At 45.0% G+C, this 72,089-nt stretch overlaps 2 protein-coding genes across 2 annotated transcripts in view; one reads left to right on the top strand and one right to left on the bottom strand.

Moving 5' to 3' along the window:
• LOC124042663 (probable histone deacetylase 1-B) overlaps positions 1-4,151 on the top strand; it is a 14,921-nt gene extending 10,770 nt beyond the window's left edge. Inside the window, exons 11-14 of the mRNA XM_046360745.1 lie at positions 1,866-1,996; positions 2,095-2,253; positions 3,540-3,585; positions 3,677-4,151. Coding sequence (XP_046216701.1) covers positions 1,866-1,996; positions 2,095-2,253; positions 3,540-3,585; positions 3,677-3,704 — 364 coding nt within the window. The 3' untranslated portion in view covers positions 3,705-4,151. The remainder of the gene's footprint in view (positions 1-1,865; positions 1,997-2,094; positions 2,254-3,539; positions 3,586-3,676) is intronic.
• A 12,802-nt stretch (positions 4,152-16,953) lies between these two features.
• LOC124042662 (importin subunit alpha-7) lies at positions 16,954-47,340 on the bottom strand. The gene is made up of 12 exons (XM_046360744.1): positions 47,210-47,340; positions 39,309-39,442; positions 36,477-36,672; positions 36,130-36,224; positions 35,633-35,764; positions 33,347-33,435; positions 33,128-33,227; positions 27,206-27,369; positions 26,538-26,742; positions 23,903-24,030; positions 21,088-21,278; positions 16,954-17,717 (listed from the first exon to the last, which is right to left on the bottom strand). Exons 1-12 carry the CDS (start codon positions 47,211-47,213, stop codon positions 17,530-17,532), a joined length of 1,626 nt encoding a protein of 541 aa, XP_046216700.1. The 5' UTR covers positions 47,214-47,340; the 3' UTR covers positions 16,954-17,529.
• Positions 47,341-72,089: the final 24,749 nt, after the last annotated feature.

Raw genomic sequence — 72,089 nt, 5'->3', positions numbered from 1 at the left:
AGGGTAGGGGCGGCAGGGTAGCCTAGTGGTTATAGAGGGTAGGGGCGGCAGGGTAGCCTAGTGGTTATAGAGGGTAGGGGCGGCAGGGTAGCCTAGTGGTTATAGAGGGTAGGGGCGGCAGGGTAGCCTAGGGGTTAGAGGGTAGGGGCGGCAGGGTAGCCTAGGGGTTAGAGGGTAGGGGCGGCAGGGTAGCCTAGGGGTTAGGGGTTAGAGGGTTAGAGGGTAGGGGCGGCAGGGTAGCAGGGTAGCCTAGGGGTTAGAGGGTAGGGGCGGCAGGGTAGCCTAGGGGTTAGAGGGTAGGGGCGGCAGGGTAGCCTAGGGGTTAGAGCGGAGGGGCGGCAGGGTAGCCTAGGGGTTAGAGGGGGGCGGCAGGGTAGCCTAGTGGTTAGAGGGGGGCGGCAGGGTAGCCTAGTGGTTAGAGGGGGGCGGCAGGGTAGCCTAGTGGTTAGAGCGTTGGACTAGTAACCGGAAGGTTGCAAGTTCAAACGCCGAGCTGACAAGGTACAAATCTGTCGTTCTGCCCCTAAACAGGCAGTTAACCCACTGTTCCCAGGCCGTCATTGAAAATAAGAATTTGTTAGTAAAATAAAGGTAAAATAAAATCACATATTTAAATGACGGTTATTCATGTTGACAGAGGATGCAATGGCTCACGTCCTTCTCCCTGATTTCCGACACTACAATAACAGTCCACATTTTAAGTTACTTTTCCTCTGGCAACAAGACAATCACTTAGGCCTAATCTACTATAGTACCGAAGTTGACCTAGTCTATTGGTCAGCTTGTAGTTCTGTGTGAAATAAATGGCCTACTCCAAACACACTGGGACGATAGATCCCAAATCACACAACCAGTAGGTCTAAGCTACGTAAAAAAGAAACTATGGAATCATGTCGTAACCAAAAAAAGTGTTAAAGAAATCAAAATATATTTGAGATTCTTCAAAAGTAGCCACCCTTTGCCTTGACAGCTTGGCATTCTCTCAACCAGCTTCATGAGGTAGTCACCTGGAATGCATTTCAATTAACAGGTGTGCCTTGGTAAAAGTTAATTTGTGGAATTTCTTTCCTTAATGCGTTGTGTTGTGACAAGGTAGGGGTGGTATACAGAGGAGGCCCTATTTGGTAAATCTTCTGTATACCCCCCCTATCTTGTCACAACTGATTGGCTCAGACGCATTAATTTGTGGAATTTCTTTCCTTCTTAATGCGTCTGAGCCAATCAGTTGTGACAAGATAGGGGGGGTATACAGAAGATTTACCAAATAGGGCCTCCTCTGTATACCACCCCTACCTTGTCACAACACAACGCATTAAGGAAAGAAATTCCACAAATTAACTTTTACCAAGGCACACCTGTTAATTGAAATGCATTCCAGGTGACTACCTCATGAGGCTGGTTGAGAGAATGCCAAGAGTGTGCAAAGGGGTGGGTACTTTGAAGAAACTCAAACCTAAAATATATTTTGATTTTAACTTTTTTTATTACTACATGATTCCATAGTTTTGATGTATTCACTATTATTTGCGGTAGGTAGCCTAGTGGTTAGAGTGTAGGGGCGGCAGCGTAGCCTAGCGGTTAGAGCGTTGGACTAGTAACCGGAAGGTTGCAAGTTCAAACGCCCGAGCTGACAAGGTACAAATCTGTCGTTCTGCCCCTGAATAGGCAGTAAACCCACTATTCCTAGGCTGTCATTGAAAATAAGAATGTGTTCTTAACTGACTTTCCTGGTTAAATAAAGGTAAAATTAATAAAATAATTATACAATGTAGATAGTAAAAAATAAAGAAAAACCCTTGAATGAGTAGGTGTTCTAAAACTTTTGACCGGTAGTGACCATACTCAGCATCTCTCTCTCTCCCCAGACAGAGGCTGTTTGAGAACCTGCGCATGCTGCCCCACGCCCCGGGGGTTCAGATGCAGGCCATCCCAGAAGACGCTCCACACCCCGACTCTGGAGATGAGGAGGACGAGAGCCCTGACAAACGCATCTCCAGTAAGTACACACACACCCACTAGCTCCTCCAACAAGAATACTGTCTCATCGCGTGTTATGAATCTCTTATTGAACTGCGCATGTGTGTTCCTGTATAGTTCGGGCCAATGATAAGAGGATAGCCTGTGAAGAGGAGTTCTCCGACTCTGAGGATGAGGAACAGGGAGGAGGGGGAAGGAGGAACGCTGCCAACCACAAGAAGACCAAACGAGTCAAGACTGAGGAGGAGAAAGAGAAGGAGGCAGAGGAGGAGAAAGGTAAACGACTAACACACTGACTGGCCATGACGACACGCTGACTGGCCATCACGACACGCTGACTGGCCATGACGACACGCTGACTGGCCATGACGACACGCTGACTGGCCATGACGACACGCTGACTGGCCATGACGACACGCTGACTGGCCATGACGACACGCTGACTGGCCATGACGACACGCTGACTGGCCATGACGACACGCTGACTGGCCATGACGACACGCTGACTGGCCATGACGACACGCTGACTGGCCATGACGACACGCTGACTGGCCATGACGACACGCTGACTGGCCATGACGACACGCTGACTGGCCATGACGACACGCTGACTGGCCATGACGACACGCTGACTGGCCATGACGACACGCTGACTGACTGGCCTGACTGGCCATGACGAGACGCTGACTGGCCATGACGAGACGCTGACTGGCCATGACTGGCTGACTGGCCATGACGAGACGCTGACTGGCCATGACGAGACGCTGACTGGCCATGACGACGCTGACTGGCCATGACGACACGCTGACTGGCCATGACGACACGCTGACTGGCCATGACGACACGCTGACTGGCCATGACGACACGCTGACTGGCCATGACGACACGCTGACACGCTGACTGGCCATGACGACACGCTGACTGGCCATGACGACACGCTGACTGGCCATGACGACACGCTGACTGGCCATGACGACACGCTGACTGGCCATGACGACACGCTGACTGGCCATGAGGACACGCTGACTGGCCATGACGACACGCTGACTGGCCATGACGACACGCTGACTGGCCATGACGACACGCTGACTGGCCATGACGACACGCTGACTGGCCATGACGACACGCTGACTGGCCCCGGGACGCTGGCCATGATGACACGCTGACTGGCCCCGGGACGCTGGCCATGACGACACGCTGACTGGCCATGACGACACGCTGACTGGCCATGACGACACACTGACTGGCCATGACGACACACTGACTGGCCATGACGACACACTGACTGGCCATGACGACACACTGACTGGCCCGGGACGACACACTGACTGGCCATGACGACACGCTGACTGGCCATGACGACACGCTGACTGGCCATGACGACACACTGACTGGCCATGACGACACGCTGACTGGCCATGACGACACACTGACTGGCCATGACGACACACTGCCTGGCCCGGGACGCTGGCCATGACGACACACTGACTGGCCATGACGACACACTGCCTGGCCCGGGACGCTGGACATGAGGACACAGTGACATGTTCTGTTTTCCTCAGATGTGAAAGAGGAGAAAGAGACAGAGGAGAAGATGGACACAACAGGGTGAGTCGTAACCACAACACAACACTTGACTTTAAATGTAGCTGATCCGGTCTAAGCCCAGTCAACTAGCGTTTGTTTATTTCACCACCAGGCCAACAGAAGAAACGAAGACGTCCTGAAGTGGGGAGCAGCAGATAAACAGGGGCTTCCAGTTGTGAATCTAATCCATCGAAAATGGACTGTAAAATTATTCTCTCAACACACTTTCAGTATTTCCTCAAACAGTCAAATGTTTTAGCCTGTGTCATTGTTGAAATGCTCTTTTATTAACTTGTGTCTCTGCCACCTATTTTAAATGTTGTTGTTTTTTATACCATGTGTTTAGTTATGAGGATCTGAAGCAGTAGGGTCCCATTTCAATAGTCTAAAACAGCCTGGTTGGGATTCAATCCAGGTTCGTGCTGTCGTGCACACTGCTCTCTAACAGACGTAAGGTCGCTTCAAATCAAATTTATTTATATAGCCCTTCGTACATCAGCTGATGTCTCAAAGTGCTGTACAGAAACCCAGCCTAAAACCCCCAAACAGCAAGCAATGCAGGTGTAGAAGCACGGTGGCTGGGAAAAACTCCCTAGAAAGGCCAAAACCTAGGAGGAAACCTACAGAGGAACCAGGCTATGTGGGGTGGCCAGTCCTCTTCTGGCTGTGCCGGGTGGAGATAACAGAACATGGCCAAGACGTTCGCATGGTCAAATAATAATAATCGCAGGCAGAACAGTTGAAACTGGAGCAGCAGCACGGCCAGGTGGACTGGGGACAGCAAGGAGTCATCATGTCAGCTTGAGCTGATGTTGTACCTACGGTTACCGTCAGGGGGAAATGCCTTTACTGTGTTGTCGGCCGTCTAGTGCGCTGCTCTAACAGGGCTTGGATTGAATTCCTACCTTATTTCCGCTCTCTTCACTGACCCGAGGTAACTTGGTGAAAGCAAATCCCTCTGAGGCCATACTGCTTTCACAGTTCTCAGATCAGTCCAGATGAAGAGTTGAAAAGGAATCCACTGCAAACATTCCCCGTTGAACAATAGTCACCAGCTCGAAGTTATTTTAAATCATAGATCAACATATGTTGTGTTTTACTTCTCCCAGGGTTAGTTTCTGACTGTTCCTCTCCATGCTGCCTTCCTCTTCTCCCAGGGTTAGTTTCTGACTGTACGCTCCATGCTGGCTTCCTCTTCTCCCAGGGTTAGTTTCTGACTGTACGCTCCATGCTGGCTTCCTCTTCTCCCAGGGTTAGTTTCTGACTGTACGCTCCATGCTGGCTTCCTCTTCTCCCAGGGTTAGTTTCTGACTGTACGCTCCATGCTGGCTTCCTCTTCTCCCATGCTCCATGCTGGCTTCCTCTTCTCCCAGGGTTAGTTTCTGACTGTACGCTCCATGCTGGCTTCCTCTTCTCCCAGGGTTAGTTTCTGACTGTACGCTCCATGCTGGCTTCCTCTTCTCCCAGGGTTAGTTTCTGACTGTACGCTCCATGCTGCCTTCCTCGTTTTATATTTCTAAAATGAACTAAATATTGACTTGTCTTTATTAGGTCACACAGGGGGCAGGGCTTCACCAACTGACAGGCTGCATTTGTAGTATTATTATTCATTGTTGGACATAAAGACTGTAAAAACACCAAGTATTCCCACATAAGATGTGATCGTAATGTTTTAGTCAAATTCTGTTTGCAAAACAACAACCCAGTCTAGAAAGTAATTCTCCTGACTTATGACCCCTGGAACAATCCAGCTTCCCCATCAAGGAAAAACCCCAAGATCAGCATGGAGAGGCAACTTCAGCCTTCAACCGTTGGGAACCAGCTCACGTTTTAAACCCCTGCTATTTTCTACTGTAAAGGTTAACCGATATGGTGCTTGTTTTGGGTGTTCAGTTGTGAAATGTGCATATAACTTGTTTTTATATAGAAAAAAAAAAATACATTTGTCATCGACTTCGTACTTTTTGTGTTCTAAATAACAGGATCTTTGAAAATGATCAAATCATTTGGTTTATCTAGCCACCTTGGCAGCTCATTTCCATGCAAGTATAAAACTGATGTTGCAGATAAAATATATTTAAAAAAAAGCTGAGATGAGTGGCATGCCATTATTTAACTACTGATTGTTCTGTCACAATATAGCGACTCCTCCCACCTCGATGAGATTCTTATTATAAACTGGGTGGTTCGAGCCCTGAATCCTGATTGGCTAACCCACCATTTTATTTGTACGGCTCTAATTACGTTGGTACCCAGTTTACATTAACAATAAGGCACACTGGGGGTTTTATATATATATGGCCAAGGACAGCCCTTAGCCATATATCAAACCTCTTGAACGTAGCCTGAGTCATAGTGGGAGGTCCACAACGTAAAAGATCCCGTCTGTTTTAGTCGACCTCTGGGAAGTTTACCATCAGGCCTGTATGGAAATCTGGTTAGTGACCATTTTCAGTGTTTGGTAGTCATTAAAAATGAACTAAATCAGGTCTGATTTGTGCCAGATTATTGTGCATAATACAGACAAATCATGTAGCAGCTCAATTTCCATGTATTTAGGAGAATCTGTTTAAATACTCTGGAATAGTGAGAAACAAAGGAACTGGGCTATTTGTTGATGACCAAATTATTCTGTGGCTTCCTTTCCCCCCAACTATTTTTTAAACAATTCCGTAAACCTCTCCGTCTGTAGAAGTCTCCCTGAGTATATTTTAAACCTCTCCGTCTGTAGAAGTCTCCCTGACTATATTTTAAACCTCTCCGTCTGTAGAAGTCTCCCTGACTATATTTTAAACCTCTCCGTCTGTAGAAGTCTTCCTGAGCTGATAAGTTTGACTTGATGTTGACACAGGGATGTATTGCTGCTGGTCTTCTGTTTACGCCTCCAGCTGGGGGTCAAAGTGGAACCATCTTCTTCTCCACTGGAACAGCTGAAGACGAGAAAGAGGTCGAGTCAATAGAACAGAAACACTTGTGTTTTAGTTGTCTACAGTGAGAAGGATCACATACAAAATTATCATTAGAGGGGGCGAGAGGGCGGGGGGAGAGAGGGCGTGAGGGGTAGAGGGCGTGGGGGAGAGGGCGTGAGGGGTAGAGGGCGTGGGGGGGGAGAGAGGGCGTGAGGGAGAGAGGGCGTGGGGAGAGAGGGCGTGAGGGGTAGTGGGCGTGGGGGAGAGAGGGCGTGAGGGGTAGAGAGGGCGTGGGGGAGAGAGGGCGTGAGGGAGAGAGGGCGTGGGGGAGAGAGGGCGTGAGGGAGAGAGGGCGTGAGGGGTAGTGGGCGTGAGGGGTAGTGGGCGTGGGCGGGGGAGAGAGGGAGAGAGGGCATGGGGGAGAGAGGGCGTGGGGAGAGAGGTCGTGAGGGGTAGTGGGCGTGGGGGAGAGAGGGCGTGAGTGGTAGTGGGTGTGGGGGAGAGAGGGAGAGGGCGTGGGAGAGAGAGAGGGCGTGGGGGAGAGAGGGCGTGAGTGGTAGTGGGTGTGCTCCTGCTCTTTTGGGCTACTGGGTCTCTGTAACCTTGCTTGCCTCCATCTCTCCCGTGCCAGGTGCTGCATCACTGCCCTGCGTGGACTCTTGTGTGTCCTGTTTCTTCATGATGAAACGCCCGAAACATATCCAAGGGGGAAAAGTGTTGGCTAACGATCATAACACGGACCCGTGCTTGAGAAAAGCAAGACATTAAACTGCCAAACGTCAACGGGGATGTGTTATATTATGGTCTAAACCTATTAGCGGACTAAACTCAACTGGATTGGTGAACTCAGTCATTCACCAAGGAGTGGAGTTTAGTTGGTCACCGGAAATCAAGACCGTGCACCTTCCCAGAAAATGTGTTTAAACATTTTGCATAAACAATATTACATGTATCTGAAATGGCGAACAATAGCAAGCAAAGCAACGAATAAATAAATGTGTGGAATTGCAACTCGGCCAAAGTGTAGCTAACTACACGAATAGTTGACAAGTCTACTTAATAATCTTTGTCTAGCAAGTGAAACAAGACCTCTTCTCTTAGCAACCAAATACATAACTAGGTTTCACTTTAAACAGACATTTGTAACGTTAGAAAGCTAAATGCTAAGTTAGCTTGCTATCTCTCTTAGCTCTACGCTACGGAACACCCAAAAAAGACCACACTTCAACATATCGAAACAGTCATTATACATACTTGTAAAAATATTTAGGTACTTTATTAGAACATAAAAATGACTTGATAACCTTCTTGATCCAACTCAATAAACACACTCCGGCGTTGCCTGCTGCCTTTCTTCCTGCCAACCGAGACAGGAAATACGCAATGAACCACGGAAGTGCGTAACTGACAATCTTGTGGAAAATGTAGTTCAAACCCTCAACTCAGAACTACAAAAACGTTCATTCAACGATTCTACATCTTACACATGCGGCAGCAAAAGTACGTTGTCGTATCTTTTAGTCATTCAAAACTTGTTAAAGAATTGGAAAAACAGGAGAAAAAGGGTTGCAACATTTTATTTTTCGGGGATTTGTTTTGTACAGTTTCCACTGGACAATTTTTTGTTTATACATTTCTAATATTTGTTAATGCATTTGTTTTTTGTTTTGTTTCTGTGTTCATGTTTGTGTGTCATGTTCAGTTGAAGTGTATCAGTCACTCATTCATACCGTCGGTAATGTCAAGTCACAGTATAATATGGGTTATCATAAGCAAAAAAAGAAAAAAATATTCGTTTTGTAAATAAATACATTGAAAGAGAGCGAAATGAGAGGACCAGAGAATACATCAGGACTGGTCAGTTATGACATATGAAAAAACACTTTATAAACACGTAGCATTGTAAACAATTATAGCCTAGATAGCATAATTTATTTGACAAAGCCAAGCACTAAGGCGTGGCTTGGGATTTTCAGACACCTTTGTCTCAGTTATACACATTTACACAATCTAGGCCAGAAGACATGTATCTTAATTATATATATTTTTTCAAATCCATGCCTAGGAGTTGTTCCTGACCAAAGGGCCTGACAGGGAAACAGACACTAGAGCAAAATGGCACCCCATTCCCTATGTGGTTCGCCATTTTGAACCAGGACCTAATAGGTCTCTGGGTCAAAAGTAGTGCACTATATAGGGTATATAAGTGCCCATTTGGGACACAGTTTCTCCTTGTCATTTGGTCAGGGGAAAAACTCCCTATCCCTTTAATATGCCTTAAAAATTATTTCAGCTGTCATTAAAAAAATATGGATGATCCCTCCAGCTAATGTACATATTTCCAGGGGCACTGTACAATAGCGACCCTGGCTGTGACCCAAATCCCTGCAGTCGTCTCAGTGGGAGTCAGATATGCAACAAACAATATATATATATTTCCATTACACACTTGTGTGTAAGAGAACAAAATATAAGCACCCCCAAATTATAAATCATACACAGTTCCACGTGGCCACTTGATTATCATTTAATGTTAATTTCACATTCCTGCATTCCAGATTTGTTCTAGGAAACTGTTGACCAGTCATCTCTGTTAATTGCCCTCTTGAAGAGGGCAAACACCTGAAAAATAAGTATTAAGCTCCCTCCCAAAATGCCACTATTCCCTCTATAAAATGTACCACAGTATGAGTCATAATGCTTATAAAAACATAGTGGTCAAACAGGAAAATGGCACCAATTGTTTTCCCAGCATTCATATTTCCCAGTTGTATTTTATTTTTTAGGAACACTTAAAACATGGGCTGTGTTCCGTGTAGGCTTACCCTGGCTGTGACCCGAATCCCTGCAGTCGTCTCAGTGGGTGTCACAACAGGGTAGGCCTACCTTGGCGTGATGTTTTGATAACCGCTCAAATCTCAACCGGACAAGGTGACTTAATATGTTTGCCTGTACTCCCCCACCAAAACGAAAAGCTAATTAGCTGCTAATGTGGCTATCATAAAGAACTACAAATACCATGATGACTGACATAGAGGCAAAGGTAAGAATCCATGGATTAATTATCTAATGCTAGCTAAATGGATTAATGAATAAATTAGCTACATTTCTTTAATAAAATAATGTACAATTCTGTGAACTGTCTTGTGCACGTTTTAAATTGACACAATACCTGTTAGTAAAGATGTCAGCTAGAGATGACATGGAGAAGCATGCAGGGATTTGTAGTCTTGCATGTCGTCTACTTTAAGTATTTTCAATTCTGCGAGTAAAAAAAAAAAGAGCCGATTAATATCGAGACACCTTGTCCTAGAGAGATCTACACGGTTATCCACATGTCACCCCGGGGTAAAGCCTACACAAAACACAGCCCTTGTTTTAAGTGTTTCTAAAAATTGCCTATGGGGAAAAAATCAAATGGTTGAAAAAAACACAATTAGAATTATTTCCGTTTGACCACTAGGTATTATGGGTATTATTACAACTCCACTGTGGGGGTATATTTTGCACTATTTTTGACCAGAACTTCATGGACTCCTGGTCAAAAGTTGTTCATTAAATAGGGAATAGGGTGCACTTCGGGACTCAGAATGAACCTCTTGGGATGGCCGACTTTTGGAGAATATTTATTGCATTACTTGTTAGGTTGTTAATTCTCAGCCAATAAAGTAGCTTCCATTTAGCTTCCCATCTCAAGAGAAGTGTCTCTGAGTCCTTGTGCTAAATCAAGAAATAGCTGAGAGAAGTCTCAGGACAAGTGATTGGTTGTTGTGGTTGATTGACTGGGTCTGGACAGCCAAGAAGATTAGGCCACTGAAACATTCTAGAACCATCCATATCCATGTAATGGTATAGCTGCTCAAAATCAAGAAAGAAAAAATAATGTTAATTTATTTAATTTTTTTTTATTTAAAAAAACTTCAGTGAGTAGTGTCCATTTTGAATTGGCCGTTTAGTTCTTTGTGATAAGATGGGTTGGACTCATTATGTGCAAACATGGTAGTTTAGGTGAAGAAACCCCGGGGCACGTTCAGCAGGAACGCAACATTTTCAAACGTTCAGATAGAAATATTTCTATGTAAAAACCAAACATGACATGTTAAATATGCAACAACGTCGGCTCTCCATTTGCAACGTTTGGCTACTGAACGTGGCCCTGTATTGGCCTGATACGATAACTGACCTGATAAACAGGGCCGGGAGCTTTTCCAGACCATGTGACCTGACTAGGGAAAAACTCAGGGCCCTAATAATGTGCAGTGCAGTCTTTGCCTCAGGCTAAAATGACACTTGATGGGCCTGCATCTTTCTAACGAACGTCTAGGCTGTCTGTCCCCCAGCTGCAGTGTGAGGTCTGCACAGTGAAATCAACAATGCATTACACTGTACAAAAAAAAAAAAAAAGAGAGCATCAATATTTAGTTAGACGGATCAGCATGAAGGAATAAATTAGTTCTTTTTTTTTTTTGCAGATTTAAAATGACTGTTCTGACCCAATCCCACAGTGCAAAAGCAGTAGAGAATGCCACTTTCAGAGAAACCACATCATGGAACTATAATAGAAAATAGAGCAGCAATGTTTTTGCACAAAACGTGTGCACATTCAAGGAAATATTAAGAAAATTAAATGAATCAAGTCAAAAGTTATGTAAATCACCCTCAAGTCTTTAGTTGGTCAGGATTGGCACTTGTTTTTCTTCATAAATATAAATATATTTGTTTATTTTGTGTTTTTATTTTTATTTTACTTTTCTGGAAGTCTGTTGGTAGACTGCACGCAGAAGTCGAGAGAAACAAAAACCAAGGAGAGGACTTCTGATTTTATAAATGCTCCTCCCACTTGTTAGTGATGTAGAGTCAAAAGTTCTATAGCAAATTTTTTCATGTTTTCCAAGATTTATTTAGTCTCAAAATGTCAGTTTGGAACACTTGTTCTGTGGACAACCATTTCCCTTTAGAGGACCAAAGGTCATAGACTCCTATAATAGCCTATTACTGTTACTTTCCTGTCCATGACAGATCAATGACAAGCTTAGTCTCTCACCAACATCAATACATTTTGCATGTCAACCAAAGGGCAACGAGTCCAAAACCATTGCAGACCATGAAAAACCACCATTTTGCAGACCATGAAAAAACACCCTTTTGTAGATTGAACATAATAACAAGCTATGACATTGTACAAAGTCATGGCCCGCATCCTCACAGGGTTAACCTGCCGAGACATCACGTCAGGAAGGATATAACCATAGGGGATGACTTTCTATATAAACATGTGCAATGTCTAGGGTCCTCATAGCTAGCATATCAAGTAATATATATATATATATTTTTAAAGATGAGTTACAGATGCCCTTTCCAAAATGAAAGTTTAGGCATTAAGTTTGAAATAAAAACAGCTCTGTAAATTCTGATTTTGTTTACCTCAAACCAGTTTGGTTCTGCTCAACCAGGGGAAACAGTGGATCCACAGAACAAGCTGTGACTGATGAGGACATGCAAATTGTACATCCATCGCTTCCTCACACAGTGCCGGTCAGTCAAACTGTCACCACTAAACTGTTTCAGGCTCCACTCAACCCAGAGACTGATCTATGATCAGTTTTGCTTTTGCCCCATTAAAATGTTTACAGGTCAGGATTTAAAGGAGGGCAAGGCAAGCTGATCCTAGATCTGTGTCTTAAGGGCATATCAATCGAACCATCTGTTCAGTCAGGTAACAGAAAGGAGAAAAAGCTTCCATAATACCTAGGTTGAAGATGACAAAAAAAAGGTTAAAAGACAACGTAATAATTGACATGTGGAAGAGTTTGAAAAATAATATATATTTTTTTTAGAAAATGACAAAGTGGGAAATAACCACTGGATTTCAGCTCACTGTTCAGCAAACAACTTTTACATTTTCATTCTATGAATTTAAAACGTTTTTCCATCCAGTCGATGGTCACGATTTCAATGCTAATCTAACAAATGTGTTTATTTTCCAACTCTCCACATGAAATCACTATAATGTTTTTTATCCTGTATATTTTTCAACTGAGCATATATTACCAGACAGTACACACCCCTGCACTTCCTCAAGAAAAAAAATGTCAAAACTAAAAAAATGACATTTTCTCCTTAAAAAAAAAGAAAAAAAAAGAATTGAGATTTTAAAGGATGCTGTGAATGTGATGCATTGTGGGTTGGTGCATTCTTAAAAATAAAAATCGAAGCACAATCTCAATAGTGGCGATAAGGAAGTGGCAAAACATCGAGTGAACATACCGCATTGAAAACCCAATATAGCACAGAAAGAAAACATGCAATAACGTTGCTTCAACAAGGTGGGTAATGAAAGTTGGTTCTCCTTGCGTAGCACTCATCCGTGTGAGCCGTGTGCAGTGAGCCGTGTGCAGTGTGCATGAAGTGTCTGTGCAAATACATCTCAACTTAATTTCTGTTGCGGTTATGTTCGTCACGGTCTAAATAAAATAAAAACACTTATCCCTTGCCAAACCCTGGTTGTCGTTAGATGCATGACACCTTGTCTGATATAGTGCCTTTACCTCTGGCCAGAGACTCCCTAGGTGGCGAAACGAGTGCACTAAGAGGAACAGTGTCATTTAAAATGCAGCCTATGAGAAGAGTAAGAGACTCTGTACACTTTTCTATTGTGACAGTGAATAATAGATATCAATACCCAGTGCGTGTGGCCACCACAATGGTACCCGGTGCGTGTGGCCACCACAATGGTACCCGGTGCGTGTGGCCACCACAATGGTACCCGGTGCGTGTGGCCACCACAATGGTACCCGGTGCGTGTGGCCACCACAATGGTACCCGGTGCGTGTGGCCACCACAATGGCCACCCAATGGTGCGTGTGGCCACCACAATGGTACCCGGTGCGTGTGGCCACCACAATGGTACCCGGTGCGTGTGGCCACCACAATGGTACCCGGTGCGTGTGGCCACCACAATGGTACCCGGTGCGTGTGGCCACCACAATGGTACCCGGTACGATGCAACGCTGAGTGCCTGGACACAGCCCTTAGCCGTGGTATATTGACCATATACACCACACCTCGGGCTCTATTATAAACTGGTTACCAATGTAATTAGAGCAGTAAAAATACATGTTGTCATAACCGTTTTATACGGTCTGATATACCACATATGGTCGGGCCAATCAGCATTCAGGGCTCGAACCACCTAGTTTTTAATAGCAATAAGGCACCTTGGGGGTTTGTGGTATATGGGCAATATAACACGGCTAAGGGCTGTTTCCAGGCACTCTGCGTTGCGTTGTGCATAAGAAAAGCCCTTAACCGTGGTATATTGGCCATATACCACAACCCCCTCGGACCTTATTGCTTAAAAATAATATCTTGGTTCAATTTTCTAAGACTTAAATTATGGCACTTTCACACCCTCTCCCAACAATAATTCCAGGTGTTTGGCAAAAGGATACTGCGTGACTGTAGGGCAATAGGAACACCATGCAAACCCCAGCATACATACACACTAGGGGGGGACACACACCAAATCACAGGGCCTAATGCAACTCAGCCAGCACAAACATATCTATTTACACTGGAGCTCTGTTCCAAATGACACCCTATTCCCGATATAGTGCACTACTTTAGACCAGGACACTATTCCCTATATAGTACACTACTTTAGACCAGGGCCCTATATAGTGCACTATTTTAGACCAGGGCCCTAATCCCTATATAATACACTATTTTAGACCAGGGCCCTATATAGTACATTTTAGACCAGGGCCCTAATCCCTATATAGTGCACTACTTTAGACCAGGACACTATTCCCTATATAGTACACTACTTTAGACCAGGGCCCTATATAGTGCACTATTTTAGACCAGGGCCCTAATCCCTATATAATACACTATTTTAGACCAGGGCCCTAATCCCTATATAGTACACTATTTTAGACCAGGGCCCTATTCCATATATAGTACATTATTTTAGACCAGGGCCCTAATCCCTATATAGTACACTATTTTAGACCAGGGCCCTATTCCCTATATAGTGCACTATTTTAGACCAGGGCCCTAATCCCTATATAGTACACTATTTTAGACCAGGGCCCTATTCCCTATATAGTGCACTATTTTAGACCAGGGCCCTAATCCCTATATAGTACACTATTTTAGACCAGGGCCCTATATAGTACATTATTTTAGACCAGGGCCCTAATCCCTATATAGTACACTATTTTAGACCAGGGCCCTATTCCCTATATAGTGCACTATTTTAGACCAGGGCCCTAATCCCTATATAGTACACTATTTTAGACCAGGGCCCTATTCCCTATATAGTGCACTATTTTAGACCAGGGCCCTAATCCCTATATAGTACACTATTTTAGACCAGGGCCCTATTCCCTATATAGTGCACTATTTTAGACCAGGGCCCTAATCCCTATATAGTACACTATTTTAGACCAGGGCCCTATATAGTACACTATTTTAGACCAGGGCCCCATATAGTACACTATTTTAGACCAGGGCCCTATATAGTACACTATTTTAGACCCTATATAGGGCCCTATTTTAGACCAGGGCCCTATATAGTACACTATTTTAGACCAGGGCCCTATATAGTGCACTATTTTAGACCAGGGCCCTATATAGTACACTATTTTAGACCAGGGCCCTATATAGTACACTATTTTATATAGTGCACTATTTTAGACCAGGGCCCTATATAGTACATTATTTTATATAGTGCACTATTTTAGACCAGGGCCCTAATCCCTATATAGTGCACTATTTTAGACCAGGGCCCTAATCCCTATATAGTACACTATTTTAGACCAGGGCCCTATATAGTACACTATTTTAGACCAGGGCCCTATATAGTACACTATTTTATATAGTGCACTATTTTAGACCAGGGCCCTATATAGTACATTATTTTATATAGTGCACTATTTTAGACCAGGGCCCTAATCCCTATATAGTGCACTATTTTAGACCAGGGCCCTAATCCCTATATAGTACACTATTTTAGACCAGGGCCCTAATCCCTATATAGTGCACTACTTTAGACCAGGGCCCTAATCCCTATATAGTGCACTATTTTAGACCAGGGCCCTAATCCCTATATAGTACACTATTTTAGACCAGGGCCCTAATCCCTATATAGTACACTATTTTAGACCAGGGCCCTAATCCCTATATAGTACACTATTTTAGACCAGGGCCCTAATCCCTATATAGTACACTATTTTAGACCAGGGCCCTATATAGTGCACTACTTTAGACCAGGGCCCTAATCCCTATATAGTACACTATTTTAGACCAGGGCCCTAATCCCTATATAGTACACTATTTTAGACCAGGGCCCATAGGGCTTAGCGTGCCATTCAGAACGCATCCCGGGCCCAAAACCCCCCAACCTTACATGCAGGTGAGTAAATAGGATCACAGTGAATCTAACATTGATGCCTGATTTACGTGAAGCTGAGTTACATGTTTTTATCTCAAGTTACTGTAGCCCCCCCCCAGCGGTCTGCCGTTTTAATAGCTAGAATCACGTCATAATTCAAATCTATGGTTATTAAGAACACAGCACACAACGAACATTAGATCTCCAGCTATATCCAGATCAAGCTAGCAACATAGGTATTTTAACTGTTATACGATTCAATATGGACCCCCCCCTCCCTCACCTTAAATCCCCTTCCCCATCCCATCCCATCCCACATCCAGAAGTTTCTGGGTTTACGATTTAGACCCCAACATTTTGCTCCACCCTCGTCATCCCTCCCCAGGTCCAAGAAATCATCTGATACAAACAAAACAAAAAAAGTTGCTAAAAAAAAGTTGTAAGAAATTAAATAGTAGAGAAAGGACCGTCAGTTCTAGAAGGAGAGAACCTTGGGTCAACACTCCAAACCAGAATTCTAGAATTACTAAGAATCCCTTAGTGGAACCCTGTATGTCTGATCAGACAGAAACCAATGTGAATGAGGGTTTGGCCTCTGAGTTCTATTGCTAACAGTAAGGAAGCCTTCAGCCTGGGGACACTAGTTTTCAGGTGGTACACTGAGATGTGCTTCAGAACAGGCCGGGGGGGGGCAGGGCTGACAAAAGAATAAATAAGTGAAATAACACTCATCACTCGAGGTCAGATTTGACCCCCCACATCCTAAAGGTCACCCCTACGGGCCGACAGGGAGCAGTAAAAACCACAACAAGCCACTGCTACTGTCAGAAGAAAATCAGGACTATCAACAGTACTGGCGGTATTTCTCAATGTATCTACGCGTTTCAAACCTGCCCTGGTGTGTGATCACGGCCCTGGTGTGTGTGATCACGGCCCTGGTGTGTGTGATCACGGCCCTGGTGTGTGTGATCACGGCCCTGGTGTGTGTGATCACGGCCCTGGTGTGTGTGATCACGGCCCTGGTGTGTGTGATCACGGCCCTGGTGTGTGTGATCACGGCCCTGGTGTGTGTGATCACGGCCCTGGTGTGTGTGATCACGGCCCTGGTGTGTGTGATCACGGCCCTGGTGTGTGTGATCACGGCCCTGGTGTGTGATCACGGCCCTGGTGTGTGATCACGGCTCTGGTGTGTGATCACGGCCCTGGTGTGTGATCACGGCCCTGGTGTGTGATCACTGATCTGGAAGAGCTGTGTTTTAAATCATCAGGTCATGTGGTGCGAGTTCAGCTCTCCGATTGGCTCCTCGGCCGAGGCGTGGTGTTCTGTTAGAAGTGTCTGATCTGTTTGGGTAGGTAGAGACACGCTCACGGGGATTGGGTAATATAGGTTGGATAAAGCCTTCCATGGGAGAGGACAACGTTCTATCTTCCACGGTTGAGCCTGGAAGGTCACAGTGGAGAAAGGATAGTGCACAGGTAGCAGAGCTAGCCACGGGCTGGGGCATATAGGATGGGTGGTGGTGGGAGGGACACAGGGACCCTAATTTACCTCAAAACCCTCCATTGGTAGGGGATATGGGGGAAGAAGTTAACCGAAAGCCTTCCAATGGGATCCATGGGTAAATGAGTGATGTTTGGATGAACCAAAGGGAAGGGAGGGCGTTATAGCTGGAAGCCCTCCATGGGTGCTTCCTGCTGGGGGAAGAGGAACTGCTGGTTGACCTGGTCCACCGGAGGAGCCAGGTTCTGGTCCTCCTCCTCCACTCCAAAGTAGTGCTCTATCAGATCAAAGGCCTTCTGGTAGATCTCCTGGTTCTCATGGCTCTGAAGGAACTCGATCTTATCCAGACCTGGAGATGGAGAGGAGAGTTTATTTATTCATACACCGCGGTAGATTATGCAACTGTATGTACGCGGAAGTCTGTCTGCGTCTGTCTGTCTGTCTGTGGAAGTGCGTTTGTGTACTGTACGAACGTGTCTGTCTCTGTCTGTCAGTCAGTCACGTGTCTATACTGTATGAATGTGTTTGTGTACATGTACCTCAGAACAGTAGCAGTTGTTGGTATTATACAGTGCATTTCAGCAAGTATTCAGACCCCTTGACCTTTTCCACATGTTATATAAATCTACACACAACGCCCCATAATGACAAAGCGAAACACATGTTTTTCGATTAACCCCCCCCCCAGAAATACCATAAGTATTCAGACCCTTTGCTATGAGAGTCGAAAATTAAGCTCATGTGCATCCTGTTTCCATTGATCATCCTTGAGATGTTTCTACAACTTGATTGGAGTCCACCTGTGGTAAATTCAATTGATTGGGCATTGGAAAGGCACACACCTGTCTATATAAGGTCACACAGTTGACAGTGCATGTCAGAGCAAAAACCAAGACAGGAGGTCGAAGGAATTGTCCGTAGAGCTCCAAGACGGGATTTTGTCAAGGCACAGATCTGGGGCAGGGTATCAAAACATTTCTGCAGCATCGAAGGTCCCCAAGAACACAGTGGCCTCCATCATTCTTAAATGGAACCACCAATACTCTTCATAGAGCTGGCCAAACTGACCAATAAGGGTAGAAGGGCCTTGGTCAGGGAGGTGAAGAACCCAATGATCACTGACAGAGCTCCAGAGTTCCTCTGTGGAGATGGGAGAACATTCCAGAAGGACAACCCATCTCTGCAGCACTCCACCAGACCTTTGTTAGAGTAGCCAGATGGAAGCCACTCCTCAGTAAAAAGGCATGACAGCCCGCTTGGAGTTTGCCAAAAGGTACCTAAAGTACTCTGAGCATTAGAAACAAGATTCTCTGGTCTGATGAAACCAAGATTGAACTCTTTGGCCTGAATGACAAGCGTCATGTCTGGAGGAAACCTGGCACCATCCCTACGGTGAAGCATGGTGGTGGCAGCATCATGCTGTGGGGATGTTTTTCAGTAGCAGGGACTGGGAGACTAGACAGGATAGGGGGAAAGATAAATGGAGCAAAGTACAGAGAGATCCTTGATGAAAACCTGCTCTAGAGCGCTCAGGACCTCAGACTGGGGCAAAGATTCACCTTCCAACAGAAAAGAATGGGAGAACCTCCCCAAATACAGGTATGCCAAGCTTGTAGCATCAAACCCAAGAAGAATGGAGGCTGTAATCGCTGCTAAAAGGTGCTTCAACAAAGTACTGAGTAAAGGGTCTGAATACGAACATAACTGTGATATTTCCTGTTTTAAAAACCTGTCATTATGGGGTTTGTAGATTTAAGTGGCATGAATACTTTTCAAATGTACGTACTACAGTGAGGGGGAAAAGTATTTGATCCCTTGCTGATTTTGTACGTTTGCCCACTGACAAAGAAACGACCAGTCTATAACTTTAACGGTTGATTTGAACAGTGAGAGACAGAATAACAACAAAATTCAGAAAAACGCATGTCAAAAATGTTGTTATAAAATTGACTTGCATTTTTAATGAGGGAAATAAGTATTTGACCCCTCTGCAAAACATGACTTAGTACTTGGTGGCAAAACCCTTGTTGGGCAATCAGAGGTCAGACATTTCTTGTAGTTGGCCACCAGGTTTGCACACATCTCAGGAGGGATTTTGTCCCACTCCTCTTGGTAGAATCATCTCCAAGTCATTAAGGTTTCGAGGCTGACGTTTGGCAACTCGAACCTTCAGCTCCCTCCACAGATTTTCTATGGGATTAAGGTCTGGAGACTGGCTAGGCCACCCCAGGAGTTTAATGTGCTTCTTCTTGAGCCACTCCTTTGTTGCCTTGGCCGTGTGTTTTGGGTCATTGTCATGCTGGAATACCCATCCACGACCCATTTTCAATGCCCTGGCTGAGGGAAGGAGGTTCTCACCCAACATCGTCCCTTTGATGCGGTGAAGTTGTCCTGTCCCCTGAGCAGAAAAACACCCCCAAAGCATAATGTTTCCACCTCCATGTTTGACGGTGGGGATGGTGTTCTTGGGGTCATAGGCAGCAGTCCTCCTCCTCCAAACACAGCGAGTTGAAATGATGCCAAAGAGCTCCATTTTGGTCTCATCTGACCACAACACTTTCACCCAGTTGTCCTCTGAATCATTCATATGGTCATTGGCAAACTTCAGACCGGCATGTATATGTGTTTTCTTGAGCAGGGGGAACTTGCGGGCGCTGCAGGATTTCAGTCCTTCACAGCATAGTGTGTTACCAATTGTTTTCTTGGTGACTATGGTCCCACCTGCCTTGAGATCATTGACAAGATCCTCCCGTGTAGTTCTGGGCTGATTCCTCACCGTTCTCATGATCATTGCAACTCCACGAGGTGAGATCTTGCATGGAGCCCAGGCTGAGGGAGATTGACAGTTCTTTTGTGTTTCTTCCATTTGCGAATAATCGCACCAACTGTTGTCACCTTCTCACCAAGCTGCTTGGCGATGGTCTTGTAGCCCATTCCAGCCTTGTGTAGGTCTACAATCTTGTCCCTGACATCCTTGGAGAGCTCTTTGGTCTTGGCCATGGTGGAGAGTTTGGAATCTGATTGATTGCTTCTGTGGACAGGTGTCTTTTATACAGGTAACAAACTGAGATTAGGAGCACTCCCTTGAAGAGTGTGCTCCTAATCTCAGCTCATTACCAGTATAAAAGACACCTGGGAGCCTGAAATCTTTCTGATTGAGACAGGGTCTAATACCTACATTCCCCCATTAAAATGCAAACAATTTATAACATTTTTTGACATGCATTTTTCTGGATTTTTGTGTTATTCTGTCTCTCACTGTTCAAATAAACCTTCCATTAAAATTATAGACTGATCATTTCTTTGTCAGTGGGCAAACGTACAAAATCAGCAGGGGATCAAATACTTTTCCCCCTCACTGTATAGGCCTCAGAGAGAGCAGTAGGGGTTGATGTGTGTATATACATACTATAGGCCTCAGAGAGAGCAGTAGGGGTTGATGTGTGTATATACATACTATAGGCCTCAGAGAGAGCAGTAGGGGGGTTTGATGTGTGTATATACATACTATAGGCCTCAGAGAGAGCAGTAGGGGTTGATGTGTGTGTGTGTGTGTACGTACCATAGGCCTCCTCTATGAGAGAGCAGTAGGGGTTGATGTGTGTATGTACATACTATAGGCCTCCTCTATGAGAGAGCAGTAGGGGTTGATGTGTGTGTGTGTACGTACCATAGGCCTCCTCTATGAGAGAGCAGTAGGGGTTGATGTGTGTACGTACCATAGGCCTCCTCTATGAGAGAGCAGTAGGGGTTGATGCCGGTACCACTGGGACCTGCATCCTGCTTGGCCTCTTGGTCTCCCAGTCTCAGAATGTTCTCCAGACCGTTCAGAGACACCTGGACTATCTTACTGTCCATCACGGTCAACAGGTCACACAGAGGCTTGATACAGCCCAGGTTCACCAGGTACCTAGAGAGAGAGACAGAGAGAGAGAGACAGAGAATTAAAGATGGAGAAAAAGGGAGAGACAGGAAGAGATTGTGTCAGACCTGGACCCTGACAGTAAATCTCAGAAAGACAAAAAATAATGGTGTTCCAAAAAAAGGTCCAGTTACCAGGACAACAAATAAACAAATTCCATCTAGACACCGTTGCCCTAGATCACACAAACTACACATACCTCAGCCTAAACATCACCACCACAAAGCTGAGAGACAAGGCAAGGGTCTTCAATTTACAAAAATGAATTTTATTTGAATTGACGGATTAGAATGTAATGTTTACTGTTCATATTTATAAAAACAAATGTTTTCTCCCCAATTTCATGATTACGATCTTGTCTCATTGCTGCAACTCCCCTACAGGCTCGGGAGAGCCATACCGTGCTTTTTAACACCTGCTCGTTTGACCCGGAAGCCAGCTACACCAATGTGTTGGATGAAACTCCAGCAGGTATATTTCACTGGTCATCTCCAAAGCCAACAACTCCTTTGGCCGCCTTTCCTTCCAGTTCTCTGCTTCCAATGACTGGAACAAATGGCCAAAATCACTGAAGCTGGAGACCCACATCTCCCTCAATTGGTTTAAGCACCAGCTGTCAGAGCAGCTCACAGATCACTGCACCTGTACATAGCCCATCTGTAAAACAGCCCATCTAACTACCTCATCCCCATATAGCTATTATTTTGTGTTGCTCTACTTGCATATCATCATCTGCATATCTTACACAGTGTTAACACTAAATTGTAATTATTTCACCTCTATGGACTATTTATTGCCTTACACCTCCCTAATCTTCTACATTTGCTCATAGATTTTTTCTATTGTGTTATTGACCGTACGTTTGTTAATGTGTAACTCTGTGTTGTTGATTTTGTCACACTGCTTTGCTTTATCTTGGCCAGGTCTCAGTTGTAAATGAGAACTTGTTCTCAACTGGCCTCCCTGGTTAAATAAAGGTGAAATAAAATAAATAAAAACACTGCTCAACTGACAACCGAAGTCAGCCTGCAGTTGCCCGTTCCCACCACAAGTAGTCGCTAGAGCGCGATGAGCCAAGCCCCCTCGGCCAAACCCTACCCTAACGAAACTGGGCCAATTGTCCCTACGGGACTTCAAGGTCACGGCTGGTAATGACTACAGCCTGGGATCGAACCCCAGGCTGTAGTGACGCCGCAACACTGCGATGCAGTGCCTTAGAACGATGCGCCACACTGGGAGGACTACTGTTAATTTTTTATTGTTTATTTCACTTGCTTTGGCAATGTAGACATATGTTTCCCATGCCAATAAAAGCCCTTTGAAGAGAGAAAGAGAGAGAGAGAGAGAGAGAGAGAGAGAGAGAGAGAGAGAGAGAAAGAGAGAGAGAAAGAGACAGAGAGAGAGACAGAGAGAGAGACAGAGAGAGAGACAGAGAGAGAGACAGAGAGAGAGACAGAGAGAGAGACAGAGAGAGAGACAGAGAGAGACAGAGAGAGACAGAGAGAGAGACAGAGAGAGAGAGAGAGAGAGAGAGAGAGACAGAGAGAGAGACAGAGAGAGAGAGACAGAGAGAGACAGAGAGACAGAGAGAGACAGAGAGAAGGACTTGTGTGAGTGACGGCAACAATCCAGACGCCTGACAAAATGCAGCGGCCCGAGACAGAACGTGTGTTAGTGTCTCGTGACATTCCACTGACGGAGGGAAAAAAGAACTGCTGCGTAATTCAACATAGACAAAAAGCTTTCCTCTAGGCCTCACACACACCATCAAACAGCTCCTGTTTGATATAACGGGGACAACCTTGGTATTACCGAATGCAGACCATGGAAACACTGCTAAGACTGGTATCACAGACTCCAGGAGGAAACAGGGAAAAACTAACACCAATCCCATAGACCCATCCCTCTTCCCTCTTCTGACATGGACAAGGTTTCATTACCTGTCCTGGTGAGGTGGGCGTGGCTTTACTACCTGTCCTGGTGAGGTGGGCGTGGCTTTACTACCTGTCCTGGTGAGGTGGGCGTGGCTTTACTACCTGTTCTGGTGAGGTGGGCGTGGCTTTACTACCTGTTCTGGTGAGGTGGGCATGGCTTTACTACCTGTTCTGGTGAGGTGGGCGTGGCTTTACTACCTGTTCTGGTGAGGTGGGCGTGGCTTTACTACCTGTTCTGGTGAGGTGGGCGTGGCTTTACTACCTGTTCTGGTGAGGTGGGCGTGGCTTTACTACCTGTTCTGGTGAGGTGGGCGTGGCGTTACTACCTGTTCTGGTGAAGTGGGCGTGGCTTTATTACCTGTTCTGGTGAAGTGGGCGTGGCTTTATTACCTATTCTGGTGAAGTGGGCGTGGCTTTATTACCTGTTCTGGTGAAGTGGGCGTGGCTTTATTACCTGTTCTGGTGAAGTGGGCGTGGCTTTATTACCTGTTCTGGTGAAGTGGGCGTGGCTTTATTACCTGTTCTGGTGAAGTGGGCGTGGCTTTATTACCTGTTCTGGTGAAGTGGGCGTGGCTTTATTACCTGTTCTGGTGAGGTGGGCGTGGCTTTATTACCTGTTCTGGTGAGGTGGGCGTGGCTTTATTACCTGTTCTGGTGAGGTAGGCGTGGCTTTATTACCTGATCTGTTCTGGTGTTCCTCCAGAGGTGGCGTTAGTAATGGCCCAGGCTGCTTCCTTCCTGGTTCTGAACTCTGCCTTCTGCAGGATGTCGATCAGCACAGGGAAGATGTTGGCGTCGATCACCGTCTTAGGAGAAACGAGAGGAAGTGAAAACGGTTGAGTGGAGACAGAGATGCCCGCAACCTAAACTGGAGGCAACACAAGCTCTTCATGCAGACCGAAGCCTGAGATAAGACCCAGATCCTGAAGACCTCTTTGGACCTGTGTAGTGTCTGTACTGTACCAGTCTGTGTTACGCATCTGTAGAGAACGGTATCTGGACCTCAACTGTGTCTGAGCCCTGTTGCCAGGGGTGATGTATAAAGTCTGGACCTCACCTGTGTCTGAGCCCTGTTGCCAGGGGTGATGTTTGTGTGTCTGTGTATAAAGTCTGGACCTCACCTGTATCTGAGCCCTGTTGCCAGGGGTGATGTATAAAGTCTGGACCTCACCTGTATCTGAGCCCTGTTGCCAAGGGTGATGTATAAAGTCTGGACCTCACCTGTATCTGAGCCAAACATCACCCCTTGTTGCCAGGGGTGATGTTTGTATGTGTATAAAGTCTGGACCTCACCTGTATCTGAGCCTTGTTGCCAGGGGTGATGTTTGTAAGTGTATAAAGTCTGGACCTCACCTGTATCTGAGCCTTGTTGCCAGGGGTGATGTTTGTATGTATATAAAGTTTGGACCTCACCTGTATCTGAGCCCTGTTGCCAGGGGTGATGTATAAAGTCTGGACCTCACCTGTATCTGAGCCTTGTTGCCAGGGGTGATGTTTGTATGTGTATAAAGTCTGGACCTCACCTGTATCTGAGCCCTGTTGCCAGGGGTGATGTTTGTATGTGTATAAAGTCTGGACCTCACCTGTATCTGAGCCCTGTTGCCAGGGGTGATGTTTGTATGTGTATAAAGTCTGGACCTCACCTGTATCTGAGCCTTGTTGCCAGGGGTGATGTTTGTATATGTATAAAGTCTGGACCTCACCTGTATCTGAGCCCTGTTGCCAGGGGTGATGTATAATGTCTGGACCTCACCTGTATCTGAGCCCTGTTGCCAGGGGTGATGTATAAAGTCTGGACCTCACCTGTATCTGAGCCCTGTTGCCAGGGGTGATGTTTGTATGTATATAAAGTCTGGACCTCACCTGTATCTGAGCCCTGTTGCCAGGGGTGATGTATAAAGTCTGGACCTCACCTGTATCTGAGCCCTGTTGCCAGGGGTGATGTATAAAGTCTGGACCTCACCTGTATCTGAGCCCTGTTGCCAGGGGTGATGTATAAAGTCTGGACCTCACCTGTATCTGAGCCCTTTTGCCAGGGGTGATGTATAATGTCTGGACCTCACCTGTATCTGAGCCCTGTTGCCAGCGGTGATGTATAAAGTCTGGACCTCACCTGTATCTGAGCCCTGTTGCCAGGGGTGATGTATAAAGTCTGGACCTCACCTGTATCTGAGCCCTGTTGCCAGGGGTGATGTATAAAGTCTGGACCTCACCTGTATCTGAGCCCTGTTGCCAGCGGTGATGTATAATGTCTGGACCTCACCTGTATCTGAGCCCTGTTGCCAGCGGTGATGTATAAAGTCTGGACCTCACCTGTATCTGAGCCCTGTTGCCAGGGGTGATGTATAAAGTCTGGACCTCACCTGTATCTGAGCCCTGTTGCCAGGATTGATGTATAATGTCTGGACCTCACCTGTATCTGAGCCCTTTTGCCAGGGGTGATGTATAAAGTCTGGACCTCACCTGTATCTGAGCCCTGTTGCCAGGGGTGATGTATAAAGTCTGGACCTCACCTGTATCTGAGCCCTGTTGCCAGGGGTGATGTATAAAGTCTGGACCTCACCTGTATCTGAGCCCTGTTGCCAGCGGTGATGTATAAAGTCTGGACCTCACCTGTATCTGAGCCCTGTTGCCAGGAGTGATGTATAAAGTCTGGACCTCACCTGTATCTGAGCCCTGTTGCCAGGGGTGATGTATAAAGTCTGGACCTCACCTGTATCTGAGCCCTGTTGCCAGGGGTGATGTATAAAGTCTGGACCTCACCTGTATCTGAGCCCTGTTGCCAGGGGTGATGTATAAAGTCTGGACCTCACCTGTATCTGAGCCCTGTTGCCAGGGGTGATGTATAAAGTCTGGACCTCACCTGTATCTGAGCCCTGTTGCCAGGGGTGATGTATAAAGTCTGGACCTCACCTGTATCTGAGCCCTGTTGCCAGGGGTGATGTATAAAGTCTGGACCTCACCTGTATCTGAGCCCTGTTGCCAGGGGTGATGTATAAAGTCTGGACCTCACCTGTATCTGAGCCCTGTTGCCAGCGGTGATGTATAAAGTCTGGACCTCACCTGTATCTGAGCCCTGTTGCCAGCGGTGATGTATAAAGTCTGGACCTCACCTGTATCTGAGCCCTGTTGCCAGCGGTGATGTATAAAGTCTGGACCTCACCTGTATCTGAGCCCTGTTGCCAGCGGTGATGTATAAAGTCTGGACCTCACCTGTATCTGAGCCCTGTTGCCAGCGGTGATGTATAAAGTCTGGACCTCACCTGTATCTGAGCCCTGTTGCCAGCGGTGATGTATAAAGTCTGGACCTCACCTGTATCTGAGCCCTGTTGCCAGCGGTGATGTTGGAGACGGTCCAGCAGGCTTCTTTCCGGATGGATTCTTTAGGACTACTCAGCAGGTGGAGCAGACAGGGCAGGGCTGAACAGTTCAACACCACCTGCGTCTGGATGTCGTCTCCCGTGACGATGTTCCCCACTGCTCTCAGAGCAGGAGACGCCACCTTGTAGTCCGTGTGCCTGACAGAGGGAACATTCAAAAGTCACTGCGCTGAGGCCCCTGAAGTCTGCACACACACCAGCAGCTCTACGAGGCGCCTGCACACACACTTACACCAGCAGCTCTACGAGGCGCCTGCAGAAACACACACACTTACATGAGCAGCTCTACGAGGCGCCTGCAGAAACACACACACTTACATGAGCAGCTCTACGAGGCGCCTGCACACACACTTACATGAGCAGCTCTACGAGGCGCCTGCACACACACTTACATGAGCAGCTCTACGAGGCGCCTGCACACACACTTACATGAGCAGCTCTACGAGGCGCCTGCAGAAACACACACACTTACATGAGCAGCTCTACGAGGCGCCTGCAGAAACACACACACTTACATGAGCAGCTCTACGAGGCGCCTGCAGAAACACACACACTTACATGAGCAGCTCTACGAGGCGCCTGCAGAAACACACACACTTACATGAGCAGCTCTACGAGGCGCCTGCAGACGCCGGAGTCGATGACAGCCTGGATCTTCTCGTTGGGTCCGTCAGAGAGGTAGGACAGAGCCCAGCAGGCATCTGCTAACAGATCTGAATCACTGCTGAACAACAGTCTAGACAGGACCTGTAGACAAGGGGACACCTGGAGGACAGAGGACCGACAGGGGGACAGTTAGTGTATTCTATCAGAGAGGTAGGACAGACCAGAGGACAGACAGGAGGACACCTGGGGGGGACAGAGAACAGACAAGATGACACCTGGGGGGGACAGAGAACAGACAGGAGGACACCTGGGGGGGACAGAGAACAGACAGGAGGACACCTGGGGGGGACAGAGAACAGACAGGAGGACACCTGGGGGGGGACAGAGGAACTGTTGGTCTGGGTTCTAAGAGTGTGTGAGTGAAGTTTGACATTTTCCCGAAGAGACCCTGAACCCCCCCCAAAAAAATGTTCCCTCAGTAAGAATAATGACATGACGATCGACACTTCTCAGAACAATTACAGCCAAAATCTTCACATTGACACAGGTCCACACCTGACTACATGATTGCCACCTGTCCACTGTCACCATCTCAAGCTGTCACTAAAGAGAAACTGAGCAACACTCCCGAGCAAGTTTGCTGTTAAAAAAAATTGAGGGAACATTTATGAGTAATGGCTTGTTAGGGATATCAGCTGGCTGATCCAATATCACGCGAGACAGCTGTGATGAAGCATTCATTCTGATAGGACAGAGCCGACATCACGCTCTGAATGTGAATATTCTGATAGGACAGAGCCGACATCACGCTCTGAATGTGAATATTCTGATAGGACAGAGCTGACATCACGCTCTGAACTCTGATATTCTCATTCTGATAGGACAGAGCCGACATCACGCTCTGAATGTGAATATTCTGATAGGACAGAGCCGACATCACGCTCTGAATGTGGATATTCTGATAGGACAGAGCTGACATCACGCTCTGAACTCTGATATTCTCATTCTGATAGGACAGAGCTGACATCACGCTCTGAACTCTGATATTCTCATTCTGATAGGACAGAGCCGACATCACGCTCTGAATGCTGATATTCTGATAGGACAGAGCCGACATCACGCTCTGAATGCTGATATTCTCTTTGTATAATGCGTATGGGTGCATTCTGTGCTAAGTCAATGATTTCAATATGAAAAAAAAACGACACTCTTAACATGCTCTGTCCTCCTCATCTCATTTAGTACAACTGGTAGGGCTCAATACTACGCCCTCTCTGCCACTATAACAGCCCATTAAATGGAGTTACTGTGACTAAGGGAAAGGTGACAGTCAAAGGCTATTGGGACACAGAGACTGATCTCCTCACCCAGGGTGAATCTCAAGTTTTAAAAATGGCTTCCAGGGCTGACGAAGCGGTATAACACTTCAGCCTACTGAGAGAGTCACACAGAGTGAGAGAAACTCTCACCTCTTCACATACCGTCCCCCCCTGGTCACATGCTGTCAGTCACTGGTCACATGCTGTCAGTCACTGGTCACATGCTGTCAGTCACTGGTCACATGCTGTCAGTCACTGGTCACATGCTGTCAGTCACTGGTCACATGCTGTCAGTCACTGGTCACATGCTGTCAGTCACTGGTCACATGCTGTCAGTCACTGGTCACATGCTGTCAGTCACTGGGGCTTTTATGTTCTGGCTGGCTTGAGTCACTAGCAGATCAAACCTTTAGCTAGCTACGATGAGCTAGCATTACAGTCTAGCTCCATGGACTCCAGACTGAGGCAAATAACACCTCATCTCCACTATAAGGGCCCTGGTCAATGCAGATCAAACCTTTAGCTAGGTGACAGTCAGCATTACAGACACTAGCTCCATGGACTCCAGACCAGGGGCAAATAACAAATCATCTCCTACATAGGGCCCTGGTCACTAGCAGATCAAACCTTTAGCTAGCTACGATGAGCTAGCATTACAGACTAGCTCCATGGACTCCAGACTGAGGCAAATAACACCTCATCTCCTACATAGGGCCCTGGTCACTAGCAGATCAAACCTTTAGTCACTAGCTCATGAGCTAGCATTACAGACTAGCTCCATGGACTCCAGACTGATGCTAACACCTCAGTCATAGGGCCCTGGTCACTAGCAGATCAAACCTTTCACTGGATGAGCTAGCATTACAGACTAGCTCCATGGACTCCAGACTGAGGCAAATAACACCTCATCTCCTACATAGGGCCCTGGTCACTAGCAGATCAAACCTTTAGCTAGCACGATGAGCTAGCATTACAGACTAGCTCCATGGACTCCAGACTGAGGCAAATAACACCTCATCTCCTACATAGGGCCCTGGTCACTAGCAGATCAAACCTTTAGCTAGCACGATGAGCTAGCATTACAGACTAGCTCCATGGACTCCAGACTGAGGCAAATAACACCTCATCTCCTACATAGGGCCCTGGTCACTAGCAGATCAAACCTTTAGCTAGCTACGATGAGCTAGCATTACAGACTAGCTCCATGGACTCCAGACTGAGGCAAATAACACCTCATCTCCTACATAGGGCCCTGGTCACTAGCAGATTAAACCAGTAGCTAGCTAGCTAACTAGCTAACAGCAGGGAATAACACCTCATCTCCTACATAGGGCCCTGGTCACTAGCAGATTAAACCAGTAGCTAGCTAGCTAACTAGCTAACAGCAGGGAATAACACCTCATCTCCTACATAGGGCCCTGGTCACTAGCAGATTAAACCAGTAGCTAGCTAGCTAACAGCAGGGAATAACACCTCATCTCCTACATAGGGCCCTGGTCACTAGCAGATTAAACCAGTAGCTAACAGCAGGGAATAACACCTCATCTCCTACATAGGGCCCTGGTCACTAGTAGATTAAACCAGTAGCTAGCTAGCTAACAGCAGGGAATAACACCTCATCTCCTACATAGGGCCCTGGTCACTAGTAGATTAAACCAGTAGCTAGCTAGCTAACAGCAGGGAATAACACCTCATCTCTTACATAGGGCCCTGGTCACTAGTAGATTAAACCAGTAGCTAGCTAGCTAACAGCAGGGAATAACACCTCATCTCCTACATAGGGCCCTGGTCATTAGTAGTGCCCTATAGGAGTCAAAAGACTGAGTTCACAGAGCTAGAGGTTACGGTTCACATTCAGAACTCAATGAGTCCACTGCTTTCAACTACAAGCGGTTTGGAAAGTCTTTATACCAATTATGGAGTTAACCTACTTCTTTAGGCTTAGCTAGCTGTTACCGCTTATATTGTAGCATACACACAGAGAGAGAACCTACTTCTTTAGGCTTAGCTAGCTGTTACCGCTTATATTGTAGCATACACACAGAGAGAGAACCTACTTCTTTAGGCTTAGCTAGCTGTTACCGCTTATATTGTAGCATACACACAGAGAGAGAGGTAGTGATATTAAGGACACACAGAGAGAGGTAGTGATATTAAGGACACACAGAGAGAGGTAGTGATAATAAGGACACAGACAGAGAGAGAGGTAGTGATATTAAGGACACAGACAGAGAGAGAGGTAGTGATATTAAGGACACAGAGACAGAGAGAGAGGTAGTGATAATAAGGACACACAGAGAGAGAGAGGTAGTGATAATAAGGACACAGAGAGAGAGAGGTAGTGATAATAAGGACACAGAGAGAGAGGTAGTGATAATAAGGACACACAGAGAGAGAGAGAGAGAGAGAGAGAGAGAGAGAGAGAGAGAGGTGATATTAAGGACACACAGAGAGAGAGAGAGAGAGAGAGGTAGTGATATTAAGGACACACAGAGAGAGAGAGAGGTAGTGATATTAAGGACACACAGAGAGAGAGAGGTAGTGATATTAAGGACACACAGAGAGAGAGAGAGAAGTAGTGATATTAAGGACACACAGAGAGAGAGGTAGTGATAATAAGGACACAGAGAGAGAGAGGTAGTGATATTAAGGACACACAGAGAGAGAGGTAGTGATATTAAGGACACACAGAGAGAGAGGTAGTGATATTAAGGACACAGAGAGAGAGAGAGAGGTAGTGATAAGGACACAGAGAGAGAGGTAGTGATAATAAGGACACACAGAGAGAGAGGTAGTGATATTAAGGACACACAGAGAGAGAGGTAGTGATATTAAGGACACACACAGAGAGAGGTAGTGATATTAAGGACACACAGAGAGAGAGGTAGTGATATTAAGGACACAGAGAGAGAGAGAGGTAGTGATATTAAGGACAGAGACAGAGAGACGGGTAGTGATATTAAGGACACAGAGACAGAGAGACGGGTAGTGATAATAAGGACACACAGAGAGAGAGAGGTAGTGATAATAAGGACACACAGAGAGAGAGAGAGTAGTGATAGTGATATTAAGGACACACAGAGAGAGGTAGTGATAATAAGGACACACAGAGAGAGAGGTAGTGATATTAAGGACACACAGAGAGAGAGGTAGTGATATTAAGGACACACAGAGAGAGAGAGGTAGTGATATTAAGGACACACAGAGAGAGAGAGGTAGTGATAATAAGGACACACAGAGAGAGAGGTAGTGATATTAAGGACACACAGAGAGAGAGGTAGTGATAATAAGGACACACAGAGAGAGAGAGAGGTAGTGATATTAAGGACACAGAGAGAGAGAGAGGTAGTGATAATAAGTGATATTAGTGATATTAAGGACACACAGAGAGAGAGAGGTAGTGATATTAAGGACACACAGAGAGAGAGAGAGGTAGTGATATTAAGGACACACAGAGAGAGAGAGAGGTAGTGATATTAAGGACACAGAGAGAGAGAGTAGTGATATTAAGGACACACAGAGAGAGAGAGGTAGTGATATTAAGGACACAGAGAGAGAGAGAGAGGTAGTGATATTGATAGTGATAAGGACACACAGAGAGAGAGGTAATGATATTAAGGACACACAGAGAGAGAGAGAGGTAGTGATATTAAGGACACAGTGAGAGAGGTAGTGATATTAAGGACACACAGAGAGAGAGAAAGGTAGTGATATTAAGGACACGCCAATCAGAGATCAGATTTATAGAACACTAATCCTTATCCTATTAGAATGTTCTGACTACACCAACATTCCTTCCTGGCTCCAAACCATTCTACAAATGTGAACTATGTCTGACACCATGCCTATTTTCAGCTGGGGGGGGGGAGGGGGGTTGGGAATCAGACAACAGAAGCTGTGTTAAAGTAGTGGAGACATGTGCAGAGACGATGAAGCAGAGGGTTGCCTTCCCCCTTAACATCCTCCTTCCCTAGCCCCTCAAATCTTTCCTGGTTGGATACATCTAATATAGAGATGGTTTCATTTAGACTTCCATAGGGCTCTTTGGATACATCTAATATAGAGATGGTTTCATTTAGACTTCCATAGGGCTCTTTGGATACATCTAATATAGAGATGGCTTCATTTAGACTTCCATAGGGCTTCATTTAGACTTCCATAGGGCTCTTTCGATACATCTAATATAGAGATGGTTTCATTTAGACTTCCATAGGGCTCTTTGGATACATCTAATATAGAGATGGTTTCATTTAGACTTCCATAGGGCTCTTTGGATACATCTAATATAGAGATGGCTTCATTTAGACTTCCATAGGGCTCCTTGGATACATCTAATATAGAGATGGTTTCATTTAGACTTCCATAGGGCTCTTTGGATACATCTAATATAGAGATGGTTTCACTGGATGTCATAAGGTAATGCACCAATTTGTAGAGATGGTTTCTTAAATGTAAATGTAATTTAGACTTCCATAGGGCTCTTTGGATACATCTAATATAGAGATGGTTTCATTTAGACTTCCATAGGGCTCCTTGGATACATCTAATATAGAGATGGGGGCAGGGGGTTGGGACAGTGGGTGGGATTAGGGTGTTACCTTCTCAAATACAGGTGGGGGGCTCTTCCCCCTGCACAGGTTAGACAGAGCCCACACTGCATTCCTGGTCATGCTCAGTCTGGTGGATTTAGTCAGAAGCCTGGAGAGGAACCGGGGAGAGGAACCATGAGAGTAGTAGATATCAGAGGACACAGGACCTCCACTCTGATTTCACTGACACATCAACATAAACAGTAGTGTGTGATTGTGTGCGCTCACATTAATAGTGGTGGCAGGATATTACAGTTGAGTACGTAGTCTCTGCACACTGCACTGTCCCCTGCTATGTTACCCAACGCCCACACTGCCTGAGAGAGAGGGGAGAGGGGGGGGGGAGAGAGGGGGAGAGAGAGGGAGAGAGAGAGGAGAGGAGAGAGGCAAGAGGGAGAGTGGAGGCAAGAGGGAGAGTGGAGGCAAGAGGGAGAGTGGAGGCAAGAGGGAGAGAGAGGAGGCAAGAGGGAGAGTGGAGGCAAGAGGGAGAGAGGAGGCAAGAGGGGAGAGAGGAGGCAAGAGGGAGAGAGAGGAGGCAAGAGGGAGAGAGAGGAGGCAAGAGGGAGAGAGAGGAGGCAAGAGGGAGAGAGAGGAGGCAAGAGGGAGAGAGGAGGCAAGAGGGAGAGAGAGGAGGCAAGAGGGGAGAGAGGAGGCAAGAGGGAGTGGAGGCAAGAGGAGCAAAGCAAGAGGGAGGAGAGGAGGCAGAGAGGGAGAGAGAGGAGGCAAGAGGGAGAGAGAGGAGGCAAGAGGGAGAGAGGAGGCAAAGAGGGAGGAGAGAGGAGAGCAGGAGGCAAGAGGGAGAGAGGAGGCAAGAGGGAGAGAGAGGAGGCAAGAGGGAGAGAGGAGGCAAGAGGAGGAGAGGAGGAGAGAGGAGGAGAGGAGAGAGGAGGAGGAGAGAGGAGGGAGGAGGGAGAGAGGAGGCAAGAGGGAGAGAGAGGAGGCAAGAGGGAGAGAGAGGAGGCAAGAGGGAGAGGGAGCAAGAGGAGAAGAGGGCAAGAGAGAGGAGGCAGAGGGAGGAGAGGCAAGAGGGGAGAGGAGGCAAGAGAGGGAGAGGGAGGCAAGAGGAGGCAAGAGGAGGAGGAGAGAGAGGAGGCAAGAGGGAGAGAGAGAGGAGGCAGAGAGGAGGAGAGAGGGGGAGAGGAGGCAAGAGGAGGAGAGAGGGGGAGAGGCAAGAGGAGAGAGAGAGGAGGAGAGAGGAGGCAAGAGGAGAGAGGAGGAGAGGGAAGAGGAGGAGAGAGGAGGCAAGAGGAGGAGAGGAGAGGAGGCAAGAGGGAGAGAGGAGGCAAGAGGGAGAGAGGGGAGAGGAGGAGAGGAGGCAAGAGGGGGAGAGGAGGCAAGAGGAGGAGAGGAGGAGAGGAGGCAAGAGGAGGGAGAGAGAGGAGGAGAGGAAGAGGGGAGAGAGGAGGGAGGAGAGAGGGGAGGAGAGAGAGGAGGAGAGAGGAGGCAAGAGGGAGAGAGGGCAAGAGGAGGAGGAGAGGAGGCAAGAGGGGAGGAGGAGAGGAGGAGGGGGAGGGAGGAGGAGGAGAGAGGAGGGGAGGAGGAGAGGAGAGGAGAGAGGAGGAGAGAGGGAGAGAGGAGGAGGGAGAGAGGAGGAGAGAGGAGGAGAGGAGGAGAGAGAGGGAGGAGAGAGGAGGGAGAGAGGAGGGAGAGGAGGGAGAGGAGGGGAGAGGAGGGAGAGGAGGAGGGGGAGAGGAGGAGAGAGGGGGAGAGGAGGAGAGAGAGGGGGGAGAGGAGGAGAGAGGGGGAGAGGAGGAGAGAGGGGAGAGAGGAGAGAGAGAGGGAGAGAGGAGGAGAGAGGGAGAGAGGAGGAGAGAGGAGAGGAGAGAGAGAGAGGAGAGAGGAGGAGGGAGAGGAGGAGAGAGAGAGGAGGGAGAGGAGGAGAGAGGAGGGGAGAGGAGGAGGAGGGGGAGGAGGAGAGAGGGGGAGAGGAGGCAAGAGGGGAGAGGAGGCAGAGAGGGAGAGAGAGGAGGAGAGAGAGAGGGAGAGAGAGGAGGGGGAGAGGGGGAGAGAGGAGGCAAGAGGAGAGAGAGGGGGAGAGGAGGCAAGAGGAGGAGAGAGGGGGAGAGGAGGAGAGAGGAGGGAGAGGAGGAGAGAGGGGGAGAGAGGAGGGAGAGGGGAGAGAGGAGGAGGGAGAGAGGAGGGAGGAGGAGAGGGGGAGAGGAGGAGAGAGGAGAGAGGGGGAGAGAGGGGAGAGGAGGGAGAGAGAGGGGGAGAGGGAGGAGGAGAGAGGGAGGAGAGGAGGAGAGAGAGAGGGGAGAGAGGAGAGAGAGAGAGGGAGAGAGAGGAGAGAGAGAGAGAGAGAGAGGAGGAGAGAGAGAGGGAGAGAGAGGAGGAGAGAGAGAGGGAGAGAGAGGAGGAGAGAGAGAGGGAGAGGAGAGAGAGAGAGAGAGAGAGGGAGAGAAAGCAGGTTCTGATCGTACTAGTTCCAACACCACAGCTAGGTATAAATTATAGACGGTCTTGTAATAAAACAACTCCATGACTGTTTATATGAACACGGGGTTCGGCCTTTACCTGTTCCTGAACATCTTCAAAGTCAGAGTTGAGTAGTTCTATAAAGATGGGGACTGCTCCTGCCTCGATTACTATGTTAGTCTGCATGGATGTACCTGATGCTATGTTGGTCAAGGCCCAGGCTGCCTCAAACTACACACACACACACACACACACACACACACACACACACACACACACACACACACACACACACACACACACACACACACACACACACACACACACACACACACACACACACACACACACACACACACACACACACACACACACACACACACACACACACAGTATTAATGACACATCGGTATTGTGTAATAAAACTCGACTACATAAATGTTACTGTAGACAGCAATAATTCACAACGATATCCACAATGTATTAGTAGCAAATGAAAAGCTTGACCATCCTCTTTAAGTTTCTAGGATTTGTCTGAGTTATAACTTTTCTATTTTACCAATACAAACGGTTTCCTAATATTTCCAAGGTCTCACCTGTAATGTGCAGTTGACGCTCATCTTGAGGAACTCTACAAACCTCTCTACAATGCCTGGGGTGTTGATGACCTCGTCAATAGGTGGATTGGGTTCTGGAACAGATCAGACAGACTATATGAATAATGATGTAACAATTAGCACCAAGGACTCAACCTTTACCACCCTAGAGGGAGGTAGCCAAATCAGCAGAGTCAGTGCTGGGCTTGGAACAGGAGGGACAACAGCCAGATGCCCGCCCCCCAGGAAGGTCAACAGCCCGGGGTCACTTGGACAAGGAGTGAAGGGCACGGCTATACACAGAGACTACAGAATATCCTGGTGATATTCACTGAACAGCCTGGTACCTTTGGACAGTAGTTTCCTGAACGTCTGTGTGGTGGTGAGTTGGAGCTCTGGGTCCTCTGAGAAGAGCATCTCCACCAGGCGTCTCGTTAGGACACCTTCCTCTGTGGCTGTGGAGTCCACATACGAGTCGACCAGTGGACTCTCAAACATGACTCCCTCCTCGTTCAACATGTCAACATTTCTCCTCTTGAACAGCTGCCAAATACAGGAGAGCAACAGCAGATCAGTTTCTGTGTGTGTGTGTGTGTGTGTGTGTGTGTGTGTGTGTGTGTGTGTGTGTGTCTGTGTGTGTGTGTGTGTGTGTGTGTGTCTGTGTGTGTCTGTGTGTGTCTGTGTGTCTGTGTGTGTCTGTGTGTGTCTGTGTGTGTCTGTGTGTGTCTGTGTGTGTCTGTGTGTCTGTGTGTGTCTGTGTGTCTGTGTGTCTGTGTGTCTGTGTGTCTGTGTGTCTGTGTGTCTGTGTGTCTGTGTGTCTGTGTGTCTGTGTCTGTGTGTCTGTGTGTCTGTGTGTCTGTGTGTCTGTGTGTCTGTGTGTATTCTGCCTAGGAAGAGGATAGTAAACTGTGGTAGGTGTCATACAGGTGGGTTAGGTTTTGTACCTCTCCTGTTTAGACACTAGCAGTGAGCTAGGTGCTCTAGGCTAGGTGCTCTAGGCTAGGGGCTCTAGGCTAGGGGCTCTAGGCTAGGGGCTCTAGGCTAGGGGCTCTAGGCTAGGGGCTCTAGGCTAGGGGATCTAGGCTAGGTGTTATACAGGTGGGTTAGGTTCTGTACCTCTCCTGTTTAGACACTAGCAGTGAGCTAGGTGCTCTAGGCTAGGTGCTCTAGGCTAGGTGTTATACAATAATAATAATAATATAATATATGCCATTTAGCAGACGCTTTTATCCAAAGCGACTTACAGTCATGTGTGCATACATTCTACGTATGGGTGGTCCCGGGGATCGAACCCACTACCCTGGCGTTACAAGCCAACTGAGCTACAGAAGGACCACAGGTGGGTTAGGTTCTGTACCTCTCCTGTTTAGACACTAGCAGTGAGCTAGGTGCTCTAGGCTAGGTGCTCTAGGCTAGGTGCTCTAGGCTAGGTGCTATACAGGTGGGTTAGGTTCTGTACCTCTCCTGTTTAGACATTAGCAGTGAGCTAGGTGTTCTAGGCTAGGGGCTCTAGGCTAGGGGCTCTAGGCTAGGGGCTCTAGGCTAGGGGCTCTAGGCTAGGGGCTCTAGGCTAGGGGCTCTAGGCTAGGGGCTCTAGGCTAGGGGCTCTAGGCTAGGGGCTCTAGGCTAGGTGTTGTCGGGCTAGGTGTTAGCTTTTGAAAATGCCCAAAGAGCATTTAACATCCTACAACAGAATCTGTATGATTTAAAGCTGGTTCTAAATTCAGGTTAAACTAAATGCATGGTATTTTCAAATGCCAGGCATGTTACTAATCATGTCATTGCTACATTGGCTGGACATACTATAGAGCAAGTTAATTAAAAGTGTACAAATATTTGGGTGTGTGGGTTGTTGACAAGCTGAGCTTCACTGTGCATGTAGAGAACTTGAAAAGGAAGCTCAAGCTGAGAATAGGTTTTATTACCGGCATAAGGCTAGTTTTTCTTTTGAGGCCAGGAAGGAGCCGGTTCCAATGGTGGTTACTGGCGGTTTTACAGATGTTACCTATATATGCAGGCCTCAGCCACGACCCTGAGAGCCCTTGATTCAGCCCTCCGGTTCATTACACATCAGAAACGTCTAACACATCATTGTGATGTCAACAGCGCTGTTGGCTGGTCGTCATTGACCCTGCGTCGGCTTAAACACTGGTATACACTGATTTATAAGGACATATTGGGGAAAATTCCATTTTTATCTCTGTTCTTTTTTAGTCCGGTGAGTAAATAAATATAAATTACGATCCCGTTCTGATTTGCTTCTAACAGAACCAAACATTAGAACAGGTCATGGTTGAAATAGTTTTAGTTACTTAGCTCCGTGGTCCTGGAATTCTCTCCTGAACATTTTAAAATGTGACGATCTAGTTTCGTTGGTGGAGTCTAAACACTTGATCGATGTATATAATCATAGAAGAGTGTAATTGTTTTTAGGACAGCTGTTTTTAGTCCAGATGTTTGTGTTTTTAAAGTAAAAATGTTTTTGTTGTACTGTATGCGTGTTGATAGCCTTGTTTAATGTTGTGTATGTAAGTTGTTATGTCTGAAACCTTGTTCTCCCTGCTGCTATTGGACCAGGTCTCTCTTGGAAAAGAGATGTTCTCAATGAGAAAAACCTGTATAAATAAAAGTTTAAAAAATGTTTTTAAAAAGGTGTTATACAGGTGGGTTAGGTTCTGTACCTCTCCTGTTTAGACACTAGCAGTGAGCTAGGTGCTCTAGGCTAGGTGCTCTAGGCTAGGTGCTATACAGGTGGGTTAGGTTCTATATCTCTCCTGTTTAGACACTAGCAGTGAGCTAGGTGTTCTAGGCTAGGTGCTCTAGGCTAGGTGCTAGAGGCTAGGTGTTATACAGGTGGGTTAGGTTCTGTACCTCTCCTGTTTAGACACTAGCAGTGAGCTAGGTGCTCTAGGCTAGGGGCTCTAGGCTAGGTGCTCTAGGCTAGGTGCTCTAGGCTAGGTGTTATACAGGTGGGTTAGGTTCTGTACCTCTCCTGTTTAGACACTAGCAGTGAGCTAGGTGCTCTAGGCTAGGTGCTCTAGGCTAGGTGCTCTAGGCTAGGTGCTCTAGGCTAGGTGTTATACAGGTGGATTAGGTTATGTACCTCTCCTGTTTAGACACTAGCAGTGAGCTAGGTGCTCTAGGCTAGGGGCTCTAGGCTAGGGCTCTAGGATGTGTACCTGTTGTTCTCGTTTCTGCTTCCTCAGCTGGACACCCTCCTCCTCTCTCCTGCGTCTCATCTCCTCCACATTCAGGGCTTTGTTCTTGTAGCTGTTCATCCTGTGGTTATCCTTCGCTGGACTGGCTGACGGCTCTGAAACGCACACACACACACACACACACACACACACACACACACACACACACACACACACACACACACACACACACACACACACACACACACACACACACACACACACACACACACACACACACACACACACACACACACACACACACACTAGATCATCTTTATAACAATAAGTCCAACTAATCCGATCTTAAGGACAGAACTTTTATTTATTTGACAAAGTTTATCATAGAACGGTTAGGCCTTCAACAAATTGAAGTCTAGCAACAGTCGTCAGGAAAAACACTGTCAAGAGACACATTTCCCAAGGAACAAGACTCTTCCACAGGAAGTCTATTGTGTGTGTCTCAGATCCCAGAGTATAGGCTTGGTGAGGTCACGGGGGGGGGGGTATGTGAGCCCAGTATAAACAATCTCCTGGAAACAGAGCCCGGCCACATGGGTAAAATTACACTGGAGTATGTGATACGTCCACACACCAGATATTCAAATAGAGACTTACATATAGCCCAAGTTAACTTCTCTCTGACTTGTCATAAACCAAAAACACACACACAGACAGTGGAAACACACAGACAACACTGCCCCACAGACACAGAGATGCAGCCCACAGACAGAGGCTCTATTCTCCAGCATTCAGCTGGCAGACAAAAACATTGATTCAGGAGAGTTAATTGCCGAGTTAGCAGGAAGTGCCTGATCAGCCAGCCGACTGACCACTGTGCAAACTGCCCCAACTCAGCATTTGTGCAGTCATGGTACCAGACTCGTTACCAGAAGCAGCCAGACTGGACACCAGAAGCAGCCAGACTGGACCCCAGAAGCAGCCAGACTGGACACCAGAAGCAGCCAGACTGGACACCAGAAGCAGCCAGACTGGACACCAGACCCAGTTACCAGAAGCAGCCAGACTGGGAACCAGACCCATTACCAGAAGCAGCCAGACTGGACACCAGAAGCAGCCAGACTGGGAACCAGACCCATTACCAGAAGCAGCCAGACTGGACACCAGAAGCAGCCAGACTGGACACCAGAAGCAGCCAGACTGGGAACCAGACCCATTACCAGAAGCAGCCAGACTGGGCACCAGACCCGTTACCAGAAGCAGCCAGACTGGGAACCAGACCCGTTACCAGAAGCAGCCAGACTGGGCACCAGACCCGTTACCAGAAGCAGCCAGACTGGGAACCAGACCCAGACTTACCAGAAGCAGCCAGACTGGGAACCATACCCATTACCAGAAGCAGCCAGACTGGGCACCAGACCTGTTACCAGAAGCAGCCAGACTGGGAACCAGACCAGACCGTTACCAGAAGCAGCCAGACTGGACACCAGACCCGTTATCAGAAGCAGCCAGACTGGACACCAGAAGCAGCCAGACTGGGCACCAGACCCGTTACCAGAAGCAGCCAGACTGGACACCAGACCCGTTACCAGAAGCAGCCAGACTGGACACCAGAAGCAGCCAGACTGGGCACCAGAAGCAGCCAGACTGGGCACCAGAAGCAGCCAGACTGGGCACCAGACCCGTTACCAGAAGCAGCCAGACTGGACACCAGAAGCAGCCAGACTGGGCACCAGACCCGTTACCAGAAGCAGCCAGACTGGGAACCAGACCCGTTACCAGAAGCAGCCAGACTGGGCACCAGACCCGTTATCAGAAGCAGCCAGACTGGACACCAGACCCGTTACCAGACTGGACACCAGACCCGTTACCAGAAGCAGCCGGACTCGTTACCAGAAGCAACACCAGAGCAAAACATGTAACATGAAGCAGTATATAGTCTTCAAACCTGCTGTATGTAAAATAGTGTCTGTTATAGATCGGAAAATAAATACATGCGACTCTGGACTACAACAATGTTTTCCTAATAAAGTTACATCTGGTTTGTGTTTTGTTTCCTTGCCACGATACTAACGAATATGGCAATACTGGTATGGTTCCGGCCCTTGTGTGTGTAAAGAGAGGGCAGGGCAGGGTGTGGCTTCAACCTGTACAACCCATAAACGAGACTCAACCACTATTTGTTCCTGGAAGGAAGGGTCAGAGGCCGGAGATCATAACGGTTCCTGTAGTTCTTGACCAGGTTTGCACACACTGCAGCAGGGATTTTGGTCCGGAGGCCGGAGATCATAACGGTTCCTGTATGTCTTGACCAGGTTTGCACACACTGCAGCAGGGATTTTGGTCCGGAGGCCGGAGATCATAACGGTTCCTGTATGTCTTGACCAGGTTTGCACACACTGCAGCAGGGATTTTGGTCCGGAGGCCGGAGATCATAACGGTTCCTGTAGTTCTTGACCAGGTTTGCACACACTGCAGCAGGGATTTTGGTCCACTCCTCCATACAGACCTTCTCCAGATCCTTCAGGTTTCGGGGCTGTCGCTGGGCAATACGGTCTTTTAGCGCCCTCCAAAGATTTTCAGTCTGGAGACTGGCTAGGCCACTCCAGGACCTTGAGATGCTTCTTACGGAGCCAATGCTTAGTTGCCCTGGCTGTGTGTTTCGGGTCGTCGTCATGCTGGAAGACCCAGCCACGACTCATCTTCAATGCTCTTACTGAGATACATGGCCCCATCCATCCTCCCCTCAATACGGTGCAGTCGTCCTGTCCCCTTTGCAGAAAAGCATCCCCAAAGAATGATGTTTCCACCTCCATGCTTCACGGTTGGGGTTGTACTCATCCTTCTTGGGGTTGTACTCATCCTTCTTCTTCCTCCAAACACGGCAAGTGGAGTTTAGACCAAAAAGCTCTATTTTTGTCTCATCAGACCACATGACCTTCTCCCATTCCTCCTCTGGATCATCCAGATGGTCATTGGCAAACTTCAGACTTTTTATTTTACTAGGCAAGTCAGTTAAGAACAAATTCTTATTTTCAATGACGGCCTAGGAACAGTGGGTTAACTGCCTGTTCAGGGGCAGAACGACAGATTTGTACCTTGTCAGCTCGGGGGATTCAATCTTGCAACCTTACGGTTAACTAGTCCAACGCTCTAACCACCTGATTACATTGCACTCCACGAGACTGCCTGTTATGTGAATGCAGTAAGAAGCCAAGGTAAGTTGCTAGCTAGCACTAAACTTATCTTATAAAAAACAATCAATCAATCTTAATCACTAGTTAACTACACATGGTTGATGATATTATTAGTTTATCTATAGTCAATGAACTAATCACTGATCATAATCTTGATGTGATTGGCCTGACTGAAACATGGCTTAAGGTGCCCTCGGATGGGGCCACAGTGTCTCCTGACCCCTCCTGTCTCAGCCTCCAGTATTTATGCTGCAGTAGTTTGTGTCGGGGGGCTAGGGTCAGTTTGTTAGATCTGGAGTACTTCTCCTGTCCTATTCGGTGTCCTGTGTGAAATAAAGTGTGCTCTCTCTAATTCTCTCCTTTCTTTCTCCCTCTCGGAGGATCTGAGCCCCAGGACCATGCCTCAGGACTACCTGACATGATGACTCCTTGCTGTCCCCAGTCCACCTGGACGTGCTGCTGCTCCAGTTTCAACTGTTCTGCCTTACTTATATTGGACCATGCTGGTCATTTCTGAACATTTGAACATCTTGGCCATGTTCTGCTATAATCTCCACCCGGCACAGCCAGAAGAGGACTGGCCACCCCACATAGCCTGGTTCCTCTCTAGGTTTCTTCCTAGGTTTTGGCCTTTCTAGGGAGTATTTCCTAGCCACCGTGCTTCTACACCTGCATTGCTTGCTGTTTGAGGTTTTAGGCTGGGTTTCTGTACAGCACTTTGAGATATCAGCTGATGTACGAAGGGCTATATAAATAAATTTGATTTGATCTAGCGTGTCCTGCATTGCATATAATCGATGCGGTGCGCATTCGCGAAAAAGGACTGTCGTTACTCCAACGTGTACCTAACCATAAACATCAATGCCTTTCTTAAAATCAATAGACAAGTATATATTTTTAAACCTGCATATTTAGTTAACATTAATTTATTTTAACTAGGGAAATTGTGTCACTTCTCTTGCAACAGAGTCAGGGTATATGCAGCAGTTTGGGCCACCTGGCTCGTTGCGAACTGTGTGAAGACTATTTCTTCCTAACAAAGATTACTACCAAGTTGCCAAACAGGGGATGATTTAACAAAAGAGCATTTGCGAAAAAAGCACAATCGTTGCACGACTGTACCGAACCATACACATCAATGCCTTTCTTAAAATCAATACACAGAAGTATATATTTTTAAACCTGCATATTTTGCTAAAAGAAATCCAGGTTAGCAGGCAATATTAACCAGGTAAAATTGTGTCACTTCTCTTGCGTTCATGGCACGCAGAGTCAGGGTATATTCAACAGTTTGGGCCGCCTGGCTCGTTGCTAACTAATTTGCAGGAATTTTACATAATTGTGACATAACATTGAAGGTTGGAATTTTAGACTTATGGATGCCACCCGTTAGATAAGGAACGGTTCCGTATTTCACTGAAAGAATAAACGTTTGGTTTTCGAGATGATAGTTTCTGGATTCAAAGGCTCGTATTTCTGTGTGTTATGTTATAATTAAATCTATGATTTGATAAAGCAGTCTTACTGAGCGGTGGTAGGCAGCAGCAGGCTTGTAAGCATTCATTCAAACAGCACATTTGTGCGTTTGCCAGCAGCTGTTTATGACTTCAAGCCTATCAACTCCCGAGATTAGGCTGGTGTAAACGATGTGAAATGGCTAGCTAGTTAGCGGGGTGAGTGCTAATAACGTTTCAAACATCACTCGCTCTGAGACTTGGAGTAGTTGTTCTCCTTGCTCCGCAAGGGCTGTGGCTTTTGTGGAGCGATGGGTAACGATGCTTCGAGGCTGGCTGTTGTCGTTGTGTTCCTGGTTCGAGCCCAGGTAGGGGCGAGGAGAGGGACGGAAGCTATACTGTTACACTGGCAATACTATAGTGCATATAAGAACATCCAATAGTCAAAGGTATATGAAATACAAATATAGAGAGAATAGAGAGAAATTGTCCTATAACAACCAGCTCTCATATGTTCTGAGCAAGGAACATAAACGGTAGCTTTTTTTTAAATGGCACATATTGCACTTTTACTTTCTTCTCATTTAAACCAAATTGAACATGTTTCATTATTTATTTGAGGCTAAATTGATTTGATTGATGCATTATATTAAGTTAAAATAAAAGTGTTCATTCAGTATTGTTTTAATTATCATTAATACAAATAAATGAATTAATTCAATTTTTTTTTAAATTACCGATTACTCTACTGCTTTTTTGGTCCCCCAATAATCGGTACCGGCATTGAAAAATCATAAATCGGTCGACCTCTACCATGTACATATGATTAATACAACTTGAACTCTTGAAACACACACAGCACAGAGGGCGATTGGCATGTTGATGTTGCTCAGTGAGTACAAACTAGTTTGACCAGAGGAGAAGTGAGCCACTCAACACAAGGGCAACTGTCTGATAACGACATGATAGCTCATGCATGATGCAACTATACTACTTTTAAAAGTGCAGAGAGTGAGAAAGGAGGAGCAAGTGAGGGACAGTCAGAGGGAAACACTACTAGTCAGAGGGAAACACTACTAGTCAGAGGGAAACACCACTAGTCAGAGGGAAACACCACTAGTCAGAGGGAAACACCACTAGTCAGAGGGAAACACCACTAGTCAGAGGGAAACACCACTAGTCAGAGGGAAACACAGTCCACTAGTCAGAGGGAAACACCACTAGTCAGAGGGAAACACCACTAGTCAGAGGGAAACACCACTAGTCAGAGGGAAACACCACTAGTCAGAGGGAAACACCACTAGTCAGAGGGAAACACCACTAGTCAGAGGGAAACACCACTAGTCAGAGGGAAACACCACTAGTCAGAGGGAAACACCACTAGTCAGAGGGAAACACCACTAGTCAGAGGGAAACACCACTAGTCAGAGGGAAACACCACTAGTCAGTGGTCAGAGGGAAACACTACTAGTCAGTGGTCAGAGGGAAACACTACTAGTCAGTGGTCAGAGGGAAACACTACTAGTCAGTGGTCAGAGGGAAACACTACTAGTCAGTGGTCAGAGGGAAACACTACTAGTCAGTGGTCAGAGGGAAACACTACTAGTCAGTGGTCAGAGGGAAACACTACTAGTCAAGTGGTCAGAGGGAAACACTACTAGTCAGTGGTCAGAGGGAAACACTACTAGTCAGTGGTCAGAGGGAAACACTACTAGTCAGTGGTCAGAGGGAAACACTACTAGTCAGTGGTCAGAGGGAAACACTACTAGTCAGTGGTCAGAGGGAAACACTACTAGTCAGTGGTCAGAGGGAAACACTACTAGTCAGTGGTCAGAGGGAAACACTACTAGTCAGTGGTCAGGGAAACACTACTAGTCAGTGGTCAGGGAAACACTACTAGTCAGTGGTCAGAGGGAAACACTACTAGTCAGTGGTCAGAGGGAAACACTACTAGTCAGTGGTCAGAGGGAAACACTACTAGTCAGTGGTCAGAGGGAAACACTACTAGTCAGTGGTCAGAGGGAAACACTACTAGTCAGTGGTCAGAGGGAAACACTACTAGTCAGTGGTCAGAGGGAAACACTACTAGTCAGTGGTCAGAGGGAAACACTACTAGTCAGTGGTCAGAGGGAAACACTACTAGTCAGTGGTCAGAGGGAAACACTACTAGTCAGTGGTCAGAGAGAAACACTACTAGTCAGTGGTCAGAGGGAAACACTACTAGTCAGTGGTCAGAGGGAAACACTACTAGTCAGTGGTCAGAGGGAAAGGTGGAGAGAGAAGCAGCAAGTGAGAAGGTGGTCAGATATGTTGAGGACAAAGAGAACCTGAAAATAGTGATGATACTAATTTGGCTAGGTGATAATGTTCGTTCTCTCTACTGGACACACACTTCCAGTGTTTTCTATCAGTGCCCCTCTCTCTCCTCAAACTAAAAGTAAACAACTGACACCTCCCTGCCTAAATAGTTGAGACATCTCTATTACACTATCAATAGAAATTCAGCCATTTTCCACGTGTCTTGAGTTTGACATGTGGCTAACATCGAGTTCAAAATAAAACATCCTGGAAATAACTTCTGGCTAGCTAGCGGTCTTGAGCAGCAGTCATCACTTGGGTCACAGTCTTGTGACACAAATGTGACAATGCATTAAATTCAATGGAGTATGATAGCTAGCGAGCAAGCTAAGTAAGTTCAGTTATGAACCTTGTGGTAGCAACGTTTGAGTATATGTAGCTAGCTAGATAGTCAACTAGTTAACTGTAGCTTGTCAACAAACAAAAAAAAATAACGTAGGTGTGGCCCACCCTAGTTAACTCAGTTAATATAAAACGTACCAGTGGTATGGCTGGTTGCTAACTTCAGTACCTAGTTAAATTGACAGTTAACTAGCTGACCACCTGCGTACTAGTTCTCTTCCATGCTAACGTTACCTTCTAACACACAGCAAAACGCGTATTACTAGCTAACAGACGATGCATGTAACGTTAGCTGTTGAAATGGCTAAATTAGCTTATAACGCTGCTTTGTTGAAGGAAACGTCGTCTAAGAACATCATTTTTACCAGGAAAGGTGGCCAATTTGTAGACGAGAACCCACAGTCATTACGATATTATAAACAATCGTGTTGGTTCGCTTAGCTACGTCGACTAGGGAGTTCACTTAGCTAACTTAGCTAGCAGGGATTTGACAAGAATGGATCCAAACGCTCGTTATTCTCTCGCCCCGTGTGTGAAGCACACGGTCTAGAAACACAAGATCGTAACTTACCCATTTTTATTTTTTAAATCTCAAATGACAGATACTTCGTGTGTTGTTTAGAAATAAAGAGTAAATCCTCTTTCTCTCTTGGCTTTCCAGAATCTGCTCTTCACAGACGATATGTCGTCATGAGAAATACGGAGAGCGAGAGATGACAAATTTAATCCCACTGTTTCCCACGGACGCTAGGGGGCGCGAATACGAAACCTCTGTTCATTTAAATAATTATAATAATAATAATAATAATAATAATACATTTTTGCGCAATACATTTCGTCACAAATTCAAACAATGGAATATATGTATGATATTTGATAACGTTTTAAAGTCTTAAGGTTACGTGCACAGGTACATACTTTAAAAAAAAAAAAAATCGACAAAATCTTATTCAACCTCCAAGCAATTATTGAAAAGATGTCACTGGCTGTCGAGACAAATTCACAGCCTACACCGAGTGTACAAAACATTAGGAACACCTGCTCTTTCCATGACACACACTGACCAGGTGAATGCAGATGAAAGCTATCATCCCTTAATGATGTCCTTCAATCAAAATGATCGAACTTCAATCAATACAACAGGTGAAGATGAAATGCTGAATACAACAAATGAAATGCTGAATACAACAGGTGAAGTCAGTGAAACATGTGTAGACCTTACAGTGAAATGCTGAATACAACAGGTGAAGACCTTACAGTGAAATGCTGAATACAACAGGTGTAGACCTTACAGTGAAATGCTGAATACAACAGGTGAAGACCTTACAGTGAAATGCTGAATACAACAGGTGGAGACCTTACAGTGAAATGCTGAATACAACAGGTGGAGACCTTGCAAGGAAATGCTTTCTTGCGAGCTCCTAACCAACAATGCAGTTTAATATATATATGTATTTTTTAAATATGAATAAGAATTAGAAATGACAGTCATAAGTAATTAAAGAGCAGCAGTAAAATAACAGTAGCAAGACTATATACAGGGGGTTACCGGTACAGAGTCAATGTGCACCGGTTAGTTGAGGTAATATGTACATGTAGGTAGCGTTATTAAGTGACTACGCATAGATGATAACAACAGAGAGTAACAGAGATGTAGAGGGGGGAGGAGCAATGCAAGTTCAGGTTGCCATTTGATTAGAAGTTCAGGAGTCTTATGTCTTGGGGGTAGAAGCTGTTTAGAAGCCTCTTGGACCTAGACTTGGCACTCCGGTACCGCTTGGTGACTGGAGTCTTTGACAATTTGTAGGGCCTTCCTCTGACACTGCCTTGTATAGAGGTCCTGGATGGCAGGAAGCTTGGTCCCAGTGATGTACTGGGCCGTACACACTATCCTCTGTAATGCCTTGTGGTCGGAGGCAGTGCAGTTGCCATACCAGGCAGTGATGCAACCAGTTAGGATGCTCTCGATGGTGTAGCTGTAGAACATTTTCTTTTCAGTCTCCTGAGGGGGAATAGGTTTTGTCGTGCCCTCTTCACAACATGTTTGGGGCGCTTGGACCATGTTAGTTTGTTGGTGATGTGGAACTTGAACTCAACCTGGTCAACAACAACTCTGTTGATGAGAACGTGGGGCTCGATCCTCTTTTTCCTGTAGTCCACAATCATCTCCTTTGTCTTGAAGGGAGCAGACAGGTTAAAGAAGGATTTTTTTCTAAGCCTTGAGACAATTGAGAAGGATTGTTTATGAGTGCCATTCAGAGGGTGAATGAGCAAGTGACTTTGAACGGGGCATGCCTGTAACGGTTTTCTTCTGGTGAAAGAGAGGCGGACCAAAATGCAGCGTGGTTAGTTTTGCACATCTTTAATAAAGATGAAAATACAACAATCTACAAAACAATAACCGTGGAAAAAACCGAAACAGTCCTATCTGGCGCCACAAAGACAGGAACAATCACCCACAAAACCCAACACAAAACAGGCTACCTAAATATGGTTCCCAATCAGAGACAATGACTAACACCTGCCTCTGATTGAGAACCATATCAGGCCAAACATAGAAATAGACAAACCAGACACACAACATAGAATGCCCATCCAGCTCACGTCCTGACCAACACTAAAACAAGGAAAACACACAGGAACGATGGTCAGAACGAGACAATGCCAGGCGCACCAGTTTGAGTGTGTCAAGAACTCCAACGTGGCTGTTTGTTGTTTTCAGCTCAACAGTTTTCCCATGTGTATCAAGAATGGTCCACCACCCAAAGGTCATCCAGCCGACTTGACACAACTATGGGAAGCATCAGAGTCATCATGGGCCAGTATCCTTGGGGAACGCATTTGACACATAATAGAATCCATGCCTGACGAATTGAAGCTGTTCTGAGGGCAAAAGGTGGTGCAACTCAATATTAGGAAGGTAATATGGTAATAAAGGTCCTAATGGTTAGTGTATTTCTAAGTACATTTTTGGGAGGCCTTTATTGATCTCTCTCTCTCTCTCTCTCTCTCTCTCTCTCTCTCTCTCTCTCTCTCTCTCTCTCTCCCTGTCTCTCTCTCTCTCAGGGCTTTATTGGTATGGGAAATGTACATTGAAGTAGATAAAAGTGTAATAAACAAAATAATTTGTTTTTTCTAATTCTTTGTCTATATTCAGAGGCTTTATTGGCATAGGAAACATGTTTCCATATTTACAACATCAACCAAAACATATTTGAAATGAACAGTAAACATTGCACTCAAAAAAGCTTTTAAAAGATAAAGACATTTCAAGTGTTATATTTAAAGCAATAAGGCCCGAGGAGGTGTGGCCTTCCCAGAAGAGTGGAGGCTGTTATAGCAGCATTTTCTGGAGAACCCATGTAAAAACAATCTCCCCACTACCTGGCAGCAGCTGCATATCACATTTATATTTGGTCTGTGAACATGTGTATGTGTCTGTCTCAATATCACATTTAGGTTGAATGTAAAGATGGTTCTGTCTTCCTAATTGGATTTAAGTCACTAGATTCTCCTCTCACTGTACACACACACACACACACACACGCACGCACGCACGCACGCACGCACGCACGCACGCACGCACGCACGCACGCACGCACGCACGCACACACACACACACACACACACACACACACACACACACACACACACACACACACACACACACACACACACACACACACACACACACACACACACACAGAAAGACTAGTGGAGAAGAAGAAGAAGGTGAGAATAAAGAAGAAGAAGAAGAAGAAGAAGAAGAAGAGAGAATAGAGAAGAAGAAGAAGAAGAAGAAGTAGTGAGAATAAAGAAGAAGAAGAAGAAGAATAGAGAAGAAGAAGAAGAAGAAGAGAGAGAATAGAGAAGAAGAAGAAGAGAGAATAAAGAAGAAGAAGAAGAAGAAGAAGAAGAAGAGAGAATAGAGAAGAAGAAAAGGATGAAATTTGATTAGAGGGAAGAGACATGATTACAGACACCTGTGTGTCTTTTGACACTATATAAACGAGTCATCCCGCAGTGTTTGTGATCATACAGCTTGGCTGTCAAAACGTTGGTATTAAATGTTTGCATCTGACCTCCTAGAGTGTGCGGCTCTCCTTTATTTACAAGTCTTCTACTCCACTAGCCTGCACCTCGCCTAAATAGGTGTGTGTTTCTTTTTCTTCCAGACCAGTGAAACAGACAGAATAGAGAGAAGGAAGAAGAAGAAGAAGAAATGGATGAAATTATATGAGTGGAAAGAGACGGGTCCCAATATGGACCCTAGTCAATAGATGTGCACTATAAAGGGAGTAGGGTGCCATTTGGGACGACACTAGGGAGTATTAGAGGGATATTTAAACCTGCAGGCCTGCTGGTTATATTGGGACGGCACTAGGGAGTATTAGAGGGATATTTAAACCTGCAGGCCTGCTGGTTATATTGGGACGGCACTAGGGAGTATTAGAGGGATATTTAAACCTGCAGGCCTGCTGGTTATATTGGGACGGCACTAGGGAGTATTAGAGGGATATTTAAACCTGCAGGCCTGCTGGTAATATTGGGACGGCACTAGGGAGTATTAGAGGGATATTTAAACCTGCAGGCCTGCTGGTTATATTGGGACGGCACTAGGGAGTATTAGAGGGATATTTAAACCTGCAGGCCTGCTGGTTATATTGGGACGGCACTAGGGAGTATTAGAGGGATATTTAAAGGTGTTATTAATCCGGTAATCCCTGTTTGACATTTACTACCTCTGACTGCTTTCTCTCCACAGACCAGCTGGCTACATGGTGCTGCTTTCTCTCCACAGACCAGCTGGCTACATGGTGCTGCTTTCTCTCCACAGACCAGCTGGCTACATGGTGCTGCTTTCTCTCCACAGACCAGCTGGCTACATGGTGCTGCTTTCTCTCCACAGACCAGCTGGCTACATGGTGCTGCTTTCTCTCCACAGACCAGCTGGCTACATGGTGCTGCTTTCTCTCCACAGACCAGCTGGCTACACAGTGCTGCTTTCTCTCCACAGACCAGCTGGCTACATGGTGCTGCTTTCTCTCCACAGACCAGCTGGCTACACAGTGCTGCTTTCTCTCCACAGACCAGCTGGCTACACGGTGTTGCTTTCTCTCCACAGACCTAAGAAACTTTCGGTCATGTAGTTGTTGTTGAAGAGGTGCTGCAATCTGTTCGAGGGTGGGGCTCAAGCTGCATCCCTGTGTCACACCCCGGCCCTGAGGAAATAGATGTATGTTTACTGCCTATTGTAACCCCACACTTGTTGTTTGTGTACGTTGATGTTATGATGTCATATGTTTTTTCCCCCAACACCGCTTTCCATCAGTTTGTATCAAGCCTCATGCCGACTTGAGTCAAAAAAATGATTTTTGTTTTGTTTGCTTCTCAATAATGGTGTACAGTTGAAGTCAGAAGTTTACATACACCTTAGCCAAATACATTTAAACTCAGTTTTTCACAATTCCTGACATTTAATCCTAGTAAAAATTCCTTGTCTTAGGTCAGTTAGGATCTTTATTTTAAGAATGTGAAATGTCAGAATAATAGGAGAGAGAATGATTTAATTCAGCTTTTATTCATATGATCACATTCCCAGTGGGTCAGAAGTTTACATACACTCAATTATTATTTGGTAGCATTGCCTTTAAATTGTTTAACTTGGGTCAAACATTTCAGGTAGCCTTCCACAAGCTTCCCACAATAAGTTGGGTGAATTTTGGCCCATTCCTCCTGACAGAGCTGGTGTCACTGGGTCAGGTTTGTAGACCTCCTTGCACACACACGCTTTCAGTTCTGCCCAAAAAATTTCTATAGGATTGAGGTCATGGCTTTGTGATGGCCACTCCAATACCTTGACTTTGTTGTCCTTAGGCCATTTTGCCACAACTTTGGAAGTATGCTTGGGGACATTGTTCATTTGGAAGACCCATTTGGTGTCTTGAGATGTTGCTTCAATATATCCACATAATTTTCCTCCCTCATGATGCCATCTGTTTTGTGAAGTGCACCAGTCCCTCCTGCAGCAAAGCACCCCCACAACATGATGCTGCCACCCCCACAACATGACGCTGCCACCCCCACAACATGACGCTGCCACCCCCACAACATGACGCTGCCACCCCCACAACATGACGCTGCCACCCCCACAACATGACGCTGCCACCCCAACAACATGACGCTGCCACCCCCACAACATGACGCTGCCACCCCCACAACATGACGCTGCCACCCCCACAACATGACGCTGCCACCCCCACAACATGACGCTGCCACCCCCACAACATGACGCTGCCACCCCCACAACATGACGCTGCCACCCCCACAACATGAGGCTGCCACCCCCACAACATGACGCTGCCACCCCCACAACATGATGCTGCCACCCCCACAACATGACGCTGCCACCCCAACAACATGACGCTGCCACCCCCACAACATGATGCTGCCACTCCAACAACATGGCGCTGCCACCCCCACAACATGATGCTGCCACCCCAACAACATGATGCTGCCACCCCCACAACATGATGCTGCCACTCCAACAACATGGCGCTGCCACCCCCACAACATGACGCTGCCACCCCCACAACATGACGCTGCCACTCCAACAACATGGCGCTGCCACTCCAACAACATGGCGCTGCCACCCCCACAACATGACGCTGCCACTCCAACAACATGAGGCTGCCACCCCCACAACATGATGCTGCCACCCCCACAACATGATGCTGCCACCCCAACAACATGATGCTGCCACCCCAACAACATGATGCTGCCACCCCCACAACATGATGCTGCCACCCCCACAACATGACGCTGCCACCCCCACAACATGACGCTGCCACCCCCATGCTTCACGGTTGATGGTCTCCGGCTTGCATGCCTCCCCTTTTTTCTTTTTCCTCCAAACATAACGATGGTCATTATGGCCAAACAGTTATATTTTTCTTTCATCAGACCAGAGGACATTTCTCCAAAAAATACAATCTTTGTCCCCATGTGCAGTTGCAAACCGTAGTCTGGCATTTTTATCAAGGTTGGCAACAGGAGGAGGAACAGTGGCTTCTTCCTTGCTGAGATTATGTCGATATAGGCCTCGTTTTACTGTGGATATAGGTACTTTTGTACCTGTTTCCTCCAGCATCTTCACAAGGTCCTTTGCTGTTGTTCTAGGATTGATTTGCACTTTTCGCACCAAAGTACGTTCTTCTCTAGGAGACAGAACGTGTCTCCTTCCTGAGCGGTATGATGGCTGCGTGGTCCCATGGTGTTTATACTTGGGTACTCTTGTTTGTATAGATGAATGTGGTACCAACAGGCATTTGGAAATTGCTCCCAAGGATGAACCAGACTTGGAGGTCTTCAATCTTTTTTTCTGAGGTCTTGGCTGATTTCTTTTGATTTTCCCACGATGTCAAGCAAAGAGGCACTGAGTTTGAAGGTAGGCCTTAGAATACATCCACAGGTACACCTCCAATAGACTTAAATGATGTCAATTAGCCTATCATAAGATTCTAAAGCCATGACATCATTTTCTGGAATTCTTCTGACCCACGGGAATTGTGAAACAGTGAGTTATGTTAAATAATCTGTCTGTAAACAATTGTTAATTGTTGGAAAAATTGTGTCTTGCTCAAAGTAGATGTCCTAACCGACTTGCCAAAACCATAGTTTGTTAACAAGAAATTTGTGGAGTGGTTGAAAAACGAGTTTTAATGATTTCAACCTAAGTATATGTAAACTTCCGACTTCAACTGTATATCTGGTATTTTGATTCGAAGACAATTTGACATTTGCTGAGGTCATTGTTTTCACTGAGGAGACTGAAGATGGATTATAGTCCTGTTGTTCATTCATTGTAAGTGGTAGTCTTTAGTAGTTGTCACGGGATACCAGGAGTGGTGGGTTGGAATCAGGCGCAGAGAGCAGGATTCAGTATATCGTGATTTTATTCTCCAGCCAAAAACAGTCACATCAACATACAGGGCACATAGAACAGACCAGACCAGCCCAAAACCAGGACCAAACAGTCCGGAGAATACACACATGAAAACCCACAATCCAACAGAGTAACAAAAAACAATCCCGCACAAAACAAGAGCGGGACAACCTACTACATATAGGGAAGCTCATTAAACTAAAATACACACAGGTGAAACGAATAAGACAAAACCACCAGACAAACGAAAAAGAGATCGGTAGCGGCTAGTAGGACGGTGACGACGACCGCCGAGCACCGCCCCACCAGGCAGGGGAGCCAACTTCTAGTAGGACGGTGACGACGACCGCCGAGCACCGCCCCAACAGGCAGGGGAGCCAACTTCTAGTAGGACGGTGACGACGACCGCCGAGCACCGCCCCAACAGGCAGGGGAGCCAACTTCTAGTAGGACGGTGACGACGACCGCCGAGCACCGCCCCAACAGGCAGGGGAGCCAACTTCTAGTAGGACGGTGACGACGACCGCCGAGCACCGCCCCAACAGGCAGGGGAGCCAACTTCTAGTAGGACGGTGACGACGACCGCCGAGCACCGCCCCAACAGGCAGGGGAGCCAACTTCTAGTAGGACGGTGACGACGACCGCCGAGCACCGCCCCAACAGGCAGGGGAGCCAACTTCTAGTAGGACGGTGACGACGACCGCCGAGCACCGCCCCAACAGGCAGGGGAGCCAACTTCTAGTAGGACGGTGACGACGACCGCCGAGCACCGCCCCAACAGGCAGGGGAGCCAACTTCTAGTAGGACGGTGACGACGACCGCCGAGCACCGCCCCAACAGGCAGGGGAGCCAACTTCTAGTAGGACGGTGACGACGACCGCCGAGCACCGCCCCAACAGGCAGGGGAGCCAACTTCTAGTAGGACGGTGACGACGACCGCCGAGCACCGCCCCAACAGGCAGGGGAGCCAACTTCTAGTAGGACGGTGACGACGACCGCCGAGCACCGCCCCAACAGGCAGGGGAGCCAACTTCTAGTAGGACGGTGACGACGACCGCCGAGCACCGCCCCAACAGGCAGGGGAGCCAACTTCTAGTAGGACGGTGACGACGACCGCCGAGCACCGCCCCAACAGGCAGGGGAGCCAACTTCTAGTAGGACGGTGACGACGACCGCCGAGCACCGCCCCAACAGGCAGGGGAGCCAACTTCGGCGGAAGTCGTGACATCACCAGTCATATTACCAGGGTTAGAGGTTATATTCATTCTATTTACCAGTCATATTACCAGGGTTAGAGGTTATATTCATTCTATTTACCAGTCATATTACCAGGGTTAGGGGTTCTATTCATTCTATTTACCAGGGTTAGGGGTTCTATTCATTCTATTTCCCAGTCATATTACCAGGGTTACAGGTTCTATTCATTCTATTTACCAGGGTTAGGGGTTCTATTAATTCTATTTACCAGTCATATTACCAGGGTTAGAGGTTCTATTCATTCTATTTACCAGGGTTAGGGGTTCTATTCATTCTATTTACCAGGGTTACAGGTTCTATTCATTCTATTTACCAGTCATATTACCAGGGTTAGAGGTTCTATTCATTCTATTTACCAGTCATATTACCAGGGTTACAGGTTCTATTCATTCTATTTACCAGTCATATTACCAGGGTTAGAGGTTCTATTCATTCTATTTACCAGTCATATTACCAGGGTTAGAGGTTCTATTCATTCTATTTACCAGTCATATTACCAGGGTTACAGGTTCTATTCATTCTATTTACCAGTCATATTACCAGGGTTACAGGTTCTATTCATTCTATTTACCAGTCATATTACCAGGGTTACAGGTTCTATTCATTCTATTTACCAGTCATATTACCAGGGTTAGAGGTTCTATTCATTCTATTTACCAGTCATATTACCAGGGCTAGAGGTTCTATTCATTCTATTTACCAGTCATATTACCAGGGTTAGAGGTTCTATTCATTCTATTTACCAGTCATATTACCAGGGTTAGAGGTTCTATTCATTCTATTTACCAGTCATATTACCAGGGTTACAGGTTCTATTCATTCTATTTACCAGTCATATTACCAGGGTTAGAGGTTCTATTCATTCTATTTACCAGTCATATTACCAGGGTTAGAGGTTCTATTCATTCTATTTACCAGTCATATTACCAGGGTTATAGGTTCTATTCATTCTATTTACCAGGGTTAGAGGTTCTATTCATTCTATTTACCAGTCATATTACCAAGGTTAGAGGTTCTATTCATTCTATTTACCAGTCATAATACCAAGGTTATAGGTTCTATTCATTCTATTTACCAGTCATATTACCAAGGTTATAGGTTCTATTCATTCTATTTACCAGTCATATTACCAAGGTTATAGGTTCTATTCATTCTATTTACCAGGGTTAGAGGTTCTATTCATTCTATTTATCAGTCATATTACCAGGGTTAGAGGTTCTATTCATTCTATTTACCAGTCATATTACCAGGGTTAGGGGTTCTATTCATTCTATTTACCAGGGTTATGGGTTCTATTCATTCTATTTACCAGTCATATTACCAGGGTTACAGGTTCTATTCATTCTATTTACCAGTCATATTACCAGGGTTAGAGGTTCTATTCATTCTATTTACCAGTCATATTACCAGGGTTAGGGGTTCTATTCATTCTATTTACCAGTCATATTACCAGGGTTAGAGGTTCTATTCATTCTATTTACCAGTCATATTACCAGGGTTACAGGTTCTATTCATTCTATTTACCAGTCATATTACCAGGGTTAGAGGTTCTATTCATTCTATTTACCAGTCATATTACCAGGGTTAGAGGTTCTATTCATTCTATTTACCAGGGTTAGGGGTTCTATTCATTCTATTTACCAGTCATATTACCAGGGTTAGAGGTTCTATTCATTCTATTTACCAGTCATATTACCAGGGTTAGAGGTTCTATTCATTCTATTTACCAGTCATATTACCAAGGTTATAGGTTCTATTCATTCTATTTACCAGGGTTAGAGGTTCTATTCATTCTATTTACCAGTCATATTACCAGGGTTAGAGGTTCTATTCATTCTATTTCAGTCATATTACCAGGGTTAGAGGTTCTATTCATTCTATTTACCAGGGTTATAGGTTCTATTCATTCTATTTACCAGTCATATTACCAGGGTTACAGGTTCTATTCATTCTATTTACCAGTCATATTACCAGGGTTAGAGGTTCTATTCATTCTATTTACCAGGGTTATAGGTTCTATTCCGCTAAATGGCATATATTATTATTATTATTATATTATTATTTATTATTATTATTATTATATATTATTCATTCTATTTACCAGTCATATTACCAGGGTTACAGGTTCTATTCATTCTATTTACCAGTCATATTACCAGGGTTACAGGTTATATTCATTCTATTTACCAGTCATATTACCAGGGTTACAGGTTCTATTCATTCTATTTACCAGTCATATTACCAGGGTTACAGGTTCTATTCATTCTATTTACCAGTCATATTACCAGGGTTAGAGGTTCTATTCATTCTATTTACCAGGGTTATAGGTTCTATTCATTCTATTTACCAGTCATATTACCAGGGTTACAGGTTCTATTCATTCTATTTACCAGTCATATTACCAGGGTTACAGGTTCTATTCATTCTATTTACCAGTCATATTACCAGGGTTACAGGTTCTATTCATTCTATTTACCAGTCATATTACCAGGGTTACAGGTTCTATTCATTCTATTTACCAGTCATATTACCAGGGTTAGAGGTTCTATTCATTCTATTTACCAGTCATATTACCAGGGTTACAGGTTCTATTCATTCTATTTACCAGTCATATTACCAGGGTTAGAGGTTCTATTCATTCTATTTACCAGTCATATTACCAGGGTTAGAGGTTCTATTCATTCTATTTACCAGTCATATTACCAAGATTATAGGTTCTATTCATTCTATTTACCAGGGTTAGTGGTTCTATTCATTCTATTTACCAGTCATATTACCAGGGTTAGAGGTTCTATTCATTCTATTTACCAGTCATATTACCAGGGTTAGAGGTTCTATTCATTCTATTTACCAGTCATATTACCAGGGTTAGAGGTTCTATTCATTCTATTTACCAGTCATATTACCAGGGTTAGAGGTTCTATTCATTCTATTTACCAGGGTTAGGGGTTCTATTCATTCTATTTACCAGTCATATTACCAGGGTTAGAGGTTCTATTCATTCTATTTACCAGTCATATTACCAGGGTTAGAGGTTCTATTCATTCTATTTACCAGGGTTATAGGTTCTATTCATTCTATTTACCAGTCATATTACCAGGGTTAGAGGTTCTATTCATTCTATTTACCAGGGTTATAGGTTCTATTCATTCTATTTACCAGTCATATTACCAGGGTTACAGGTTCTATTAATTCTATTTACCAGTCATATTACCAGGGTTACAGGTTATATTCATTCTATTTACCAGTCATATTACCAGGGTTACAGGTTCTATTCATTCTATTTACCAGTCATATTACCAGGGTTACAGGTTCTATTCATTCTATTTACCAGTCATATTACCAGGGTTAGAGGTTCTATTCATTCTATTTACCAGGGTTATAGGTTCTATTCATTCTATTTACCAGTCATATTACCAGGGTTACAGGTTCTATTCATTCTATTTACCAGTCATATTACCAGGGTTACAGGTTCTATTCATTCTATTTACCAGTCATATTACCAGGGTTACAGGTTCTATTCATTCTATTTACCAGTCATATTACCAGGGTTACAGGTTCTATTCATTCTATTTACCAGGGTTATAGGTTCTATTCATTCTATTTACCAGTCATATTACCAGGGTTACAGGTTCTATTCATTCTATTTACCAGTCATATTACCAGGGTTACAGGTTCTATTCATTCTATTTACCAGTCATATTACCAGGGTTACAGGTTCTATTCATTCTATTTACCAGTCATATTACCAGGGTTAGGGGTTCTATTCATTCTATTTACCAGTCATATTACCAGGGTTAGGGGTTCTATTCATTCTATTTACCAGGGTTAGGGGTTCTATTCATTCTATTTACCAGTCATATTACCAGGGTTAGGGGTTCTATTCATTCTATTTACCAGTCATATTACCAGGGTTAGGGGTTCTATTCATTCTATTTACCAGGGTTAGGGGTTCTATTCATTCTATTTACCAGTCATATTACCAGGGTTAGGGGTTCTATTCATTCTATTTACCAGTCATATTACCAGGGTTAGGGGTTCTATTCATTCTATTTACCAGGGTTAGGGGTTCTATTCATTCTATTTACCAGTCATATTACCAGGGTTAGGGGTTCTATTCATTCTATTTACCAGTCATATTACCAGGGTTAGGGGTTCTTTTCATTCTATTTACCAGGGTTAGGGGTTCTATTCATTCTATTTACCAGTCATATTACCAGGGTTAGAGGTTCTATTCATTCTATTTACCAGGGTTAGGGGTTCTATTCATTCTATTTACCAGTCATATTACCAGGGTTAGGGGTTCTATTCATTCTATTTACCAGTCATATTACCAGGGTTAGGGTTCTATTCATTCTATTTACCAGGGTTAGGGGTTCTATTCATTCTATTTACCAGGGTTAGAGGTTCTATTCATTCTATTTACCAGTCATATTACCAGGGTTAGAGGTTCTATTCATTCATTTACCAGTCATATTACCAGGGTTAGAGGTTCTATTCATTCTATTTACCAGGGTTAGGGGTTCTATTCATTCTATTTACCAGGGTTAGGGGTTCTATTCATTCTATTTACCAGGGTTACAGGTTCTATTCATTCTATTTACCAGTCATATTACCAGGGTTACAGGTTCTATTCATTCTATTTACCAGTCATATTACCAGGGTTAGAGGTTCTATTCATTCTATTTACCAGGGTTACAGGTTCTATTCATTCTATTTACCAGTCATATTACCAGGGTTACAGGTTCTATTCATTCTATTTACCAGTCATATTACCAGGGTTAGAGGTTCTATTCATTCTATTTACCAGGGTTAGGGGTTCTATTCATTCTATTTACCAGGGTTAGGGGTTCTATTCATTCTATTTACCAGGGTTACAGGTTCTATTCATTCTATTTACCAGTCATATTACCAGGGTTACAGGTTCTATTCATTCTATTTACCAGTCATATTACCAGGGTTAGAGGTTCTATTCATTCTATTTACCAGGGTTACAGGTTCTATTCATTCTATTTACCAGTCATATTACCAGGGTTACAGGTTCTATTCATTCTATTTACCAGTCATATTACCAGGGTTAGAGGTTCTATTCATTCTATTTACCAGGGTTAGGGGTTCTATTCATTCTATTTACCAGGGTTAGGGGTTCTATTCATTCTATTTACCAGGGTTACAGGTTCTATTCATTCTATTTACCAGTCATATTACCAGGGTTACAGGTTCTATTCATTCTATTTACCAGTCATATTACCAGGGTTAGGGGTTCTATTCATTATATTTACCAGTCATATTACCAGGGTTAGAGGTTCTATTCATTCTATTTACCAGTCATATTACCAGGGTTACAGGTTCTATTCATTCTATTTACCAGTCATATTACCAGGGTTAGGGGTTCTATTCATTCTATTTACCAGTCATATTACCAGGGTTACAGGTTCTATTCATTCTATTTACCAGTCATATTACCAGGGTTAGGGGTTCTATTCATTCTATTTACCAGGGTTAGGGGTTCTATTCATTCTATTTACCAGTCATATTACCAAGGTTAGAGGTTCTATTCATTCTATTTACCAGTCATATTACCAGGGTTAGAGGTTCTATTCATTCTATTTACCAGTCATATTACCAGGGTTAGAGGTTCTATTCATTCTATTTACCAGGGTTAGGGGTTCTATTCATTCTATTTACCAGGGTTAGAGGTTCTATTCATTCTATTTACCAGTCATATTACCAGGGTTAGGGGTTCTATTCATTCTATTTACCAGTCATATTACCAGGGTTAGGGGTTCTATTCATTCTATTTACCAGTCATATTACCAGGGTTACAGGTTCTATTCATTCTATTTACCAGTCATATTACCAGGGTTAGGGGTTCTATTCATTCTATTTACCAGTCATATTACCAAGGTTATAGGTTCTATTCATTCTATTTACCAGGGTTACAGGTTCTATTCATTCTATTTACCAGTCATATTACCAGGGTTAGGGGTTCTATTCATTCTATTTACCAGGGTTAGGGGTTCTATTCATTCTATTTACCAGTCATATTACCAGGGTTAGGGGTTCTATTCATTCTATTTACCAGTCATATTACCAGGGTTAGGGGTTCTTTTCATTCTATTTACCAGGGTTAGGGGTTCTATTCATTCTATTTACCAGTCATATTACCAGGGTTAGAGGTTCTATTCATTCTATTTACCAGGGTTAGGGTTCTATTCATTCTATTTACCAGTCATATTACCAGGGTTAGGGTTCTATTCATTCTATTTACCAGTCATATTACCAGGGTTAGGGGTTCTATTCATTCTATTTACCAGGGTTAGGGGTTCTATTCATTCTATTTACCAGTCATATTACCAAGGTTAGAGGTTCTATTCATTCTATTTACCAGTCATATTACCAGGGTTAGAGGTTCTATTCATTCTATTTACCAGTCATATTACCAGGGTTAGAGGTTCTATTCATTCTATTTACCAGGGTTAGGGGTTCTATTCATTCTATTTACCAGGGTTAGGGGTTCTATTCATTCTATTTACCAGGGTTACAGGTTCTATTCATTCTATTTACCAGTCATATTACCAGGGTTACAGGTTCTATTCATTCAATTTACCAGTCATATTACCAGGGTTAGAGGTTCTATTCATTCTATTTACCAGGGTTACAGGTTCTATTCATTCTATTTACCAGTCATATTACCAGGGTTACAGGTTCTATTCATTCTATTTACCAGTCATATTACCAGGGTTAGAGGTTCTATTCATTCTATTTACCAGGGTTAGGGGTTCTATTCATTCTATTTACCAGGGTTAGGGGTTCTATTCATTCTATTTACCAGGGTTACAGGTTCTATTCATTCTATTTACCAGTCATATTACCAGGGTTACAGGTTCTATTCATTCTATTTACCAGTCATATTACCAGGGTTAGAGGTTCTATTCATTCTATTTACCAGGGTTACAGGTTCTATTCATTCTATTTACCAGTCATATTACCAGGGTTACAGGTTCTATTCATTCTATTTACCAGTCATATTACCAGGGTTAGAGGTTCTATTCATTCTATTTACCAGGGTTAGGGGTTCTATTCATTCTATTTACCAGGGTTTGGGGTTCTATTCATTCTATTTACCAGGGTTACAGGTTCTATTCATTCTATTTACCAGTCATATTACCAGGGTTACAGGTTCTATTCATTCTATTTACCAGTCATATTACCAGGGTTAGGGGTTCTATTCATTATATTTACCAGTCATATTACCAGGGTTAGAGGTTCTATTCATTCTATTTACCAGTCATATTACCAGGGTTACAGGTTCTATTCATTCTATTTACCAGTCTTATTACCAGGGTTAGGGGTTCTATTCATTCTATTTACCAGTCATATTACCAGGGTTACAGGTTCTATTCATTCTATTTACCAGTCATATTACCAGGGTTAGGGGTTCTATTCATTCTATTTACCAGTCATATTACCAGGGTTACAGGTTCTATTCATTCTATTTACCAGTCATATTACCAAGGTTAGAGGTTCTATTCATTCTATTTACCAGTCATATTACCAGGGTTAGAGGTTCTATTCATTCTATTTACCAGTCATATTACCAGGGTTAGAGGTTCTATTCATTCTATTTACCAGGGTTAGGGGTTCTATTCATTCTATTTACCAGGGTTAGAGGTTCTATTCATTCTATTTACCAGTAACGCCATGGGTTTCCCGGGACCACCCCGTAGAATGGGTTAGAGGTTCTATTCATTCTATTTACCAGTCATATTACCAGGGTTAGAGGTTCTATTCATTCTATTTACCAGTCATATTACCAGGGTTAGGGGTTCTATTCATTCTATTTACCAGTCATATTACCAGGGTTACAGGTTCTATTCATTCTATTTACCAGTCATATTACCAGGGTTAGGGGTTCTATTCATTCTATTTACCAGTCATATTACCAAGGTTATAGGTTCTATTCATTCTATTTACCAGGGTTACAGGTTCTATTCATTCTATTTACCAGTCATATTACCAGGGTTAGGGGTTCTATTCATTCTATTTACCAGGGTTAGGGGATCTATTCATTCTATTTACCAGTCATATTACCAGGGTTAGAGGTTCTATTCATTCTATTTACCAGGGTTAGGGGATCTATTCATTCTATTTACCAGTCATATTACCAGGGTTAGAGGTTCTATTCATTCTATTTACCAGTCATATTACCAGGGTTAGAGGTTCTATTCATTCTATTTACCAGGGTTAGGGGATCTATTCATTCTATTTACCAGTCATATTACCAGGGTTAGGGGATCTATTCATTCTATTTACCAGGGTTAGAGGTTCTATTCATTCTATTTACCAGTCATATTACCAGGGTTAGAGGTTCTATTCATTCTATTTACCAGTCATATTACCAGGGTTAGAGGTTCTATTCATTCTATTTACCAGGGTTAGGGGTTCTATTCATTCTATTTACCAGGGTTAGAGGTTCTATTCATTCTATTTACCAGTCATATTACCAGGGTTAGAGGTTCTATTCATTCTATTTACCAGTCATATTACCAGGGTTACAGGTTCTATTCATTCTATTTACCAGTCATATTACCAGGGTTAGAGGTTCTATTCATTCTATTTACCAGTCATATTACCAGGGTTACAGGTTCTATTCATTCTATTTACCAGTCATATTACCAGGGTTACAGGTTCTATTCATTCTATTTACCAGTCATATTACCAGGGTTACAGGTTCTATTCATTCTATTTACCAGTCATATTACCAGGGTTACAGGTTCTATTCATTCTATTTACCAGTCATATTACCAGGGTTACAGGTTCTATTCATTCTATTTACCAGGGTTATAGGTTCTATTCATTCTATTTACCAGTCATATTACCAGGGTTACAGGTTCTATTCATTCTATTTACCAGTCATATTACCAGGGTTAGAGGTTCTATTCATTCTATTTACCAGTCATATTACCAGGGTTACAGGTTCTATTCATTCTATTTACCAGTCATATTACCAGGGTTACAGGTTCTATTCATTCTATTTACCAGTCATATTACCAGGGTTACAGGTTCTATTCATTCTATTTACCAGGGTTATAGGTTCTATTCATTCTATTTACCAGTCATATTACCAGGGTTACAGGTTCTATTCATTCTATTTACCAGTCATATTACCAGGGTTAGAGGTTCTATTCATTCTATTTACCAGGGTTATAGGTTCTATTCATTCTATTTACCAGTCATATTACCAGGGTTACAGGTTCTATTCATTCTATTTACCAGTCATATTACCAGGGTTAGAGGTTCTATTCATTCTATTTACCAGGGTTACAGGTTCTATTCATTCTATTCGGTAGTCTAGTAGTTGACTCTAAGAATTGTATTTAATCATGTATATTTTTAGCTGTTTGTTCTTTGTTAAAGAGCCATAAATATTGGAGAAGCTGTTAATCCACATCTCTTTGGACTCTTCATGTTGTTTGTTTTGAGTTTTCCAATTAGATTCTACGGATTTTTCAATTACATTGAGCTGATTTCTGACGATTTGGGAGGGAATGCTGTCACTTCCAAGTAGGTGTTTGTCTCCCCTTTTCTCTGTTGAGATAATTTCCTCATTTCTAACCAAATGTAAAATGTTTCTGTTTGATTATTGTTCCCGTGTAACACCTGGTAGTTTGATGGATGGGACTACCAGCTCCCTGTAACCTAGAGGGTCCATCTCCTCTATACCACCCACCTGGTAGTTTGATGGATGGGACTACCAGCTCTCTGTAACCTAGAGGGCAACCAGTGGGTCCATCTCCTCTATACCACCCACCTGGTAGTTTGATGGATGGGACTACCAGCTCCCTGTAACCTAGAGGGCAACCAGTGGGTCCATCTCCTCCATACCATGTATATTCCATGGAGAGATAGTAATCTCTCTCTCTCTCTCTCTCTCTCTCTCTCTCTCTCTCTCTCTCTCTCTCTCTCTCTCTCTCTCTCTCTCTCTCTCTCTCTCTCTCTCTCTCTCTCTCTCTCTCTCTCTCTCTCTCTCTCTCTTTCCGTCTCTCTCTCTCTCTCAAAACCTTTTTTGTCACATATAAGGCTTTTGCTCTGAAGTGCCTCCTTTGACTACTATACTCCAGGTTTCAGTGTATCAGTGTTTCAGAGAGAGTGACACACTAAAGAGACGGGAGGAGATTAATAGAGTTCTGGCTTCTCTCTCTCTCTCTCTCTCTCTCTCTCTCTCTCTCTCTCTCTCTCTCTCTCTCTCTCTCTCTCTCTCTCTCTCTCTCTCTCTCTCTCTCTCTCTCTGTTCTCTGCTCTGCTCTCTCTCTCTCTTTTTCTCTCTGTTTCTCTTCTGTCTGTTCTCTGCTCTGCTCTCTCTCACTCTCTTTTTCTCTTTTTCTCTGCTCTCTCTTTTTCTCTGCTCTGCTCTCGCCCCTTTTCTCTGTTTCTCCCCTGTCTGTTTCTCTCTCTCTCTCTCTCTCTCTCTCTCTCTCTCTCTCTCTCTCTCTCTCTCTCTCTCTCTCTCTCTCTCTCTCTCTCTCTCTCTCTCTCTCTCCTGTCTGTTCTCTGCTCTGCTCTCGCCCTCTTTTTCTCTGTTTCTCCCCTGTCTGTTCTCTGCTCTCTCTGTCCTTGAAATGCTGTATGTGCTAATATCCAAGCCTCTATGGACTAATTGAACGTGACAGAGTTATTCAGTGGAGGTGCATCTGAGGTCAATTTGCCCTGAGCAGATGGTGGTAAATTACTGCACCCTTTTGTGATGCACCCTTGTCCTCTGACACCCTGCGGGAACATACACAGTGAGTCGCAGTATATAAAACTACCAGCAGGGGGCATTGTTGTATAAGCGGTGAACTAACATCATTCTCTATGGTAGAAAAACAGCTGTTTCTTTGATAAGGGAAAAGGGGATACCTACTAAGTTGTACAACTGAATGCCTTCAAACTGAAATGTGTCTTCCGCATTTAACCCCCAACCCCTCCGAATCAGAGAGGTGCAGAGGGATGTCATAATCGACATCCACGTCTTCGGAGCCCGGGGAACAGTGGGTTAACAAAAGTGGGATACGACAAGCAGTAGGAAATCTGTTTGACATCGCTAACAACATCAATAAACATTAGAAAATATTCACAATCTGAATTTGGCGCTAAATGAGGGTGTAGGGCGGAAATGCAATAGAGTGGAATGTCTGAATGGAGACAGCCCGACAAGACTCTTCAGGGGTGTGTTCATTAGTCAGATTTGACTAACGTTTTGACTGTAGTGAAAATGTTTTGCAACGGAAACCGTTTACTCCAAACGGAAAAACCTTTCACAACGAAAAAGAGATTTTCTATTAGACAAAAGCAGGTAGGCCCCTTCCCGTTTCGTGCTCTGTTTGCTTTTGTTTGGTTCTTAGAGTAAACGGTAAACTGTTTTGCAACAGATTTCAACTAATGATTACAGGTAGGTAGCCTAGTCGTTACAGCATTGGACTAGTAACCAAAAGGTTGCAAGATTAAATCCCAGAGCTGAAAAGGTAAAATTCTGTTGTTCTACCCCTGAACAAGGCAGTTAACCCACTGTTCCTAGGCTGTCATTGTAAATAAGATTTTGTTCTTAACTGACTAGTTAAATAAAGGTAAAATAAAAAAATAAAAAACCCTGGTCTCAGGTAAGGTTTCTCACAAGGGCCTCCTGAGTGGCGCAGCGGTCTAACCGGCGCACATGTTGATTTTGTCCAACAACACCAGACACGATCAGGACAGTCAGGTTGAAATATCAAAACAAACTCAGAACCAACTATATTCAATTTGGGGACAGGTCAAAAAGCATGTAACATTCATGGCAATTTAGGTAGCTAGCTTGCTGTAGCTTGCTGGTTGTTAGCTAATTTGTCCTGGGATATAAACATTGGATTGTTATTTTACCTGAAATGCACAAGGTCCTCCACTCTGACAATTAATCCACAGATAAAAGGGTCAACCTAGTTAGTTTCTAGTAATCCCTCCTCCTTCAGGCTTCTTCTTCTTCTGTGGACTTTATATGGCAGTTGGAAACCAACTGTAATGTGTGTTACCACCACCAACTGGACTGGAGTGTTGACCAGGCTTCTTCTTCTTCTGTGGACTTTATATGGCGGTTGGAAACCAACTGTAATGTGCGTTACCACCACCAACTGGACTGGAGTGTTGACCAGGCTTTTTCTTCTTCTGTGGACTTTATATGGCGGTTGGCCACCAACTTTAAGGTCCATTACCACCACCAGTGTGGACCTCAGTTCATCTTTCAATCACTCACGTGATATGCTCCTAAAACCCAATGAGGGAATGAGAGAAGCGGGATTTGCAGAGCACCAAGTGTCACAAATAGAACCAAATCAAATTATATTGGTCACATAGCAGATGTTAATGTGAGTGTAGCGAAATGCTTGTTGTCAACCAATGGCAAAATCCTCCCCCTTGACGACGCTGGGCCAATTGTGCGCCGGGATGTCCTTGTCCCATCGCGCTCTAGCGACTCCCTGTGGTGGACCGGGCGCATGCACGCTGACATCGGTCGCCAGCTGTGCGGTGTTTCCTCTGACACATTGTTGCGGCTGGCTTCTGGGTGTGTCAAGAAGCAGTGCGGCTTTATCGGGGTTGGTGTTTCGGAGGACGCACGGCTCTCGGAACCTTCGCCTCTCCCGAGTCCCTACAGGAGTTGCAGCGATGAGACAAGACTGTAACTACCAATTGGATATCACCAAAATTTGGGGAATATTAAAGGGGTGTAAAAAGTAGTAAACAAATACAAAATAATAATGTGACTCACATGAACATGGTCCACCTCTTCGTTCTCCACGTCAAACTAATGCTGCAAGAATTGACACGCTTTTACGGACAAGAGTGGGGCAATATTCTATGTTTGTCTCGCCTTTGTAACTCACAACGTCAGAGCCTTAAAAGCCTGGCAAGCAAACCTCTGCTTTCATTGCAGTGAACAGGCATACATTCATGGCTATTACTGAGCTGCACCCTGTTCTCTACACAGTGCACTACTATGGACACGGGTCAAAAGTAGTGCACTACTTCCCCATAGACCCTGGTCAAAAGTAGCGCACTACTTCCCTATAGACCCTGGTCAAAAGTAGTGCACTACTTTCCCATAGATCCTGGTCAAAAGTAGGGCACTACTAACCTTATGGACCCTGGTCAAAAGTAGTGCACTAATAATGAATAGGGTCCAATTTGGGACATCCAGGGTCTAGTTTCACAGCAGGGTTGTGTGATTTCTCAGTGTTTCCCATTTAAAGGCCCATTAGAGCACATCTGTAGCCTAGCTTACATTTTCTGGAGCTGTAAAGGTGACTGTTTATAGCCCAGAACCATTTGTCAGTGTCACGGTTTAGAGGCTGCTAGCCTGCAACTGTAATAGAACTGGGAGGCAGAGCCATTATGATATTAATACCTTGACTAGAAGGTGAGGGGACCAGGGCAGATCAGAGCCATTATGATATTAATAACTTGACTAGGAGGTGAGGGGACCAGGGCAGATCAGAGACATTATGATATTAATAACTTGACTAGGAGGTGAGGGGACCTGGGCAGATCAGAGACATTATGATATTAATAACTTGACTAGGAGGTGAGGGGACCAGGGCAGATCAGAGGCATTATGATATTAATAACTTGACTAGGAGGTGAGGGGACCTGGGCAGATCAGAGCCATTATGATATTAATAACTTGACTAGGAGGTGAGGGGACCTGGGCAGATCAGAGACATTATGATATTAATAACTTGACTAGGAGGTGAGGGGACCTGGGCAGATCAGAGCCATTATGATATTAATAACTTGACTAGGAGGTGAGGGGACCTGGGCAGATCAGAGACATTATGATATTAATAACTTGACTAGGAGGTGAGGGGACCTGGGCAGATCAGAGACATTATGATATTAATAACTTGACTAGGAGGTGAGGGGACCAGGGCAGATCAGAGACATTATGATCTTAATAACTTGACTAGGAGGTGAGGGGACCTGGGCAGATCAGAGCCATTATGATATTAATAACTTGACTAGGAGGTGAGGGGACCAGGGCAGATCAGAGCCATTATGATATTAATAACTTGACTAGGAGGTGAGGGGACCTGGGCAGATCAGAGCCATTATGATATTAATAACTTGACTAGGAGGTGAGGGGACCTGGGCAGATCAGAGACATTATGATATTAATAACTTGACTAGGAGGTGAGGGGACCTGGTCAGATCAGAGCCATTATGATATTAATAACTTGACTAGGAGGTGAGGGGACCAGGGCAGATCAGAGACATTATGATATTAATAACTTGACTAGGAGGTGAGGGGACCAGGGCAGATCAGAGACATTATGATATTAATACCTTGACTAGGAGGTGAGGGGACCAGGGCAGATCAGAGACATTATGATATTAATAACTTGACTAGGTGAGGGGACCAGGGCAGATCAGAGACATTATGATATTAATACCTTGACTATAAGGTGAGGGGACCAGGGCAGATCAGAGACATTATGATATTAATGACTTGACTAGGAGGTGAGGGGACCAGGGCAGATCAGAGACATTATGATATTAATAACTTGACTAGGAGGTGAGGGGACCAGGGCAGATCAGAGACATTATGATATTAATAACTTGACTAGGAGGTGAGGGGACCAGGGCACATCAGGGCCATTATGATATTAATAACTTGACTAGGAGGTGAGGGGACCAGGGAAAATCAGAGACATTATGATATTAATAACTTGACTAGGAGGTGAGGGGACCAGGGCACATCAGGGCCATTATGATATTAATAACTTGACTAGGAGGTGAGGGGACCAGGGCAGATCAGAGACATTATGATATTAATACCTTGACTAGGAGGTGAGGGGACCAGGGCAGATCAGAGACATTATGATATTAATACCTTGACTAGGAGGTGAGGGGACCAGGGCAGATCAGAGATATTATGATATTAATACCTTGACTAGGAGGTGAGGGGACCTGGGCAGATCAGAGACATTATGATATTAATAACTTGACTAGGAGGTGAGGGGACCAGGGCAGATCAGAGACATTATGATATTAATAACTTGACTAGGAGGTGAGGGGACCAGGGCAGATCAGAGACATTATGATATTAATACCTTGACTAGGAGGTGAGGGGACCAGGGCAGATCAGAGATATTATGATATTAATACCTTGACTAGGAGGTGAGGGGACCAGGGCAGATCAGAGACATTATGATATTAATACCTTGACATGAGGGGACCAGGGCAGATGATTATTAATACCTTGACTATAAGGTGAGGGGACCAGGGCAGATCAGAGACATTATGATATTAATACCTTGACTAGGAGGTGAGGGGACCAGGGCAGATCAGAGACATTATGATATTAATACCTTGACTAGGAGGTGAGGGGACCAGGGCAGATCAGAGACATTATGATATTAATACCTTGACTATAAGGTGAGGGGACCAGGACAGATCAGAGACATTATGATATTAATACCTTGACTAGAAGGTGAGGGGACCAGGGCAGATCAGAGACATTATGATATTAATACTTGACTAGAAGGTGAGGGGACCAGGGCAGATCAGAGCCATATATGATGGTTAGTAGAGGATTTAGATGAGGGAGGAAGGAATGAATGTGGTTGGTAGGCCTATTGTCGCTATATAGTAAGTCTGAAATACACTAAATATGGATGGATCTATAGTTTCAAGTTTTAATGTCAGTTACACAAATACAGTGAAATGCCTTTCTAGCAAACTCTAAACCCAACAACTCAGTAATCAATGTCAATGTTCTGATGTCTTCACTATTATTCTACAATGTAGAAAATAGTACAACCAAAGAAAAACCCCTTTGAATGAGTAGCTGTGTCCAAACTGTTGACTGGTATTGTCTATGTCCTGGATGGCAGGGAGCTTAACCCCAGTGATGTACTGGACACCAAGACAATCGGGAAGAGGGCACAACAGAACCTATTCCTCCTCGGGAGACTGAAAAGATTTGGCATGGGTCCTCAGATTCTCCAAATGTTTTTACAGCTGCACCATCGAGAGCATCCTGACAGGTTGCATCACTGTCTGGTTCGGCAACTGCTCGGCCTCCGAAACACCCTCTGTAGCACCACGCAATGGAGGGCAGTGCTGTTGCCTTACCAAGAGGGCGATGCAGCCAGTCAAGATGCTCTTAATGGTGCAGTTGAATAATTTGTTGAGGATATCAGGGCCCAATCCAAACTATAATAGGCAGTCTAGAATGGAA

This window comes from Oncorhynchus gorbuscha, linkage group LG09 (assembly GCF_021184085.1).
Source record: "Oncorhynchus gorbuscha isolate QuinsamMale2020 ecotype Even-year linkage group LG09, OgorEven_v1.0, whole genome shotgun sequence".
Taxonomy (NCBI): Eukaryota; Metazoa; Chordata; class Actinopteri; order Salmoniformes; family Salmonidae; genus Oncorhynchus; species Oncorhynchus gorbuscha.
The sequence above is the reverse complement of the archived record's forward strand: the minus strand, read 5'-3'. Positions and strand labels throughout refer to the sequence as shown.

Excerpts from the sequence above, each read along its gene's own strand:
- LOC124042662 (XM_046360744.1), bottom strand. Across the intron at positions 36,673-39,308 it reads AGCAGAAACGAGAACAACAG|CTGTTCAAGAGGAGAAATGT; the intron begins GTACACATCCTA and ends TGTATTTGGCAG. Across the intron at positions 17,718-21,087 it reads TCTCATAGAGGAGGCCTATG|GTCTGGATAAGATCGAGTTC; the intron begins GTACGTACACAC and ends CTCCATCTCCAG.